This window comes from Lactuca saligna, chromosome 6, assembly GCF_052625555.1.
Source record: "Lactuca saligna cultivar CGN05327 chromosome 6, ASM5262555v1, whole genome shotgun sequence".
Classification (NCBI taxonomy): Eukaryota; Viridiplantae; Streptophyta; class Magnoliopsida; order Asterales; family Asteraceae; genus Lactuca; species Lactuca saligna.
The window spans coordinates 165,241,323-165,313,411 of NC_136422.1; the positions used below are offsets into that span (position 1 = coordinate 165,241,323).

The following is a 72,089-nucleotide window of genomic DNA, read 5'->3' on the forward strand; positions in this document are numbered from 1 at the left end:
TTCCTTAAAACTTTTCTTACTTCCTCAGTTTGAGTCCAGATTTACCTGAAGGCGCATCCGAATCCCTCAAACCAAGGCTCTGATACCAACTTGTAACACCGTAAATTTCAAGACAAAATTTTCATTTAAAATAATCATTTTATTCTTAGAAACACTTGTTTAAAATCTCATTCATAGTCGATTTACAAAACATGACTCCATTTTCACTTGCATAGAAAACCAGGATCCTCCAAAATATGACTCTTTCTCTGGTGTGTACAATCAAGCCGGTTTCGTCCCGTGATACTGAAAGAAACCTGAAAAACATCACACAAAACACTGTAAGCACGAAGCTTAGTGAGTTCCCCAAAATACCACACATAACACATATTAGCCACTCGAGGCTATAACTCTATGGGTCTGTGCACCCAAACTCTGTGAACCCTCAGGTTCTAACTCTGGGAACCTTCCGGTTCCAACTCTATAAACATGCACAACATAAATCACATAGAAATAATGCAGTACAACACATCACATACATATAGCATACAAATACTTTGATCACATAACTCTGGTTACCTACTCAAGGTAAAGTATAATGAGAAGACTCACCTGGCAAGCAGAAAGCAGATATCCCCACACTTGAATCTCGAACTCGCCACCGCCTAACACGTAAGGAAAATACTCTCATGAATATAACTCTCGAGACTAGAATAAATCCTCTCATAACACCCTCTTATGGGTAAAAGACTATTTTACCTCTCTCTTGGCCCAAAGGCCACATCGCTGATCAAACCCAAAAAGTCAACGGCCAACCCTTGGTCGAAATCAAAGTCCTCAGTCTAAGTCAACCCCTGACTGACCCTACTCGCCGAGTCAACCCTGTGACTCGTCAAGTTCCCATAATCAGAACTTCACTCAATCTGCGACCTAACTCGCCGAGTCACCCCGAGACTCGCCGAGTCCAACAACTCTGAGTCCACTGGCACATGACTCACCGAGTCATCCCTCGACTCACCGATTCTCGACTCAACCAGAGAATATTTGGGACTCTTCGACAAGACTCGTTGAGTCCAAATGGACTCGTCGAGTCCAAGGCTATCTTCAACCTACTCGCTGAGTTGTTCTTCCAACTCGTCGAGTTCCAGGCCATCTTCAAGCAACTCGTCGAGTCGCCCCATGTGACTCGTCGAGTACCACCGGTCTGAATCCATACAGAAGCATCTCAGGCCATGCAATTTATCCAAAACATAGATCTAGTCTCCTACCACTCATCCATCACGTAAAGTGGCAAACTTTACGTGAATCCAAAGAGATCTAAGCCGTTTGCACATTGGGGCTAGGGTTTGGGACATGTAAGCTTCACTAAACACTCCAACACAGGGACTTTCATGTTCTCTGATTCTTCTCCCTTCCAGATCTGAGGTAGCAACCTCAGATCTAACCTCTAGACTTCCCATTTCATCCATAGACAATTTCTCACAAACCCCAAAATGAAGAAACAACATAACAACAGGTCAATAACGAGATATTACCTCTAAGTGATGCCCCAACTGCAATGCAATTCGAATCCAAGCAAAGCCCCTTGCTCCAAGCCTTCAATCTTCCTAAAATTCCTTCAACCATTACTTCTCCACGCTCCAATCCACTCAACAATGGTTCTTCTCCGTGATTTAGGGTTTTCTGGGGCTCAAGGGGTGATAAAGAGGCTGGGAGGAAAACATAGTGATCTTTATATAAGGCTCAACCCCGAGAATTAGGGTTTTCTCCACTCAGCGCCTACTCACCAAGTCCATTACACTGACTCGCCAAGTCGGCCACTTAACACGCGACCAAGTCGCGACTCTACTCGCCGAGTCCACACATGGACTCGCCGAGTCACTCTTTCCCAATTTACTCTTTTAGCCCTTCAACTCTACTCTTGATATTTCGGGATGTTACATATTGACATTGTTATATGTTATATAATATTGAGGTGTCACACTTTTACACAATTATTTATTTATTTATTTATTTTTACTCTCGGCCATAACCGATTAAGAGAGAATATTTGGCCTAATGTTGGCCCAAAAGAATAATGGGCTTCGAACTTGACTTGGCCTAAAGGAGTTTTCGGCCCACTAATGTTCTAAGAAGGGTATTGGACCAATTAAGGGGTTTTTGGCCCAAATAAGTCCCAAGTATGAGTTAAGGCCGAAAAATGATTGGGCTTGGCTTATTGGATCGAGTTTTGGGCTTGAACGAGGTTGTCTAGGCTTGAATCATAATATATGAAAGTATGAACTTAAATGGCATCGTAGTTTGAATCTCACTAACCGAGTCATTATAAGTTTACATGGAGGAATCATCTCATACATGGATAAAGATCTAACCCTAATTTGCTAGTTGTGACAAGTGTGTCCAAGGAGTAGAAGACATTAAAGGGGCTTTCATAGTGAAGAGGTGGGTGTTCTAGATATAGAAAGTAGAGAGAACGTGTGAGTGTGTATGAATCTTGTGTATTGGATCATATTGAATATCATTGTTTACATTGAAGATTCATATTGTTCTACCTTTTCTTCTTCTCCATTCTATCTTGTATCATCCACTTGATTGGGATTCCGCACCATCAAGTGGATGATTTGGGGACTTACATTTGATTAAGTGTTTTTAGCCTTTGATGCCTTGCATAGATGTAATGTTAGCAACTTTACGTGGTATCTTAACCTTAAGGGGCTGGATCTGTAGTTTGGGGATTTAGATTCAACTAGAAAGGGGCTGAATATGTTGAGACAGGGAAAACTCGACGAGTTTCCCTAGCAACTCGACGAGTTGGGTCGGGTTTTCCCGCTTTATGTATACTGAGCAAACTCGGTGAGCCGATGTGATCACTTGGCGAGTTGGCTAGGGTCTTTCCCAGTTTTCTAAATAATGAAGGAACTAAACGAGTTGCTAGATTCACTCGACAAATTAGGTCAACATGGACTGTTGACCTTACCTGTTAACTTTGACATTGGGCAAGTTAGTCCCAAAGGGTGCGTAAAGTAAACCACATTATATCGAAGGATATTATGGGATTAGAGTAAGGCTCATAAGGGGTTAGGTCCCAATTTGGAAAATTAGGCCATTGATAGATTTATGGACAATTTAGTGTTAGGCTTTTGTTTTGGGCTTGGGCCTCAGTTTTGGATCATATTGGGCTAGGGGTAGAATCTTCATTTTAGCCCATGTATGGATTAAGGATTATAGTATGGAACTCAATTCCTAATTGGATATACTGATTGGTATTGACAGCTCGGGAAGTCGATGGGCAGCAACTAAGAATGTCATTCAGGAAGCTTCTGCATTCGAGGTGAGTCTCATCACCATACCAATGGGTCAAAGGCACCAAGGCTGGCTCATTATATGTTATGTGGTACACTAGTTGATGTAGTGATATGTGGTATGCTAGTTGGTTATATGCTAGGTCATATGCTAGTATTTATGTGATACTTGCAGGAAAGACCATGGGGGAGTCCATGACGCTTGAATGTAAGACCATGCGGGGGAGCCCATGGCTTTTCATGTAAAGACCATGGGCGGAGCCCATAGCACTTGGATGTCAGACCATGTGGGGGAGCCCATGGCTTTCCAGCTAAAGACCATGGGGGATCCCATGACACTTAGGTGTAAGACCATTTGGGGGAGCCCATGGCATCCTAAAGTAAGACCCTGGGAGGAGCCCACGACCTCCCTATATGTTTATATGCATGGTTTATGTGATTGATATGGTTTATGTAGTTGATATAGCGAATATGGATTATGTGGTAATGTGGATTGTTTGGGGTATGCACTGGGGAACTCACTAAGCTTCGTGCTTACAATTTTGTTTATGGTTTCAGGTATCATCGGTTTAGAAAGGAGGGCCGAACTTGATCGCAACACACACACACACACCCGTGTTTCCAGAATATATGATTTTGGGACGAAATCTTATGAATGTTTTTAATTAATCATGTTTTTGGAATGTTTGGATTTAGAATATATATGTGTTTTGACTATAATAAAAATAAAATTTTTACCCTTGATTTTTGGGTCGTTACAGAAACGGCTCGAAACAAGGTGTTACACAATAAATATAGATTTGTATCAAATATAATCAGGTTTTAGAAGTGTTATATTAATAATTAGTAACAAAAAGTTACCAAAAAACACAATAGTTGTATCCCCGATTAGAAAAGACATAACAAAGAGCAAAAAACGTATCTCAAACGGAAAAAAAAAAACACATGTCATAACATGTCATAACGTGCCATGGCACGCCATACCAAGCCTTGCCACACATCACGTCAAACAACAACGTTATGAAGCTTTCCGTAATGGCGAAGACACGCCTTCGTGCTCTCCATGACGCATCTTTTAAAACACTGGATAAACTATATATTATTAGTAAAAAGCTATATGATTACATTTATATATAATGTTTTAAAATCACTTAATTTATTCATTATAAAACTAATTCTTATAATTATATAATATTGTTAAGCAACTTTAAGTATTTAATTTTATATTTAGGCGGATGTTATACTTTTATTTGCATTTATTTAACATTAACTAATCAAGATAATCATTGTTATAAAGAAATTGAAAAGTGGTGAGAATTTCAAATAATATAATAATGAAAAAACATTTTTTTTATAATATATATATATATATATATATATATATATATATATAGAGAGAGAGAGAGAGAGAGAGAGAGAGAGTTACATATTAGGGTTTCCAATAAAAACGTAATTATTATTAATTATAAAGTCTTGAAAAAAATACATAAATGGTACTTGTGGTTTACAAAAATAGACCTACTTTAGTCTTTATGATGAATTGTTTACATAGATGGTCATTATGGTTTCAAAATGTTGCAAAGATGGTCCTTTTAACTAACAGTGTTACCTTTTCCAGTTAAGCCTTTCGTGAAATGACATATATGCAATGTTCAAAAACTCGTTACTACCGACTACCGAGTAACGAGTACTCGATGATTACTCGGATTTGGTAATTCATGTAGAAATTTTTTTAGAGAAATTATATATGTCAAAATCATAAGTTAAAATCAAAAGTTAATTGAAATATATAACAAAATTAGATACATGTGAATACACAAAAACAGAAAAACGCATAATGGTCTCACTTCGTGAATAATTATTGAAAATTTAAGATATATATGTAGTAATAATCACATGTATGTGTGTGTGTTAAATAATAAATCATTAAATATATTAAACATATTAATCATCGAGTTGACCGAGTCTTACAACACTACTCGGTTCAGTAAGGGACCGATCGGGGAGTACTCGAGATTCTGCAACTCGTCTCGGTAAGGGGCCGAGTAGTGAGTACTCGTAGGAGTAATTGGACAACTCGACGAGTTTTACAACACTGCATATATGCCCTTCCTGTCATATGGACAGTTTACGTAATTTATTCATGCCATAGGGACCATTTGTGTAATTTTGTCTATTATTTATTATCATCTTATTTTAGTTAATTTATATTTTTTATGAATTAATTTTTTTTGATGTTTTGTTCAAATATAATGTTTAATTATTTTATTTTATTTTTTCGCATATATTTGTTGATGTTTTTATTCAAATAAATTTCTTAAATTTTTTGACATCCTATTCAAGTACATTTATTAATATTTTTTATGTTTTGTTTGAACAATTTTTGACGTTTTATTCGAATATATTTTTTTATCTTTTTTTACTTTTTGTTTTTTATAGGAAAATTGAGTAGTCTAACAATTTTTTTTATGTATTTTATATAAAAAAAAATAACCATGTTTTTTTAAATAACCACTTAGTCAATAATGTATACTTTTCGGGTCGTGTTATTAAATGTGTCAAATCCGGCACAGTAGTCTAGTCCCTCAGTTCAAGACATTAATGTCGTATTATATATTGGACTTCTTCTTTACAGACTGACAAAATTGCAAAAATGGTCCCTGTTGGTGGCAAATTTATGTGTTTTTGGTCCAAAATGAAATGTTGATGCACCACTGGTCCAAAATTGAATCTTTCTATTGTTTTTGGTCCTTATCAACATAAAAAAACTATTATACCCTTATATATGCTTTTTAATTTTGTTTTTATATTTAATCAAATGTTTTTCATTAATTAAAAGAGAACAAAAAAGATCTCTCTATCTCTCTCTCTCTCTCTCTCTCTCTATATATATATATATATATATATATATATATATATATATATATATATATATATTGAAAGTTATTGTAAAAGTCAACTTGCTAGATCAAGAAAACCTGTTGAATTCTTTTCTACCTGGTCCACTGTGGTTTACACAAAAAGGTGAAGCATTTATCTTTGTCTCTTTCTTTTGAACACCATCATCTACTGCCATTAAAATCCATCAAGCAAGCCACAAAACACCACCATCTACTGCCTTCCTCCGGTTTTAGGAGCTTGCCACCAAAAACCATCAGGAACTGTCGTTGCCTCCATCAATAACCACCATTGGTGGCTTTGATCACAGTGAATCACAATCAAAACTCATCTCATCTCCTATACCTCCATCTCGACCCTCGTCTTTCCCAGTGAGCCTAAATAAGGACGAAGCAGCAGAAGGCTATCGGATCAGCCCCCTGTTGTTGGAGCTCTTTCCTCCACTAACAAATATCGCCGTCTTTATTACTTCTTCCCTCCGTCGTACCCATATATGTTCGCCTCCATCCTCATCGAGCTCGTCAGAACAGAAAGTGGAAGCAGTGAAGCTGCCATCACCGCCCACTGTCGCTGCTATTGTGGAGCTCCGACACCACCGCTGCCACCTGCTGAAGTTGCCATCGACCGTCTCCGAACAGCCACCATCCTTGTCGTCATAGTAAGCTCTATCCGTACCCCTCGGTTTTCAAACCAATAGCATTCCATGTTCGATCGACCAACTGAAATTAAGAGATCATGGGCCTTGTCTGTAAAGCACGACTGGTAACGAAAAGAAGACGATCTGTTCTTCTTCTTCGTCGTCTTCAAATCCCCTTCTTCTTCAATTTCATCATCATCAACTTCATTTTGCACAAACACCTCATCAGAAACCCAAATTTCATCGTTATCGTCATCATGTTCTTCTTCGTCGTCTTCTTCATCTTCCTTCGTATCCAACACCAGCTCTGTAAAGCTTAAGAACCTTAAATTCCTCGATTTGATCCTCGCAACACTACCTCGTCTTTTCTTTGTATCATCGACAATGAACAGATCCGACAGAGTTGCTCCATCACAGCCCTAATTTAATCACCAGCATCAGGCTTGCTCCGTCGCAGAAGAATCTAAGCCAGCAAGACGGCCGAAAATTAAAGCGATGGAGAAGGAGTAAGGGAGGAGAACTAGAGGGTGGTGTTGGGTAAGGGTTTAATAGGAGTGTAGATGGCCAGAAACTGGGATGATGATCTTGGGTTAATTTGAGTGTGTGTGTGTGTGAGGGAGAGAGAGAGAGCGAGCGAGCGAGCAAGCGAGAGAGAGAGAGAGAGAGAGAGGTAATGTTTATTAATAATAAAACATTAAATTAAATACAAAAGAAGGGCATATTCATCATTTTAGGTTGGGTTTAGACTAAAAACACACAAAAATGTTCATCATAGGGACCGATAGCACACAAGATATCTAAAATTGAACTAGTGGTGCACTAACATTTCCTTTTGGACCAAAACTACAAAATTTTGCCAACCACAAGGACCATTTTTGCAATTTTGTCTTCCAGACTACTCAAACTTTGACAAATATTTTCTACCGGTGAAGAGCTCAAACATTTATGGATATGTGTTAATTTTTTGTATGATTATACGTTCAAAATAAAGTTGAAGTGTTTTTTGTATGATTATATGTGATTATCTGGAAATAATTCATTTTGCTTCGATTTCGGTGGTTAATTGTGATTAATTGGAATTAATCACAAATAATTATAAAAAATCAAAGCAAAACGAATTATTTCCAATCCATACTACTATAAAAAAATAATTCCAATTAATCAAAATTAACCCTCGAAACCGAATAAAAACGAATTATTTTCAATTAATCACATATAATCATACAAAAAAATACTTCCACTTTATTTTGAACATATAATCATACAAAAATTGAGACATGCCCATAAATGTTGGAGCTTTTCATTGGTAGAATATTTTTTCGAAATTAAAGTAGCCCGGAACAGTGAAATTCAAACATGGTATAGAATGAGGTATTTTGACAACTGCACAATATGAGGTCAAAGCTAACACGTTTAATAACATGACCTAAAATGTATGAATTTCGGGCTAAATGATTATTTAAAAAAAAGGTTATTTTAAAAATAATTACAATACAAAAGTAGTTAGATTAATCAATATCCCTATAAAAAAAAACAAAACATGGAAAATATATATTAAAAAGTGTATTCAAACAAAACATCAAAAAAATTTATTCAAATAATATATAAAAAAATTAATACATGTATTATATATACTATTAATCCTTAAAAGGATGATGAACAGGAAACTTTCAACTTTCTCATTTCTGCCACTTAAATTTCTTGGATTGCTGATTTTGCCACGGGAAGGTTGCTTTAAACAAACTTTTACATTTCTCATTTGTACCCTTCTTTTTCCTTGACTTTCTGCTTTTGCCACCGGATCGTTTTTTTACCCTTCACCGTCTTAAAGAACCGCCTTAATTATATATACTATTAATTGAGATCCAATTTCACACCGCCTTAACGTTCTACCTATCTTCTCCACCGCCTTAAATAAATTCTACATAGTTGTTGTCTTCTATGTAGACCTTCGCTTTTAATTTCCGTTTGGAATTCGAACTTTCACTGAACCTCCCTTTCTTGCGATTATCTCTTCTTCTCTTCTCAGGTGTTGGTTTTTTTATTTTGGTATGTATGATTCCTGTTGGTTTGTTTTATTTAGGTAACCAGAAACGCCATGAACAACCTACAAACTCCGTGAGAAGAAGCTTGAAGAGGAAGCTGGAGGACGAATTCATCGTGGATCGGAAGATCACTTCATCTGATGACGCGACTCAACAAGATCTACTATCTGAAGTTCGCGCTCAGGTCAAAATCCTCGACTATACTTTTTCATCGAACGGATCAGATCGTGCTTTAGTCAAACGTTCGATTCATATCCTCTCCGAACTCGCCAAAAACGGTATGAATCTACACCTAATTTGTTTTGTGTTTTAATTTCACGTTTTTTTGTACACATCCCCTTTTACGAGTCACGTGATAACGTTTCGGTAGTGTTCAATTTGTGGTGGTAGTTGTCGTTGATTTTTGTTTATGGATCATATTTCTTCACTTGATAACTCCTCCGCTCTATTCCTATGGTGGTCGTCAACGTCGAAATCGATGGACGACAGCGGAGCTACGATCGATCAAAGTGGTAAGGTCGATGGCGATTGCTGAAATCGCGAGGAGGGGCAGGTCGGAAGCCATCTTCTTCGGTGAGTTCCTCAACGCTCTTTCTCTCTTCTCATCAATACCTAAATGACCACAACAGTGGCTGCCAAGTGAGAAATGAATTGAAAGAGGATTGTTTCCCTCTTGGTTGTTCTTGGCACAAATCGAAGGAAAGAAGAGAAGAAACAACAAAAATTCTTTTTTTCTCTTTTTTTTTTTTATTGAAATCAATGGGTTTTTGGTATTCCTTTTGGTTTGATGTTTTCATCGTGAACAGGTGGAGATATGGGGTGGAGTGTAACCATTTTGCGAACAGTGGGTGTTTGGCTTGTATTGGAGAGAATCATCATAAAAAGGCAAAACAAAAGAATCATTACAAACAGGTGAAGATAGTATCTGAGGAGAAACAATTGCAGCTAAACACCTAGAGGAACTTTGCTTGCAAGATAAAATAGCGGCCATGAGGGTGCTTACAACTAATCACTTTTCTACTACTCTGGGTTCTCTCTTTGGTTTCGATTCTTCTCCACGATCATCGAATTAGCATCATTCTGAGGGTAGGTAAATTCTTGCGTTCTTTTAGATTTGTGATTGTGGTCTGAAAAATTGCGGGTTAAATGTTACTTGGATATGCTGAATACAGGTTTGGGAGATTGAAAGGATCGAAAAGTTAATTGCTTTTGGATGAGAAAGCTGTCTATAAGGCGTTCGCTGAAATTCCTGACCCAATTAAGGTATTCATTCGACCTTACGTTACTAGATGATACATTACTGGATTATATTTGTTTGGAGACTGAGAGACTCTTACCTAAAACGGATAGAATTGTTGTCTTTCTTAATAGCTTCAACGGCCAGAAAAGCAGCTCCTAATTCGTATCTCAACAGCTTCATCTTCTTCGGGAGCTAAGAATGCTTATGCTGCCGAACCGAGAAGGAAAAAGAGGCTTACATGCCGTATTTAAAAAATGGAAAACACCTCTTTCTGTTTATCTATTCTCTTGTACTTTTGTTATGTTTTTAAGTTCGTTTGGAGGAATCAAATTGAATCAAATTGTGGTGTGTATTGTGTGTTGTGTGTTGTGTGTGTTTATGTTGCTTTGTTTATTTTTTCCTTTGGAATTGGGAATTAAACATTGCCGTATATATATGCAGCAGCCCTAAGCGATGAGGAGTCCTCAAGAGAGGAACACCAGACTTGAGAATATGTGTTGGACAATTTGGAATTTAGCTCAATTTCATCTGAACAAGGGTGTGAACGGTCACCAGAAATAATGTAACTTCATAAGTATGATGCAAAGGTACTATATTCTATAAAATGTCAGTGTATCCTTTAGTTTACTTTTTGTTTCAATCTATATCCTATATTAACATAGAAATGGAAAAACAGACTGATGTATGGACTGTTGTTGTCATTCTATTTCAACTTGTAACTGGGAGAACACCATTTACAGGAAACAATCAAATTCAGATTTATATATTTCCATAAGGTGTTTGGCTTTCAAGGATATAGTATTTTTTTTTATATAATAGTTTAAGTTAACAATCATTTCACCTTTCATGCAGTTGCTTCAAAATATCATGAAACAACATAATTGCAATTTCCTCCAGATGTAAAGGACTTAAGTCCTGAGTTCATTGATCTCTGTCGAAAATTACTGCGACAAAATCTAGGTATTTATAATTTACACTCATAAAAGAAATTATAAGGATGATTAATTTTCAATTAATCAAGAATTATGGTTACTTTGATGGATAGTGGAAAGATTGACTTTTGAGGAGTTCTTTACACACCCATTTTTCACCCATTCAAAACCTGATGAAATGTCAAGGAAGCCACGAAGAATGAAAGATGGGTTTTTGTATCCAAAAAGCCCAACTTATAAGAACAAAGAAGAAAATTCACAAGAAGATAATTTATCATTTACTCTAACCCATTACCTCCCAGAAGACAATCATCCATACATCTAATGTGTTTATTTGTCCTAAAATATTTTGATCTTCTATTGTCTCCAACTATATAGTTCCTTAAATCTCTAATATGTTTCTTTGTGTCAAAATGTTTTGATCTTTTGTTGTCTTCAAGTATTTAGTTTGTTAACTCACTGTCGTATTAAAAAAATCCCTGTATGTTAACTATATGTTCATCAATATAATGGCACCTTCCCGTAGTACATTTACAAGTTGAAACAACCCAAAAAACATTTGACTCAGCGCCAACGGGCGCGGTGGATTCCATCTAGTTCAAATAAAGCTATAAAAATTTTGATAGCTTTATTCGCATAAAAAAATTAAAAAAAAAAATAAATGAAAAAAATATAAAATTAAACATTATATTGGAAGAAAACGGCAAAAATATTAATTCATAAAAATTATAAATAAATAAAATATAAATATAATAAATAATAGAAAGAATTACATAAATGATACCTTTGGCTTGAAGAAATTACACAACATCTTTACCATAGGAAAGGTAAATGTGTCATTTCATAAACTCAAAATTTTAACACCAGTACACTTAGTCAAAAAGACCATTTTTGCGACATTTTAAAACCACAAGGACCATATGCAAACAATTCATCATTAAAGTTGATCTTAACCACAAGGACCATTTATGTAATTTTGTCTAAAGTCTTTTAGCATAACGGCGAGTTGATATGGAGGTGCCCAACGAGACCAAATATCTCATAGTAACCGGATCCGATCCAAATATGAAAACTAGATTTTGCAAAACTGATCTAACCATTTGTGACAACCCGATATTTCGAGACAATGTAATGTAAAACCAATCAAATTTAGGTCAAAATATAACTTTCCTAAAATCTTATTTGGGTTAAATAAAGTAGTAGGAATCGTATCAAGGTTTCCAAGCATATAAAAAACACTAAAATCCGACCTATAACGGAGAAGTTATGACCAACTGAAGATTCTCGGCAAAAACCGGCAACACTGATAGATATAAAATGAGAAGTTCAATACAATAGTTTTTGGCCTTAGATATCTAAATGAAATTTTTAGATATCATCAAACCGTAAACGTACATAAAAAGAACGTCCAAATCTGACTTCGTACGAGGAAGTTGTGATTTTTCTAAGTTACAGATATAACAGTAGACAGCTAAAAACTCGAATCGGAGATCGAGCGACTTTTGGCCGGAATGACCTAAACGAGAATTGAAGGTCTCGTCAATGGTATTTCAACGGTAAAAATTCTAGCAAAAACCGACGTCAGATAAAGAAGTTATGAATTTTTAAAGAAATTCCTTAATCTCGTCATTTTAATAAATAAATAATAAAAATAATTTAGGAATTTGCCAACGGAATCTAAATGAAAGTTGTAGATCGTAGTCTCACCTTCCCGGGGATATAAAGAACGTCGAAAACGGAGTTCGTATGAAGGAGATATGAATTTTTGAAGTTTGATAATTAATTTACATATAATTTTTATTAAAAAGTTGGTATTATCTGAAGGAGTCAGCCTAGGGCCGAAGTACGCGCCGCGTACCCTCGTACGCCCCGCGTACTCAAGGCCAAGGCCTCGGATCGTCCACGTCGCCCTATGCGAAGCTACCGACCCGTCCCATCCGACCCGCCCCATCCGACCCGTCCCGTCCGAAGTACGTAAGCGATGACGCACGGGTACGCGCTGCGTACGCCCGTACGGCCCGCGTACGGAGGCGGTTCAGCACCCCTATAAAAGGGATGCGAGGGTTTCCGAAAAACTTGCTCATTTCTTCACATTTCCCTTGCGTTTTGCCTCGTTTTCCGTGCCCGTTCAAACCCGAAGCCCTGGTCATTTTTACTCAAGTCCCGAGAGTCGATTTTACTCCCGAGATTCCCGAGAATCCCGAGAAAAATCCGTTTCCCGGGACAAAACTCTGCCGGTTTTTCCATCTCGCTATCTTCAAACTTTCAAGTGAGTTCATACCCTTTAACTAATGTTTTAAACTACTTTTAAATGTTTCATGGGGGGGGGGGGGGGGGGGGGAGGGGGAATACAAGTAGAATCATGCTAGGATTATATCAATCGCATGCGATTAATAAGTAGAATTACGCTAGTTATTACATCAATCACATGTGATTAATATACAACATTCAAAAGATTTGGCTACTCATTAGCCGTCTTACCAAACAGTTTCCTTCAAATGATTTTTATAAACATTTTATATGTTTTAAACTACTTATTACACTGTACATCTTACCCGGTACATTACCTTTCAAACTTATTTACAACTGTGTTTCAATCAAATGTTTCCTTATACTCAAAACAGATTTATCATACTTATGCCTTCAAATTGTTTTATAGATCGACATCAAGTCGATCTTTTCTTAAAATAATATTTATGTTTCAAATGTCTTACAAAATTTATTTATGCTTTTATATTATAAATTGCACGCCTCTATATGTATAGTTATATAAGAAATGTTTAAAAGACTTAGGAAGGCTATCCACCCTATTTCCTTTTCGCGCCTTGAGATGTGGTCTGGTGGGATATTGGGTATTCGTCTGAAAGTCGTTTAAATATTAGTTATATATCATGTGTACATATATAGTCATAAAAGGTCTTTCCAGTTCATCCCATGCCCTTAGTTAGTAAGGGTATACATCCATGACCATACGTACCAGTTAGACTGCTAGTAAACTACCATATGGGTAGTTTAGGAAGATACTAGAACCGTTACTAGAACTCGATATCATACAATGAGTCAGTTCATTCATGAGTCAATACTTTCTAGAACATTACATATACAACTATACTAGAATAAGAAACATTACCCTTACATTAATACGTTAACAATTGTGATCCACTGTATCGGAGCATGCCTTAAATGTCATGGCCCGAGTTGTAGCCAGAATTCTCTTGGAGGGAGAGCGTTGAGTTTGCGTATAGATCTATACTGGATTGACAATCCTACACCTTGCTGCTAGCTACAGCCGAACCTGCAGGTCTGCGGGTGCCAAACTTCATTCTGTTATTACGACCGTTCTTTATGTCGTTGTTATCAGTCGATAGTATGGTGCAATTATCACATTACACCTTAATATAAATCCGGTTTAAGGTAGTTAGTACAGCAGTAGTTCCTATAATACAAAACTACAGTACTACAATGACTTACCCATTACATTTTTAGTGATAACCTCACTTAAACTTTAATGTACAAACTATATTTTGTTAAAAGATAATTACACTTGGGAAATTACACACTTTTACATCAAACGAGCATACAAAACAGTTAAGCCTTGGTAGAAGGCTACTTTAATAGAAAATATAGGTTTTTCTGAGAGATTCAAACTTTTACAAACACTTACATACATGTTACAACTTATACTTGCGACAGGTTCAAACGTTTTTAATAACAAACATCGACACTAAAATACTTATGAACTCACCAGCTTAATGCTGATAAACTCTTTCAAAATAACTTGTATTCTCAGGTCATCAGTAGACAGGTACCGATACCAACTTTTGAGAAGATGGAGCCCATTCAAGACTCCTCATATTATTTTGATTCACATTATATTTTTGGTGTCTAAAACTGTTCAGAACACGCTTGTATTAAAATTATATATTTAATGCAATGGATGATGTTGTTTGCTTATTTACATTTACTGTGTTGTGATACTTTACATGACGTCCTCCGCCCCAGAACGTTTCCACCGTTCTCGGTTTTGGGGTGTGACACCATTTCATATTCTAATCTTAAGAAATCCCTAAATGTATTATAATAAGGAAAAGTTGATTATGTCGTTTCTTTTCAATACCGTGAATTAAGAGGATGTTTGGATAAATTAACTTATAGTTTATTAGCTTATAGCGGTGTGAGAAAACAACTTTTACAAAAAATGTTTGGATTCGCTTATAGCTAGGGATAAAAAATAAGCTGATAGGCATTTAAGTGTTTAGCAAACAAACAACTTATATGAATAAAATGATTAGAAATATGCTATAAACAGTAAGCTTTAAGCAAGATGATAGAAACTTTTCAAAATTAGTTTATTTAGCTTGTTTCCACCATAATAAGTTGATTTTTAATGTTTCCTATTCAAATATTTAAACTTAGCTTATAATGATAAGAATAAATAATAAATTATAAGATTTTTTTTTCTTTTCCAAACACCCTCTAAAAAGTAATGACATATGTAAATTACTCTCCAAAAAAAAAATCAAATTTCAAAGAATTTTACTTATTTGTTTTTGAAATTTAAGACTTGTCATATTACTTGAGGGACCAATAATGTAATTATCCGAGTATATAAGTATAAGAACAGGTGAAGTTTAGAGAGAGAAAGCGTTTGATTCTACTGGTACGGTTTTTAAAAGCAGGGCAGCTCAGTAGACTGAAATCGTAGCTGATAAAACGCCGTCGTTTCAAGGGAGTAGATAGATCTTCCCGTTCGAACATTCTCGAAATCGGAAAAATGGAGAGGAACACGCCGGTCAGGAAGCCTCACACTTCGACGGCAGATCTGTTGACCTGGTCGGAAAATCCTCCAGCTGATTCACCGATGACCGGCTCCGCCGCTCGATCCTCCGCCCGTTCTCACCAGGTAACGACACAGAGAAGTCTAATAACAATGTTTTCATTTTTCGTAAATTTTCATTTTTTCTTATTTGTTTTTAAAGTTTTGTTTGTTTCATGAAATTAATCGCAGCCGTCGGATGGGATCAGTAAGGTTGTGTTTGGAGGTCAGGTTACCGATGAAGAAGTTGAGAGCTTGAACAAAAGGTTTGAGATCTATCCATTCTATTCATAAATAAATTTGTATGCACTATGATGTTCAATTTCTACATATATATATTTTTATTTTTTTTATTTTTTTTTCTAGTTTCTAATCGTTGTTAGTAAACTAATTACTGATCTTTCCTTTGAAAATTGCTTACTACATATCAGTATCTGAGTCAATTTATTTAATCCTAAGTTCAAACTAAAGATCCAGAAGTCAAATCGACAAACAAATAATCATGGATTCAAGCACTTTTTTTTTTTTTTTTTTTTTTTTTTTGAGCTAACGAAAGTTTGAAATTTGAAATACGAGGTTTGAATTTTTAATTAACAAATGTATAATCAGAAAGCGAAACTTTTCTCTAATCTTTTTCACCAAATCATGCAGTGTTTTTCAAAATGCAAGTTTCTTCACGAATCATACTTTTTTGTATACAAATTAACAGATCTAAATCAAGATATTTGTCGTTAATCGGAATCTGTGTAATAATGATTTCCAGGAAACCAGTTTCCGGCTACAAATTAAAAGAGATCACCGGAAGTGGTATATTTGCAAGTAACGGAGAGAATGGTGTAGAAGAAACCGATGCTGCAACCCACACCCCATCTAATCCAACTAGCATACGCATGTATCAGGTAGTAACTTTTTAACTAACCATCGATTTAATTTTCACCATTTTTGAAATCATACAAAATTTGTTCTAATTCATATAACATATCCATTGATCAGCAAGCGGTTGTTGGAATGAGTCACATTTCATTTGGAGAAGAAGAAACAGCATCTCCTAAAAAATCAATATCCGAAGCTAAACAACGCGAACTAAGTGGAACATTAGAGAGTGAATCAGAAGCAAGGTTGAAGAAACAAATTTCAGATCTAAAAAACAAAGAGCTTAGTGGACATAATATATTCGCACCCCCGCCCGAAATCCAACCCCGCCCGTTAGCTGCCCGAGCTTTAGCTCTCCGAGAATCCATAACCATTGGCGAATCTACTCCACATAATGTACGCATAATATAATATAATATAATTTGTTTTGTATCTGTGTATCTGTCTGTTTGGATTAATGATGTTTAAAAAGTTAATCTGTGATGTGGTGGTTGTTATGTTTGTCAGAGCAACGGGGGAGAATGTGTGGTGAAGACAGCGAAGAAGATTCCGAATCAGAAACTGACGGAACTTTCTGGAAACAATATATTTAAAGGAGATGACACGTCAGCATTGGTGGAGAAGCCGTTGAGTTCCGCGAAGCTACGGGAAATGAGCGGGAGTAATATTTTTGCGGACGGGAAAGCGGAGTCGAGAGACTATTTAGGCGGTGTTCGGAAGCCACCTGGCGGTGAGAGCAGTATCGCGTTGGTGTAATCGATGTATCTGTTAGGTTTTGAATTTGGATTTGACTATCTGGTTTTTTATTTATTTATTTAAGGGTTAATGACTTATTTATGCAATCTAACTTATGTGTTTTTACTTAGTTATGTTTTAGTTTGGTATATATTTTTGGGGTTAATGTCATAAATTGGTAAGTACTTTAATCTCTACCTAAGTTATCTTTAATTATATTCATTAGATCGCTAGCTTTTTTTTTTTTTTGGTTCTCATTATATTTTTAAACCAATTTATGTTTTATAGAATTATATAATATATATTTTTAAAACATAAATTGTTGTATACAAATCAATAAACTATATTGAATTTGTCCGCAACATTTAATAATAGAACAAAAGTTGAATAAGGTCAATAATAAAATAAATTGCATTATAGGATATTAGCATAAATTTTTATCGATTTATTTTGAAGTTGGATTATATAATATTTATATTTTTTATTTTATTATTGATAAAATGAAATGAATACACGTGTGGTGAGGTGGGGGTATGATGTTATTGGAGGGTGGTTATGATAGCTACATCCCATAATTAATAATTATGTGTTTGTTGTTGATGGGTTTGTTCAAATAGATTGCTTTTGGGACAACGTCTTGCAACACCGACTACATTTATGTCATCAACAATAATTACATGGTATTTTATCACAAAAACATTTTGGACGTAGATTTTATGATGCAATTTTAGAAATATTAGTGCTTTTCTTTCTCTATACAATTGATACATTTGATATGCTTATTTATCGATGAAGGCATAAATGCATAATTGCACATTGATAACTAGCTGCGGGCTTATCATAATGTTTTATATTACCTTAGCAATTGCAAATTTGCAACCTAGGATTTTTTAAAACCGGAGTTGTCTTAAAATGTGATGAATTATGTCAACATAAAAACGTGATCGACAAAAGATGGGCCGATCCTATAATACTTTATGTAAAGTAGATAAGATGATATTGTAATATTTTATGTAAAGTAGATAAGAATATTAGATGATATTCTACTTTCACATTCTTACTTTATCGACAAATGTTAGCTGGATAAGTTTGATGAATTTTTTTTGTTATTATTATATGTTCTAAAGATAAGGAAAGAAATACAAACTCATGTTCAATGAGAAAATCAAACTTTTAGTTGTAAAATAAAAGCAACTTGTACGAAAAAAGGGGATATGTTATTAAGATAAGAAAAGAAATGCGAACTCATGTTAATAACTATGTGTTTGTCGTTGATGGGTCTTTTTCTGTTATCGTTTGGGCTAATAGCTAAACTGACTTGTACAATAAAAAGGGGATATGTTATAAAGATAAGAAAAGAAATGCAAACTCATGTTTAGTAATTATGTGTTTTTTGTTTGATGGGTCTTTTTTCTATTATCGCTTGCGTTAATAACTAAATTGACTTGTACGATAATTCCGGTAGTAACACTTACATAAAATTTTCATTAGTTATTTTAACGGTGGAAATTTTATTAAAATACTAGTAAGGAGCTAGAAAAAAAAAACTATTACATCAAAAAGCAACTGAACTATGATTATGAAACCAAACAGGTCATCCTAGATATGATCTGGTTGAAGAAAGTAAAAAAATATGTCACGTCAGGAATCCATACCAATGTATTTGGACTAGACTCCAATTGAAGACCCTTCAACATGGAAGATAAATTATCCCACGGTATCTGCTCAATACCACCTCTAGGAATGTGTTTGAGGTTCTCTAGATCCCAACTGATGGACATTCGCTCACTAACTATAGAAAATCTATGATTATCAAGAGCATAAACTCTTTGAAAAAGAGCTGCAAGGGTTGAATCACCTATCCAATAATCGTGCCAAAACGAAGTAAACCTCCTATCTCCCAGTCTAATAGGACACAATGACTGAAGATCCAAACCTCTGTCCCGGAGATGAACAAACATACGAATAATTCCATTCCAAGGACCAATATAAGACCTTTTAGACCATGCCCATTCATGACTAAAACTCAAGTCGGTTGAAAGAATAATATTAAATAAATGATAACTCGGGACAAAACCCACCGACGGTGTGGGCATATCAACCCCCAAGTTGGTATTACTTTTCTTTTCTTTTTTAATCCACGTGCCATCCTTTAAATTAATCCTTATATTTTTTAGGATAAAATTATATATTTAATAAAATTTAACATTATCCATTTCAGAAAAATAAAAAATAAATACTAGAAATCGTAATTTTCTTTTACCTATAAAAAGAGTATGATATAATATATCTTCATATCCAATGCTCATTTTGTATTTTAATCCCTTTTTATTTGTATTTTCTAAATATGGATGGTGAGTGTCCAAATTTTTATATAAATCTTGGAGACTCTCAAAATCGTTCTAATGTTTAGTATTTTGAAAATTCTCCGATTTTTTCAATTCCTAACCAAAATCCTATCACAAATAATCTTTAAACATCACAAAATATTGAAAAACAACAACGAGGAAATAAATAGGATGTTGCAGAAGGTGTCGCTTTAATGTCGTCATGGTGTTTTGCTAGTGAAGATAAGGAGCGTGGAAAAAACCAAAAAAAAAAAAGCATCACTTTTGGCACAAATAAAGCAACTGTATGATGTCGTTCGGGTTGAAAATCTAGAAAAGTTAAATAGCAGGAACGAAGATCAGATGAGAGGTCGTTTTAAACGACTTAGTGAAAATGCACAAAAGTGGGTTGGTGTATATCGGGAAACATGGCGTCGAAGGAGAAGTGGAATGAGTCAAAAAGATATTGAAAACGAAGCTCATAAACTTTATGTATAAGAATCTCATAACATGCTTAGATCTAAAAGGATAAGTCCAAAAGCATAACAACCCAACTTATAAAGAGATCTAAGAAAGGAGAAGACAATGTATGAACTTGATACCTAAAAAGACTTTCAAAACGGGTGATGATTCTGGATCTATAACATTCTCACCAAGCAAAGCACCTTCAATCTTCTTTACTTCCTTCAGAAAGAGAAAAATAACAACCAAATTCTTCTCAAGAGCTCAAAAACACCACAATGGAGGCTCAAGGTCGAGACTTAGGGTTTAGGAGGTATGGAGGTTGGTAAAGTGGCCAGCCCTACAGATTAAATGAGCTTAAATAAGGTGTCACATCTAAAAACTAGGGTTTCATTAAACCCTCGTACGCCCGACGTATTAGGCCTCGGTCTCACGATCATTCCCTCTTAATACGCTAAGCATACATCAACATATACCCCGTGTACTGCACTTGCACTTGTATGTCCTGTGTACTTAATATGTACGCCCTGCGTACTAGGGTTACCCTTAAACCTTATAATACTCCGAAGGCCATAACTTCTTCATTATAAATCCAATTTTGATGATCCGTATATCCATTATAAGGTAACAAGAAGCTCTACATTTTTATCAAATTACACTTGCCTTACAATTTCCCAAACAAAAATCCAATTTCCATAAAAGCTCGAGCTGACACTTTACCCAAACACCCATTGGCTCCAAAACATAAATCGAACACCTGAATCATTTAAATTTCATCACCCACATACAAATGGTTCCAGATCTCAATTCTTCAAGGTCCTAAGCCTGCTAATACCCGATCTTTAATCACCACCCTAAAATAGGAAACAATTCAGGATAGGGCGTTACATCGGTAGCATAAAGATATGATATTTTAGTTTATATCAGAGTTAAATCCCAATACATAACCAAGCTAATACTTGTTACTTATTACCAGTTAACAAGAACAATTACAGATTCTATTAACTGATTAACTGGAAGGATTAAACCCTAGCTAGGTGATCAGACTAACAAACATTAAAAATCAAATGTTTATTAAGTTCAAAATTGAAACAACTAGATAGAAGTACACAATGAAAACTAAATCTGATTACCGATCACATGAAAAGTACTAGTCTAATGTAGAACTGAAAACAAGGGTTTTATCCATACATGGATAAAAACGAATTAAAACTAATAAAAAGATAAATAAACTAATTAATCTTGCTAACAAAATGTATGAGATGATTCCCAGCTTTCATATCATAAGAAATCATTGAAATCAAAGAGAAATCGCCTCAAAAATTGTCTTTTTAGTCGTCTGGAGCTTCAAGAATCGTCCGACCTTTTTTCTGATCAGAGAGGCATCATATATATGAGATAGAGACTTCGGGAGCAATAAACCCGAAATTTTATTGAATTTTTAGGCCACACGATCGAAATTTTCAGGTTTCGATCGAAAATTTCATTTTTCTGATTTTCAACCTTTCTGAATTGCAAAGTGTTTATTCGATCGAATTTTTGGTCATTTAATCTAATTTTGCATTTTTTTTTATTTTCAAGACTTTTTTTTGCGAAGTATAAATTCAATCAAATTTCTAGGAAAAATTCGATCAAATTTTTTAGTTTTTTTTTTCACAAACATGAAAGTCGCCCGAAAATTTGTCAACTTTCCAGGACATTTTGAATCTTGTCACAATCGGAATTACGAGTCAAGAGATATGGTCAAAATACTGATAGGGGTCAAAGTTGTCAACAACATCCTTTAGGTTTTAGAATGTAGCAATCTAACTTCGTAAGATCAATTCGATCGAATTTTTCTTGACCAAAACAACTTCCAAGCATTCCTCATAATCCTTCATAAGTTCCAAGCTCCAATCAACTCCAATGCTCCATCAAACGCATCCAAAGCTGCTCCCAAAGTACTGCTTCACTCGAATTATCTGAAAATGACAAAAACTATAGTAATACGAGAATTCTAATGAACAACATGAGTTAAACATTATTTAAACTAATGACATTCAATGGACATAAAATATGGAGCTAAATTATAATAAAAACTACCCTAAAAGATGCATAAAATGGTATCTATCAAATCTCTCCAAGCTTGAACCTTACTTGCTCTCAAGTAATAAAAAGACTAAACATTGTAACCAAAATGGAAAGATGTAGATGACCTAAAAAGAACTTAAAATGAAAACAAAATAACTTGAATTAAAATCACTTAACACTTTTTTTCACATGATCAGACTTAACATCGAGGGAAGCTCCAATGGAATCACTACCTAGACGATCACCATAATACATTCCATCTATCAGATCCCCAGCCAGCGAAATCAGCTTTCACCGAAGCAGTGAGCCAACCCCCGTAGGAGCCCAACTCTATGATTTCATTTTTTGAGAACAACCAATATCATATCACATAGTTCTTCCAAGTTTGTCTTTGAGATGGATTTTGATTTGATTGAACTTGATTCTTTGTAGTTTTGCCTTCGACTTGAGTTCTTCAATTGTATTTTTGAATTTCTTGAGATTTCTTCGATTAAGTGCTTGAACTTTGACTTGGGTATCGAATATGACAATTAGTACCCTTCCTTTCTTCTCGACTGTGTGGATCTGATATAAGGCTCTCCGTTACCGCGAGAGTAACATGTGTCAACAAATAGGACCATGTTATGTGGGTTAAGAGTTGTTGATTAAGGTTCTTTTTAAACATTCCAAAGAAAATAATTTCAAACTGTTATTACCGCCCACACAGTGTTTCGGTATGCCATTTTTTTTATTTTTTACAGCAAGCGTCTCGGCTCACGGTGTTTTGCGACTCCTAGTTATGAGAACTACAACTGAACTTACCATTATCGATCTAATCGTTTCAGACTTTTATTTTCCATTTGTACAGTGCTATCGAATGCAAGAATGTCATCATATCATGTAACATTTTTCAAAAAAAAAAATGATTTTTTTAAGAACAATTTTTTTTTTGATTTTTTTTTTTTGATTTTTTTATATAGAAAATAAACACTAAAATAACTAGAAATAAAATCTTTTTTTGGGGGATTTTTTTAACTTGTAGAAAAATAAAAACAGAAAATATAAAATATTTTTTGAATTTTTTTTAAATGCAAATACAATACAGAAAATAAAATGCAAAATGGGAAATAAAATTTGAAAAATTTATCTGAAAAGCTAAAAAATTTAAATTTTTTAACAAAAAATGCAAATTTTTATACTAATCCCTTCCCCGAGCTTTAAATGATGCATTGTCTTCAATGCTCAAAGAGAAATAAACAGCTCAATAAAACATATAAAAGCAAAAGGGTTGCAACTATGAAAGAATGTACCTGATAATTTTGAAGAAATTTCTGATTTTGACGAAGATGTTGGCGAAAAATTTGGATTTCAGCAACTTTGAAGATCCTATGGTTTCCCCAAGCTTGGTTGGAACTACAACGATCTCTTTTTTCTTAAAAAAAGAAAGAAAGAAAAACAAACTAAAACTACTCATCAGGTTGCTTCTGGAAAAGCCATCTTTTTTAAAGATGTTAGCTCAACTTTGCTCAACTAGATTGTCAATTGGAGTTGTTAGGACTTCTCTGAAGTTCAATTCTCTTCTTCCTCGTTACTCGAGTTCCCTTCAGATATGACAAAATTGGTGGATCTGTAACTTGCTCAACACACACACTAAAAAAAAAAAAAAAAAAAAAAAAAAAAAAAAAAAAAAAAAAAAAACTGGTTTTTATCAGATGAGCCCTTCTTTTGATTTATAAATTTCTTTCTTTTTATGTTCCTCTTTTTAGATATCTTCTCCTTCTTTTCATATTTTCTTATTTTCAGATTCGTATCAGAAATCACATTTCCACATTTTCTTTTTCCAAAAGCATTTTTCTTTTTAGTTTTTTCTTTGATTTTTCCTCAACAGAAATCAGCTTCTCATCTTCTTCCCCAAGCCTTTTTCTGTCCAGTTCCATTAATGCATCATCATCTAGTTTCCTGTCTAAAAATATATCTTGCACAAAACTATCATAAAACTCACAGCATTCCTCGGATAAAGGACTGCTGATACACAGATAATTAACAAAATTTATCAAAAGCAAAACCGACATCATTAATTTCAAAATCAACCACTTCCTCTTCAAACTCCATTGAAATTGTGTTATTAAAAGCATCTATTTTCCTTTTTGTAGTTTTCATAAATGGTCTGTCTATAATAGATTTTGTATATGATATATCCAAATTACCCATGTCCAGAATATAAAAATCAGTTAGAAAGATCAAATCATTCACTTGGACAAGAACATATTCCAGTACACCTTTTGGGTGTACTGTTCAGTGGTCAGCCAACTCGATAATAGTCCTAGTCTTTTTTAAAGTACCTAATTTTGATTTTTCAAAAATAGAAAATGGAAGGACATTAACTGATGCATCTAAATCAAGCATTGCATTTTGAAAATTAAGGTCACCAAACTTACAAGGAATCAAGAAAATTCTCGGATCATTGCACTTTAGAGGTAAACCCTTTTGCAAAATAGCTTGAATCTTTTCACCAGCTTTTAATGTTTCGTTAGTTTTAATTTTTTTTCTTTGAAACACATAAGATTTACCTCAACCTTAAGAAAAAATTTTATACTGTCTTCATCCTCTTGCTTGCGCTTTGTACTCTTCAGTCTTGATGGGAATGGACGAAACGGCTTGTACTCCTCCATATTCGACTTCACTAGTTCTGGAGTTTTTTTTCCTTTATCTTTTTCCTCTTATTTGTCACTCAAAACTTCTTCAGATCCTTCTTCATCCTCTTTTTATGGTTCATATTTCCTTGGGTCTTCATAACTCTTCCCACTTCTCAAGGAATTAGCCCTCATATTGTGCTTTGGATTGTTTTCAATGTGTCCCTGTAACTTTCTTGAGATTCCATTCGACCCATAGAAGTGGCAAGTTGAGACACTTGTTGTTCCAGATTCTTGATACTAGCTCTGGTTTCGTTTTGGAATGCTTGGGTGCTCATGGCTAAACTTTTTATAATGTCTTCTAAGGCCACACTGGAACTACTAGTTTACTGATTTGAAGCTTGGTTCTGAAAATTTAAACTCTGGTAATATTGTTGCTGCTGATTCTGAAAGTTCTGCTGAAAACCCGGTGGCTAAAAATTCCATTACTGGAATCCGAGTAGATTCTAATATTGTTGTCATTCCTAAAAATTGTTCTGATAATTTTGTTGATAGCCTCCGACAACTTTTACCATAGCACTATCTTCTTGCAGTAATGGACACATATCAGTTGGATGGTCCGTTTTTAAGCAGATATTGCATTGTTTCTTTGTAATAGCTTTTTCCTTTGTTAACAGGAGAACAACCTTCGTCAACTCAAAATTTTGGGATTCCAGATGAGCATTGTTGACTTCTTTGACACCTCATGGCTAATTAGTATACCACTCATCTTTGTTTTTGGAATGTTATGACTGAATGACAAGTTTTTCTATCAACTCAGGATTTCAGTTGGTGTCATGTCACCTAAGGATCTACCACTTGAAGCATTTATTAGCCTTCGCTCCATGAGTGTCAGACCTTCGCAGAAGCAGTTGTACAACTAATAATCAATGATCTCATATTGTGGGAACAAAACCAATAGCTTTTTGAATCTCTCCCAATAAGTATGTAATGTTTCTCTTCTTCCTTGTTTGATTCCAAGGATTTCTCTACGAAGACTTGAAACTCGCGTTTTTGGAAAATATTTCTCTAAACATAACTTCGCGAGTTATGTCCAAGTGGTGATCGATCTGGATGGGATAGGCTAGGGTTTGAAGAACTCTTTCTGAAGGGGTGGATGTTGGGGTTAAAGGAAACCCTAGTCCAATCATTTCTTAAATAGGGCTCAAGATACGGGCCCTAGGGTTTTAAGCCCATGATGGCGCCACCATGGTTACACTAGACATCACGTTGTGGTGACAAGGCAATGACCACGCTGTGGTAAACTCCTCGCCACGAAGTGGTATGAACCAAAGGACCAAACCCTACTCTTAACTTAAATACACAAATCATAAGTTCAAAACAAGATTCAGGTGTTACATGTTGATAATTAGTTATTCATAGAATAATAAATACATAAAAAAAGATGATAAATTGTCATATATATATATATATATATATATATATATATATATATATATATATATATATATATATAATCCATTAAATTTTATGAAGTTTAATTGAATGTTGACAGAATTGTATGAAAATTGAAACGGTTATGTGCGTGATCATTTAAACCCTTCGAAGTTTGTTACATTGGAGATGACGTAAATCCAGTAAGAGATTAATGTGTTGTTTTCTTTTCACAAAAGATATTCTTGGTCACTTTGTTTGTGATGTGTAGACAACACACTAACCTTTTTACTCGGCAGACTGTTTGTTTAAGAAAAAAATCCTAGAACCAAAAAGTTTTGATCGTTTTTTTTCTCGAAACAAACTTGGGATAAGGTCCTTTTTTTTCCTTCTCCTAGACTCTACTGTTTTCTTCCATCAATGTCTTCTTTCTTCCTTCTTTCACAAACCACCTCCGTACAAGATCGTTGTCCAACCACCATTGTCTCGTCATCGTCATCCCAACTTCTTTCTTCTTTCTTTCGTCATCGTCTTTATGTACGACATTCAATCCTAAGTTCGTATTTTTTTTTCTTCTCTTTTTTTCCAAGCCACCACCAAGGTTCAGGGTTTTTTTGTGGTTCTCATCTTGTTTAGTTCTCTTCTTGTTTTTTTTCCCATTAAATATGTTGCTTGAAAGTTTTTTTTTAATTAATTTTTTTAATCTTTTAAAAAACCTTATATTTTGTGTTTTTTTCCGGATTAAACACTAACTTTATTTTTCCTTTGAAAAAGAACTTGTATTTTTTAATTTTTTCCGAAAAACCCTCAAATTTATCTTTTTTTTTCTGAAAAAAAAATCTCAACCTTCTAATTGTTTCCAAAAAAAAGCTCTCGTCTTTTTTATTTATTTCCGAAAAAGTCATTTCGGAAAAAAAAAATGACTAAAAGAGTGAAATAGAAAAAATGAAAAAATGCAAGTTTTTTAAGAAAAAATAAAGTTGATGTTTAATCCGAAAAAACAAAAAAGTATAAGGTATTTTATGAGATTAACTTTTTTTTTCAAGCCACCACTAAAGTAATTTTTTTTGTTAACTGTTTATGGGTGCCGGAGCCAAGGTCAAAGTAAAGGGTATCCCAACCCATCGGTTCGGTGTTTCGGTTTGTACGATTCGGTTTCGATTTTAAAGCCCAACATTAAACCAATCATTGTTGTTGAGTTAATATGTGTTTGGCGATGTAGGATAAAATAGTTAGGAAAATAAAACAAAGTTAAACAAAAGATACATAAGGAGCAAGAATTGATCCTATGACATTTATTTAAATAAGTCAGTGTCTTAACCAGCAGACCAAGTATTTGTTTGTATTTATAATTGGAGGGATGTGTATATATACATTACATAAAACAAAATTTTCCTAAAAAAGTTACAATCCTGGAAAAAAATTGAGGGGCATTCGGGGCTTTATATTGGATCTGGGCAGGAATAGCAAATTTTGATTGTGTAATTGATGAATTAAAGCATATGGTAATTTAGCAATTGAGAATTGCATTGTTGTGTTTTTAAATTGTTTAGGGTTACTTACGGTGTGATTTTATGTAATTGAGGTGCTGCGTTTTTGTACTTTAAGTACAATTTGCTATGCATACAATCTACTTGTTTTATAGCCTCTAGAACTAGTCAAGAGTCTAGAATGTATAACCGAAGATAATTTTGATGTTGTGAAGTTGTGATAATTTAATTGCTCTTTTGTAGGTTGGAAGAATGTAACGAACTATTAATCATTTAAATGAGATTGGAATTGTATTATATAATCTTAATTAATGATTTGCTTTTTTAGGTTGGAAGAATGGCGGTTCAGTTTGCAAAGCCAAGATCGAATACATGCAGAGAAAGATAGTGTAAAGCTTCCAACTTACAAAGGGGGCAACATTAATGGTGATGCCTTCAATGAGAAATCGAGAATATCATGTTTTGGTGAATCATCAGTTGAATGGGCAATGCCCCTAGGAATGTTATTGTAATTTTTCTTAGTTAAACTACACCAAATAACAATGAACTTTACTACTTTTACCAAAATAGATAGCATACTTTGTAATTTTTATTGGTTATTTATGACAATTTTTGTCAAAAAGATCATTGTAATTTTGATTGGTTATTTATCTAACAATAATATATAGCTCCAAATATATAGTCTTTGTGTTGTTGCTAAAAGAAACTCAAAATATATAAGCATGTCTTTTTTGTCTAGTGATATTGTAATATTCTATTGGTTATTTTAAAAAATCATTTTATTTAAATTTCTATTTATTTAGCCATTTAAATTTAAAAAATAGTATTTTTCTTGTAGATTGTGGACTTCTAGTCCTTAAAAAACAAACAACTCCTAATAAAGAGAAAAGGCTAGCCCATAGCTGTTAACGTTGTTGTCGGAGCTTGTGTTCATGTATTAATGTCTATTTCAAGTGTTTTTATTTTAATTTTGAATTTCATTATATCCTACTCTATAATAAATAACGAGAGAGAAAAAACATTAACGACATGTATCAAATCGAATCGTGTTATTACAATATTTCACCTCATGATATCAATACAGAAAAAAAAAAAAAATTAATGTACCTAATTACATATGTCTTCGAAAAGCTGCATAATTAATCATCCATATAAAAATCACCAAATCTAAATAGATACTCTTCGGAACTACACCTCATAATTAAAGTGAGATTTATTGTTGGAAGTGATAAATCTAAAACAAGATTCGTTTAGGAGGAAGAAACTTATCATCCAATATGATAGTCGCAAGAAACCAATACTGACGTCCAATCAACCAGTATAAAAATAGAAAACTGACCATATACGAGAGTGTTGTCAAAAGATATTGCGACTGTATATACTTTTTTGGGAAGAGTAGAATGAAGTTGTATGAGAAAGCAGCTATCACAAATATAATCGACTCGGCAAGAAATGTCATAGCAAATGCGAGCTTAATGAATAATACTCTAAATAAAGCAGTTTCTGTATAGTGAGAGCTAATGATGGATAAGAAACAGAAAATTGAAGTTGAAGCCAATATAAAAGACACTCCATTCGATAGAAGAATGCTATTAAGATGCTTGTTATCAGTGAACACAGGCTTACCTGTGTCTTGGTTGTATCCACCTACAAATGTAATACAAGCTGCAAAACTTATGGTTGCTATAAGTGCGGCAACCACCATTAATTCAGACGATATCTTTTTGGTCCACTCCACACCTCTTGCAACCAGCTCTTTATGATTCTCGTTAAATAATTCACGTGGTCGTATGCCAGCTTTGTTCTTCTTTTCTCGAAGGGAAGGAGGGAGCATAGCGCATACACTCTGTGAATGCATATATAGATTACATAATCATGATCGATTTATAAAAGACATTGTATCAACACAAGTCCTTCAACCTTGGGCTAGCTGAAGAAAACGTAGGGGAAGAAAATCCAGTTTTAATTAATTCAGTATTTAATTTGTACGTATGCATGCGTTTACCTCTCTCTCTCTCTATCTTTCTCTCTCTCTCAGAAAAAAATAACGAGACTCTAACTAAAGAAGATATATAAAAAATAAGGAAAACTATGAACATAAACTAATATTTTGCGAACGATAATGCAGTAAATTACTTAATACAGTATTGTATTGTGTTTTCGATTTGATTTGGCAGATATGCTATCGTCGTGTCACGTGTGTAAGATACTTATGGATCTTCGAATCTCCAAGGAGCAAAAATCATCATGCTTAATTTGTTAGCTAGTCATATAAACGGAAAGGGTGATTATCAATTTTCTAATAATACCAACTACTAATAAAACATAGATATACTTTTTTACTATCATTAACTAATAAAACACATATTAAAATTGTTAACCTAAATAATATTGTGTATTATGTTGTATTATAAAACCCATGTAGCCCACTTTGTGTATCCCTCTTAGTGAGCTCATCATATATTTATTATATATTGCATTTCATGAGAATGACGATTATGAGAAAACACTGATTAGAAAACTAGGCTTATATTTAATTAAGGTCTTAGTATGCTCCGTGTCTTCTATCAATATTCATAGTTTGTCTCATGCAACATCTAAAGCAGTTTGAGTAATAATTTTTGTTATAAATTAAATTGAAATGAAAGATCAAAACCAAATATAATGAAATATGCACCTTGAACCATGCTAGATCTGTTATCAGTTGTGCAGCTGGCCCTGGAATGTCCTTCAATAGATAATCACTCCTTGTTGTCTTGCTGAGGATCCCGACTAAATGCAACATATTATTACCATTTTCGTCTTCAAGATCAATTATTGATTCCTTCATTGAGCCTAGAACATGCAATAGGGAGTAGATACCCCTATATCGATGTGTTACAGCAACATGAAAAATACTTTGCTTGTTATCATTTAGTGCTAGTACTTGCTCTGGATATTGACGAATTAGCTCGACTATAAATGCTGTGTTGCCCATTTCCGCAGCTACAAATAGTACATCGGAGGAATAGTACTTATCATCCGTAATCTGGTCAGGATGCCCTCTTACCATGTCGTCAATTTTAGTTTTGGACAATTTCATAATATGTCCCCAAATGATTCTAAGCAACTCCATGGCTTGATTTCCCTCGTTAACAAGTCCGTCATATCCATCGCTTAGGAAAACTGAGAAACCAATTAAGTGGATGATATTATTTACTTTGAGTAGTTGGCTATGAGTGAATTTTGAATGAAAGTGCTTAAATGAGAAATAAAATGTGTGAATACATGAGGGAATATTCACATTGGAAGATAACAATATGACAGTTATATATATATATATATATATATATATATATATATATATATATATATATATATATATATATATATATATATATATATATATATATATATATATATATATATATATATATATATATATATATATATATATATATATATATATATATATTTACTAACTTATAAAAGAAATCCTACTATTTCTATAAATAGATCCAATAAAATAATATTATTTTTTTAAGACGTTCAACTCTCTAAGCGTAAAGTACAACTAATCATCAATAAAATAATATTAAATTTTAATCTGATTACCTTTGAAATCTTATCTCTTCCAAAAATTTGACCAAATCTCTTATCCAATTAAAATAAAACAAATAATCCATTATATATGCCCTTTTATTTGTAATTTTTTTAAGCTTTATTTATTATTTATACCCTCTAATCGAAATTGACCAATCAGTTGTAAAATCAAATATTTTGTTTAATAATAAGAAAAAATATCTATGTATGATTTATGACTAATAGAAAATTAGTATTCCATTTGTTATTCATGTTCCATGAAATATGTTTGTATTAATTTTATTATTTTTCGGTTTAAAATTTTAGATAGTAAAGTGGATAATAGGATATATCCGTTTAGACTTATCTGTATAAAGCAAACCGGGTTGTTAAGATTAACTTTGATTCTCCCTTTTATTAACTTTATCAATACCAATAAAGGTATAAGCAAGTCACTTCGTATGGATGTGTCCTGATTTCTAAAATGAAGGACTATAAACGTACACTACACACCAAAATATTTATTTTCTTTTGTATTGAGAGGGTTACATTTATTTGTTGCCGTAAAACCAATCGATAACAATATGCATATGTTTTGTGTTACTTGAAATCTAACATGTTTCCGTATAGAACTTATTGCCGAATGAGAAACTATTTTTCGCCGCCGCTTTACGCGGGTCTACGGCTAGTATATATATATATATATATATATATATATATATATATATATATATATATATATATATATATAGAGAGAGAGAGAGAGAGATACAGGGCCGTCCCAAGTCAATTTGAGGCCCGGGGTAAAAACTAAAAATGAGGCCCCTCAAAATTTAATAATCAAAAACAATAATACAATGAAACAGAGACAAGTACATAAGCATTTGCTATTAATATTATATATATATATATATATATATATATATATATATATATATATATATATATATATATATATATATATATATATGTTATGAAAATAATACAATGATACAATAAACCACTAGGTTAGCACAAAAAAACTAATGACAAAGAAAAAAAACACATAATCGAACCATTTTGAAAAACTACCACTTTGGTGTCTGAAAAAAAAAAGAAAAAAAAAGATGAGTGTTTTGAAAAAAGAAATCATAGTTTGGTGAAAAACAGGTAGGTTAGCATGATTTTTGATAACAAAACTATAAATAATAGTTATTATATATTAAAAGATAATGCAATGTAGAAAATCCCATATATAAATAGAAAATTTATCCATGATAATGACTAGAAAAAGACCAAAATTTTAAATGAAATAAATATTTGAGTGGTTTGTAAAAAAAAAAAAAAACTAAGAGTCTAGTAATAATTTCTATAAATTGGATGATTTTTTAATAACAAAGAAGAATGAAATGACTATTTCTGTAATTTGAATTGAAAACTCAATAAAATTCGGTAAAACGTTAGTTTTTAAAGGTATTAAAAAATAAATAAATAGGGAGAATTTCATATATATCCTTACAATTCATCTAAATAGGAAGCCTCCAAAATTACTTGGCACTATACTAAACATCTAGCCTAAGGAAATGTTGCATAAACTTTAAAACAATTCATATATATAAAGTAAAAGACAGATATAATTTTGGGGCCCCAAACCGTAACGAGACCCGGGATCATCGCCCAGCTTGCCCGCCCTATTGGGTCGGCCCTGGAGAGATATCAAGTTAGTAAATGAGTAATAATTCTCAATAACACGTACAAGAAAAATCTCTAGTGCCAATAGACTAACTAATGATATGTTATCAATTTTATTGAATAATGTAGCACAGCTTTCCGTTTTCAGGCTGGTATTAATAATACATTTTAACCTTAAAGATGGTCTAACCACTTTATATAAGTTAAGACCTTTATTACGAGGTTTTGATTAATTATCATTATGATTATGCTTAGACTCTTGAGATGTTAAAGTCTCGATGGAAGACTCTCTTAAGAGTCCTACCCTTTGATGTTTACGAGTTGATCCTAATCACTAGAATAGAGAGCATGTTCACTGATAGAACTAGAACTGTAACCAACATATTAGTGTACATTATATAGCCTATTGTAAAACCACTCCAACCACTAGAATATAGAGTTGATCCCCTTATATATATATATATATATATATATATATATATATATATATACACACACACACACACACATATATATATATAGTGAGAGAGAGAGAGAGAAAGAGAAAGAGAGAGAGCTAGGTTCAAATGTAGATTGATATTTATTGTGCAGATGTGTGGACAATGTTATTATGTGACAATAACAAAGAAAATATGTTGTTTAATAATATGAATACGTTTAATCTTACATAACTAGTATCATTATCACACATTCTTACTAATTAAATCGTCTATAAGGATATTACAGAGTTTTTATTATTATTCTCATTCTGTTAGAATGTTATCAGACTATTTATCTAGTCATATTCTATAAGAATCAAAATGAGTGAAAAACGATGTGTGAGAACAAAAATGAATAAGAATTAATAAGAATGCATGAAAATGACAATAGTTGTTTGAGGTTGAACATATTCGTATTACTAAACAACTTATTCTCTTAGTAATTCTCATAGAATAGTATTGTCCACACGTCCACATAACAGTTGTCCATCCATATTATATATATATATATATATATATATATATATATATATATATATATATATATATATTGTTTGATTCATATTTTTTGGTAAAATAGTAAGTACATTGAACTTTTTGTCCGTATATATTTTCTACTAATCATATTCTTTGTGTGAACATTTTATTCTCCTGAATATTATTGTTGGCTTGTTATAAGTAATAATTTATATCAAGTTAAGACCTTTATTAGGAGGTTTTCATTAATTATCACTATGATTATGATTAGACTCTTGAGATACTAAAGTCTTGATGGAAGACTCTCTTAAGAGTCCTGCCCTTTGATGTTTAAGAGTTGATCCCCTTAGTTGACCGCTCCAATCACTAGAATAGAGAGCATGTCTAGCGATAGAACCGCAACCAACATATTAATGAACATTATATAGCATACTGTAAAACCGCTCCAATCACTAGAATATAGAGTTGATCCACTTATATATGTGGTTTGATTCATATTTTTTGGTAAAATGAGTAAGTACGTTGAAATTTTTGTCGGTATATATTCTTTACTAATCATATTCTCTATGTCAACATTTTGTAGGTATGGGACTTGCAAAACTGCCATGGTTATTAGTGTACATTGTAGCCTATTGTTGTAATATGTTATCGATCAATCCAATCTCCAGTTATTGTAAATAGCATTCTTTAATATGGTATCATCTCTCTCTCTCTCTCTCTCTCTCTCTCTCTCTCTCTCTCTGGCGAACCCTAACATTCGACCTCCTTTACATCGCTGCTACTCCTCCTCTTCTCTCCTTTCTACCTTCTCAACCCTCTTTCTTGGCTCACCATGGCTGAAAACTTATTCGTCACAAACCAAAATCCCTACGACATAACCAACATTAAGGCATATGTTCCATTAACCCTAGATCTTAACGAGTTAAACTATGTTACCTGATGCAAGCTCTTCGAGACAGACTGCAATGATTTTGGTGTACTCAAAAACATTGATGGCTCTCCCACCCCCCACGATTAACAACCCCGAATGGCACAAACTTGATTATATTGTCAAAGTGTAGATCTACGACACCATCATATGGTCGTTCTTCAGAATTATCCTTGAAAAAATGGAAACGCTCAATCAATTTGGAAAAGTCCTGAAAACCATTTTTCCAACAAAAAGATGCATGTGTCATCGAGTTAGATAGTGAAGTTCGTACACTGGTTAATGGCTAAAGGGGCGTAGCAAGTAACAAGGAAGGTGAGTCCTAGGACCTACCTTTTTTAATTTTTAATAAAGCAAGGTATTAATTAAAAATAATAAGGAACTACAATAATATTGTCAAAGGACCTACGTAACCCACTATCTTAATACACTCTCATTAATCAATGGCTCACTCCATTTAATATTGAAAAAAATAAGGAAATAGAAATATAACAAAATATTGATAATAGTTATTAGTTTGCTACTTTGTAATATTCAATTTCATATTTAAATTCCAGAATCAAGAATGTCTCTGTATTTTTTAGTGATAGTTTAGTGTCATATATTTCAATGATAGTTTAGTATCTTATGTTGAAAAAAATGAAATTCGAGTATAGTTTAGTGTCGTATATTGAAAAAAATGTCTTAAAATGTATCGATAACAACGTAATTATGAATATGTTTCAAGATATAAAACCTCATAGAGTTTATTACTATTGAAATGATGTTTAAGTATTTTAAGGCATACAACCTGACCCGCCACTACTAGTATTTGTTTCTCTTTCATAAATTTTTAGTTTTATTTACATAAGAAACCACGTGGTTTTTTGTTTCGTCACTATGGCGATAATACAATTTCCCAGAATTTCCAAAAGATGAAGCTCGTCTCTTATATATATTAGAAAATACTGATGTTCTCATCCCCAATAAGACCTATGTCAATTATCTCAACAAAGATTTGACCGTGAGATTTAAAAACATCGTTACAAATCTGATGTCACTATGTCCTACTTATAAGCTTCCTAAAGGCTCTTTCTATCATTATATTGGAAGAATAAAGGCTTTCTCGCATCCAACCTCAACAACATATCCATACAGACCACCCTTCTTATCCTACTGTTTTTAAACTATTCTGTCATGTCAATCTTTTGGGATCAAACTCCACTCATCTCAATCTCGTCGTAACAATGACTCCGACACCATGCGTCGTTGCCTTGGTAGGTTTACTTTGGCAGCCCTTCAACCGACCATGTACCATCATCATTGAGCTTCTTCTATACCAATATCATTGCTTTATAGTTTCCATGCTAAATTGCCCCAACCTCTAAACAACCGAGTATCCTCGATGTTGCCTTATGTCAATCGATAACCCCCAATCTGATGGTGTTCTATGGTGTCTCGTTAATATCGGGCCTCACTCCACGATGGCAGTGGTTCTCTACAATGCCCACATATCAAATATCATATTTAACCCACATACATATCTTAGGCTTTCAATTCTATGAGTGTTCACTATATTCACAATGCAACAACAACTGGTACATGGGTATTGGGCAATAAATCATTTGGCGTCCGACTCAGGTATACTACATAATGTTCCCTCTAGAAGCAATATTAAATCCTTCCTTAGAGGAATGGTTTATCTATACCCATAACCTATACTAGACACACTTATAAACCAAATTTTCATCGGCCTTTACACCTACGTAATGTGCTTTTCACACTTCATATTCTTAATAATCTCATATTTGTTCGAAAATTTACTCGTGATAATAAAGTTTTTGTCTCTGATGATATTGCGTTTTCTATGAATAGTTTTCGCACTCAATAGAACCTATTTATAGCTCGGGTGATTTGTACTATGGTCCTCAATCATTCTAGTATCCATTTTCTCTCCTTTCATGTAGTCCATCCTTATGGAATCAACACCTTAGCCATTCAGGCGACCGTGTCCTTAAATCCCATTTCTCTAGTCGTTTAACTCTTTTGTAATAAAGACTAGTTTATCTGGGTGTCATGTTTGTCAGCTTTTTTGTATATATATATATATATATATATATATATATATATATATATATATATATATATATATATATATATACACGGTCAAATATTATGGTTATACAATATTTGTATAAAAAATCTTGTTATAAACTTAACAAATTGTTTTAAGTAACATAATAATGAAAAAATTATAAGGATAAGATCATAGTGTAAAATAAATATTATTTGCATATAAATAATTTTTGAGTTACTTTTACAAATGAATAAATAATCTATATGAAATTTGTTGTAGTCGTGAATACGAACTCGTGAGTATAAAGACCGCCAAAATATGACATTGTATGAAGAAGCTATGAATTTCATAAGATCATTTCATTGTATATTCTTTATAAGTATCAAAGTGAAAATAGATTACTTTTTAGCCAAATTAGTCTTGATGAAAGTTGATGTATATGAAATTATGAAACCATGGATATAAATAACATCGAAAATGGAACTCGTATGCGAAATTTATGATTATCCAAAGAAACTTATACATTAGTTGGTAAAACTTGGTTGCCAAGCCGCCACATGGTAGCAAGAGGGAACGGTACCGCTACAACCACCAATGATGTGGCATCATATAAGTCGGCCACATAAGACGAGGTGCTTTTCAAAAAAAAGGATATAAATAGCTTCAAAATTCCATTTCTCAGTTCACACCTTTCTCTCGGCTTTCTCTCTTACTCTCCTGATTCGATTGCTTGATCTGGAATATCTTAGAGAGGTGTTGCAACGTAGAAAAACACCCAACAAAAAAAATTCAACTTCAAAGTCACGCTCACGAAATTCTAATTGTTCGCTAGACGATCATGTAAGGTAAGTTACACGTACTATGCTTATTGGGTGTATGTAACACCCGTTTCCAAAATGGATCGGTTTAGGGTATTAAGGAATCAAAATTGTGGTTTTGGGGGAAAACCGGGTGTCACGGCATGACCATAAGGTGGTCACGACATGACAAGTCCAAGAAGCATGTCATGACATGACAAGTGTGTATGGTCACATCGTGAGGAAGGCTGCAGCCCAAGCCCATGATCTTTTAGGGTTACATTTGTATTTAAACCTCATTAACTCAAATTTAGGGTTCATTATCATCCTACATCACCTCAAACCTCATAGAACCCTAACCCTAATCCTAATTTGTGGTTTTGGCCCATTTTTTATGTTTTTGGTGCTCTTTGGGCGCATTTCGTACTGAGATAGTGTCTATAGTGGGACCGCGCACTCTCACCTTTTGAGAGTTCTGTGCATGTGGGGCTTTCTTCGGGAAGAATGATCAAATTTTAGTAAGAAATGGTCGGAAGACATCACGAATGCTTTTTGTACTAGCTTTTGTCCCGAAGGTTCAAAGGTCAAACTTGCATCATGTCTTCTGAAAGACAGAGCTTGTGATTGGTGGGAAGAGGTAGGTCATGCCTTGGGAGGAAAGGTGGTCGAGACGATGACTTGGTATGATTTTGTGATGAGATTCAAATTTGAGTTTGCACCAGTGATCGAGGCTTTGCAGCTAGCGAGGGAGTTCCAGGACCTTTACCAGACTACTGAGACTGTGGCGGAGATCATTTCCATGTTCCGTGAAAGGGCTTTACTGGTTCTACAGTATGTGGCGGACAAGGAGATGAACAAGGCCATGTACCATGAGATGTTAAAGGATGAGATATGAGAGTTTGTGAGCATGCCCAGCTGTAGGACCTTAGAGGACATGATAGCGAGGGCTCAGGAACGGGAGATGATGTGATGACTGTGAGGAAGAGGAAGTCGGTTTGGGCTTAGGTATTAGAGGGATCAACAAAAAAGCCCAAGGTTTTTTATTCTTAATCGAGGGGCCAACAGGTTCAAAGCTTTTGTAGCAAGTATGGAAAGACGCACGAGGGGGCTTGTAGGGTAGGTGGTTCTGGTTGCTTCATGTGCGGCAAGACTGGTCACTACAGTAGGAATTGCACCGTCACCACCAACACCCAGGGATCAAGTTTGATTTGCTTCCATTGCAATCAAAGGGTCCACAAGAAGGCCAATTTCCCGAGTTTGACAGTGGGAGTGATAGCACCACCCACTATGGAGACATTGAGTATCACTGACAGCCGCCAGGGAAAGGCATAGGTACCAGTTATGAGGAGTCGAGCTTTCCAACTGACAGTCATAGAGGCTCATACAGCACCAGATGTGGTTACTAGTATGTATCTTCTCCTTATCTCATTTATTGCTTTGATGTTTATGCTTATTTTATATATGTTGTTGTATAGGGACGTTCCTAGTGAATGGTGTTCCAGTTTAGTTCTTTTTTATTCGAGAGCCACCCGATTATTTGTATCTCTTGCGCTCTGCAAGAGATTTGGTGACGCTTCTGGGGAGATTGATTATCCATTAGAGGTAGAGATCACCAATGATCATCCAGTGCGAGTATTGAGGGTTCATCGAGGTTGTGTGTTGGAGTTATTTAGCGAGTGGTGTCTGATTGATTTGGTTCTTATCCTTTTGCGTAAGAGCAAGGTTATCATAGGGATGGATTGGTTTAGCCCTAATTGGGAAATAACTGATTGCGAGCACCAATTAGTTCGAGTTCGAACCCCAAGTAGGGGAGAGTTGGTTATCCATTATATGTGTTGGGTGGGGCCTACCACATGTTACGGGCAGGCTTGTTAACCGGGTGGTGCCCGATGTCGGGCAGGGCCTAATGAATGTCGGGTAGGGCCCGATGTATGTATGGTATGTGGTATTTTGGGAAACTTACTAAGCTTTGTGTTACGATTTATGTTTATGTTTCAGGTGCTTCCTATTCCAAAGGGAATAACTTGACGTGATTGCATTGCACTACCAGCGTTCCAAATTGTATGACTTGTTTTGTAGTCTGATAACTATTTAATACAACTCTATACTTTGATGGGCTTATGGAATGAAAGAATGGTTATTTTGGTTTACTTAAACATAAAAAAAATTACTTGTTAATTTGGGATGTTACATATTATATGTATGGTATGTGGTATTTTAGGGAACTCGTTAAGCTTTATGCTTACGATTATGTAGTTTAAACATTTTCAGGTACTAACAATTCCAAAAGGAATGATCTGGCTTGACTGCACAGCATCCCCTGATGGATTTTTCTGCATTGATTACTTTTGATTTACTTTGATGTTACATTGTTAGTTTTGGAATATATGGTTGTATGAATTTTTTATTTGAATTTTTGGGACGTTAAAGTGTAATTTATATTGTGTTCATTATTGTTATGATGAACATATAAATAAGATTTATCAGTAATATCAGTTACTGATTGATCTACCTATGGGCGTGGTTCGAGGCAAGATCTTAATGAGGTGTTTAAAATGGACTTTTCAAAAAAAAAATATTTATTTACCAAATGGATCCTACATCCAATATCATCTTACGTGGTCATTCCTTATTTGATAGAACTTGGTATTTTTTGGGATTAATGAAGAGTCTGGAAAATAGTTAATATAATCTTGAGTAATATAAATATAAATGAAAACTAAAACATAGTAATATTTGTATCTAGCTCATTTAAAAGGGAGAGAAAAAGTGTTAGACGAAGAGTTATCTTACCTGAAAATCTTTCACCTTTAATAAGGTGAGTGCATAGTTACTTTCTTGATACACAATCTCAATAAAAGTATTTGTTACTTAAAATATTAAATGTATATAGAATGCTTGCTATTTTTATTATGTGCTTAATGTACATCATGTATTGTGATAGTATTACATGAATAGAAAATTTGTATTTGAAGTTAACTAAATGTATTGTAATATTATCTAGTTATAAACTAAGACTTATTTATCTATATGCTTGGTTCAAATTAAGTTGAATAATGAGTAGTTTCTAGGGTAACATGTGAGATAGGAAATGGAGTGTAGTATTCCACCTCCTTCAAACAATGAATAGGTGTGCTTAAATCAGACAATGAATGGGTATGTCTGAGTCATATACCAGAATAAGATTACAACACTTGATTATTCTATATGATCTTGTGAATTACGTTGTTAGCATGGATTTATAACTCATAGACGTAGAAGAATCATGGGATACCATATTCATCAAATACTCTAAACAAATCTTGGTTGCCTTGTGACTTAACACCGGACAAGGAATCCCCTAGTTGTGTAGACACACCATTACTGACAATGATTCATCAGGTAATGTGATTCTTCCTGATGATCGTTGATAAGGTTTGCGAGAATCAATTAGATTGGGTAACTATAGGTATATTGTCTTATAGATATGTATGTTGTATTATATATCTACATTTTTTGGTAATCTTTCTTTTACGGGATTAATAATATGATTTATTATCATTATAATATTATGGGATTGAAAACCTTATGTATCTCATCAGTTCTCAAACATGACACACTTACTAAAGTTGGTGGAACTTGAATAGGAATGTTGAGTGAATAACAAGACAACATGTAATAATATTCAGGACTACTATGTCTTTACGTTGTAACATATGTTATGTATTAATTTATGACATATGTAGTTTTTTGTTATTTTGATACAACATTTATTACTAATAAATATTTTATTAAACTGGGATTTTCCGCAACAAAGACGGCATGGTATTGAAAGAATAAAGAAAAGTTTTTTTGTTTTGAAAAATAGGGGATATCAAAATTCTCTAATCATATAAATCAGCTACCAGTCGCTAAATTGATAAACCTTGGCAATATCGCTCTATGATAAATATGTGGATATTTGATCGGTTTCTAAGTTTATGGCAAACATGTAAGGGGGGATGAGGTCGTAAATAAAAGCCCTAAGAGCATCTGTAATTGTGAGTTCAATGAAAGAGCTGAATAAGATGACAAGTTTAGTTGTCATTCAATGGATGGAACTTTACATTTATGAGATGTCATCTTAGCAGTCAACGGATTTGGAGTTCAATGATCATTGAATTTTTCAATGAGAAAAATGAAAGTTTTATAATTCTTAAATAAATATTATAAATTAGCTTGTAATGTTCCACTGAACTTTATAGAGTTCAATGTATTATAAGAAAAAAAATGATAGTATTGTATAGAATATAAAATAATGATGTGACAATCTATTAAACTTTATAGATTTCAATGCATTGTAAATGCGTTTATGTGTATTGTATAAATACCAATTATTTTCTTCCTAAAACACACACAAAAATAGATATTCATTCCATGAATGAGATGATTACCAAGAAAATCCAATCAAGGAGTAGAGATTCTTACCAATTCTTTGGATCAAATTATATTGTTTCCTAAATGCACCAGAGTTCCGTGCTAGAACTCCAAGTAGACTTCTTTCGCTCACGGCAAGTTCTGGACGATCTTTCACTATTTGTAGCGCGACATCTACTAGTAGTTGATATTTGGTTAATACGGTAACATGATGACTAGTGGAAGAAAAGTGAATAATAATGGAATTTTTTGCATATTGAGAACCTTGGCAAAAAGAACAACAAAAGTCAATATTGACCAATAGAATACATAGTACAAATACGTTGAATTCACTCTAATACCATAATCTGGAAGCTATATATAAAAAAGGTAATCAAAAGAAATGTGTCAACTTATTTATCTAGTAAAGATCCAAATAAAACATATGTAGAAAGTAGAAACTTTTGATAATGATTGAAATGCTCAATAGCAAATAAAAGCAACACATGAATTATTGCATGGCAACACAAAAATACTTACCAAATAGCTCAGCCTCAACACATGCCAAGAGAACACGTCCCCGACTCTCATCTGTCCAAAAACCGCTAGTCATTCTTTCAGAATTTTTATACAAATACTTCACCATAGCTTTCTTTCCCGATAAAGCTGCCATGTAAAGTGGCATCTTTTCTTGACAACCAGTGATATCGATCAAGGCCTTGTGCTTGTTAACCAGAATCTCAGCCACTTTAACATGTCCAGCTACAGCTGCTAAACATAGAGCAGTGTTGGAACTGCTATTCTGAAGCTCCAAGTCCTCGTTTTCCATCAACCTCACCAGATTTTCCACAAAAAAGGTGTTTCCTTTATACGCTGCAACGTGAAGTGCTGTTTCATTGTTTCTATTGATGCTAAACCTTACCAGCTCTTGACGTTTGTCTAAAATGTCTTTAGCATTTTCCCAATCACCCGCCATTGATGCTTTGTAGAGGGGAAAACAGATTTCAAGGAATTCTTCTCTTCTTCCATCTGTATAATCCCAGAATGAAGCTATACTCAATTTTTATAACATTAAGTAGTTTTCTTTTCGAAATGATTAATATGAAACTATCTAAACTCTAGCTAGTCTCTCCATAAGAAATATATTATAATGCAATGAAAACAAATCGGTCAATGGACAGTATTTTGCATATATAAATTCATGATATTGGTTTTATTGATGATATAAGGAAGGTAAGGAAAATGTGGTAGCCTTTTTTTTGAGGTTATTTGTTTCAAGAAAAACCATGAGACCAATTAAGTTAAACTTGATCTCTGCTAATGTAGTTGAAATGATGATGTAATGATGTGTAATGCTTCATATGAATCTCATGATAACATAATGCCGAGAAGGACTTACCATCGAGTAGATCTTGACGAGGTAGGTTTAATGGTCGTGGTTGTGGTGAGTTACTGTGTGAAGCACTAGGAATGTGAATTTGATGATGCTGGCTGATGGAATTCAGCTGAATTGAACCTAAGATCCCACTTGATGAGCTCATTTCTTTAGATGCTTACTACAACGCGAAGGCACAACATTAGAATCAAAATGGAACCTCAAAACCATTTAGAAAGGATTTGAAAATTACCTGACATTAAATAGACAGAAGAGTGGTTTTTACCGAGGTTCTATAGCTTTGTTTGTATGTATGCATGTATCTATGAATGAACTGATAATCTAATTAAGAATCTATTGATCTATTAAAAGATTTTGTGAGGAAGACACTAAAAGGTAGTACATCCAGATCTGTTCTTTAATCGAGATATATGACTTGTCAAAAACTAATATACAAAGACTAGCTAGTATTTTAATAATATATTTTAGATTTTGGAGATGCAAATAGTCATTTACCAAGATCAGAATATATGTTATTTAAAGGAAATATCACGTTGATTAGATAATTAGTATTTAAGTTATGTTTATCCTTATCCTTTCTTATCCTTAGGTGTTATTCTTTTAACATGTATAGAATTCGTTTTTGCTTCCAATTCTAATCGGATTCCTATATAACCCTCGAGTGATAGAAACATAATTGAAGTTAATTTTTATTCTTCAAATTTTATATGGGGTGATACTACGGTCAGTGGCTCCGGCGCATATACTAACCCTTCATTTGATCCGAATTCAGCTTTCTACATCCACCCCGACTATCCACAACAAATACATGTCAATGAAAACCTTGGTAACAACAATTATGCCGACCGGTGCACGAAGATAAAAGACTTTCTCCGGGCTAAAAATAAGGTCGGCTTCATTGATGGAACCATCACAAAACCGAAACCGACAGAAGGAACCAATGAATACAATGCTTGGCAATGAATTAGATTTGGTCCCAATATTTCAAAAGTTAAGTAAAGGGTTTAGGTCCAAGCCATTTAGGGTTTAGTCATTAGAATTTAGGTATTCTCTATATATTATTATGTAATTGTTTTTTGAGAATCAATCAATCCATTATCTAACGTGGTATCGGAGTTCTAGGTTAAAACATCATTGCGGACCACAACCCACAACCAACGCCTTCCACCTCCGGCGACCTTTTGTAATAGTCGTCAGAGGCGTCTTCATTATGTTCCATATTTTTTTTTCTTCTCTGCCTAAATAATAAATCAGCCACAAGCACCAAACTAGAGCTTTTTCATTGTTTTCTTCCACTACTCAATGAATTAACAATTTATGGTCTTCGATTAATCTTCGTCTAACCGATTAATCTATTAACCTAAGTCAACCGACTATGTAATGTCGAGTGTTTTTTACAACATTGATTTTGACTCATAAATCATTTTTAAAAACTCTTTCAATAATAGCTTCCAAAATCTTTCAAACTCATAATTAACTCATAGTTCTTCAATTCATTTGAAAGTTGCAAACATTTAAATATATAAAAAATAAAGAGAGTGCAATGCAATATGCAACTACACCCATTCTTGTTCATCACATAGTCTTATTTTTAGTTTCTCGTTTTGATATCATTGAAGACTATGACGCACTTAGCACATAGCAACCCTATGTCACGACTTCTCTCATTTCTCTTAGTCTTGTAATGGGTATGTGTGAGCTATCAAATTACCGGTGTCATACAACTCACAAATGGGGCGTGTCTACAATATCACACTACCCTCTTGGGGAATTTCTTAATCTCGTTTTCCCCTCACTTTGGAGGGACACACAAGTCATTTCCCACTCATGCATGAATGCATAAGTATTCATGTCAAAACTCTTTCCAAAACAAGTTAACTTTTTTTTTATCAAACTCCTTCACAAAAATCATTTGCATGAAATGCACAAGTAAATCAGCATGTAGTTAACACATAGCAAGTAATTGTGAAAACTCTTTAACTCAATCTCTATTATAAAAACATCAAAATCTTGTTGTTATGGAATGTATTCAATGCCACTCATCTTTATTGAAATCCAAATTATTTACAACTCTTAATCACCACCTATTGTCATTAACAACAAATTATTATAAAATGACCAAAAATACCCCTAGAGGATTCTTCATAGATTTAATATCTTCCCATAGCTTATTTCTATCCTATAAGCTTGTATTTAAAATTAGAAGCAGTCGGAGGTTTAATGCATCATTTTTCAAAACATTGCAAAATCTTCATAGAAGATTTCACACATGGCGTGTGAAATTTCCTTGAGATTCCACACAAGGCATGTGGAATTTGTAGGTCTTCAGATTGTGTAGTTTGTCTCATTTAGGCAATGTACTTTGCACAAATGGCCTCTGATGGCTACCAAATGACTCATATGGACTAAACAAGGGTTATTAACATCATATGGACTCAATTAAGTCATTTCCTTATGATGACTTAATCATTGAGACCTTTAGAGGTCATATAAGCTTTAAGGATGCTTAAGTGAATATCATTATACCAACAAAGGTCTTATTAGTTTCTAATGATCAATTCACAAAGGTCTTATTAGTTTCTAATGATCAATCTAAGCTCTTATTCCATACATAATTCTCTCAACAACAATTATACTCCCTCCGTCCCAAACTTATTGTCCACAGACAAAAAAAAACACACAGATTAAGAAAACATTAATTATCACTAGCTTAATTAAATGAATTGACAGTTTTACCCTTTTGTTGCATTTAATTTCATGGTAGGTGAACTAATAATGAGGGATATTTTAGTAAAGGTGATTTATTTTTAAAAGTAGGCTATTATTTTGGGACAAACCAAAAATGAAACATGTATTATTAATATGCGACGGAGGGAGTATATGTTTAAATTAAATCATTGAATGGAATAGAATAGAGAATTCCATCCATGAAATCCCTTCCAAATCTAGATCCATTAGAGGTTGCTTCAATCGGTTCATTCCAATGTTACTAATGTACAAGCAACACTAAAGATCACAGTATGTTTGATTTAAACCATAGATTTCATAAGTTTAATCATTCAACATATACTAATTCCATATTTCACTCCAAATCTATTACTAGAGGCTACAGTGCAACTTATCATAACCAAAGTACAACTCATACATGAACCTAAAGTTTGAATCACCCGTTTTCACCATTAATTGATGGATTGAAATCATTTGAGGATGATTTAACAATCTCGTAGTGTTTTAGAGGCTAATCCAACACCACACAACTCACTAGAACTACTAGATTGAAAATTCCACCATTAATGGAGCTTAAAGGTTAGCATCTCAACCAAGCCTCATCAAAACCAAATTGGAACTGATTCAATGAAGAGTGGGAGTTATAACATCAAATTATCCATGAATCTTAACATCTATCGACAAATTAATCACCAATTTTGGATTTGGGGTTCAATCCAAACCGGATAAATATGATCTGGTGTGCAAAAAAACAAAGAATTTACTTTACTGCTATTTATACATAAATTCATGGGGTTACAAATGAAATAGCAATTAAAAGAGTAGAGAAAAATGATATATTTATAAGCAACAATGAAAATAAACTTTTTTTAAAAATGGTGATTAGTGTATGTTTATTGTAATAACTAATAAATTAAAATCCTAAACTGCCTCCTCCCAAATAATTTTGCAAATACATAAAGTAGTACAAAACATGTAAAACTATATATCATATATATCCTACCATATATACAAAATTCACCACTAAATAAACCAACCCACCACCAAAAAAAAGGAAGTTAAAAAATTCCTGTTTTACCCTTGAAAACTAAACTACATAACAGGGTAAAAATATACAAATTTTCTACATACATAAAATAAAACCCTAAACATAAATAATGAAAACATAAAAATGATTCATTCGTCTATATCCGCTTCCGCTTCACTCAAAACCGCATCATATTCCGATAACAAAAAATCACAAAGCTCCAAGAGCTGATCAGCAAGCGGAGGAATACCCGGATTTCTTCCAATGTTATATTTATGAGCATTGAACGTGATCTGCCACATGTCATGTCTGAAGGCATCCCGGCTTTTATACTCCAATCTTCTCACTTTCTCCCGCATTGTTGACAAGTCCATTGGCCGATCTATTATCCGAAGGTAATCCGGTGCTTCCTTTTTAGTCACGGGTTTCAAGAAAAGAAACGACACATTGTTTGCTTTTAACGTGTCAATTATCTTCTCCAATATATTCGCCAAACCCACCTATGTCATATCACAATAAATAAATAAATCTAAAATACAAAAACAATTCACGATTTTTGAAATCAAAGTATAACTGGTTAGGTGAAATTACCTCTCCGCCCCTACGCCGTTTCACGGTCGGGGCATACTCTGCCCCGAACCGCCCGCCTAATTCGACGACGGGTTTCCGTTTAGCAGTGCGGTGGTGGTCGCGCTCCGGGACCCGGCGGTCGTCTCGCCTGGGTCGAGGAGTCTCCTCGAGATACTCGCTGTTCCTTGGTTCGAAAAATATGTTCTTTTTTTTCTTTTTTTTCTCGCGTTGCTGCCTCTCCTCCTCCCTTTCGCGTTTTATGTCCTCCTCGAACCGCCTAATCTCCGCCACTCTCTCTTGCTCTTCTAGCTTTCTCGCTTGTTGTGCTTGTTGTTGTTGTTCTTCGTATAACTGCCTTTGTCTCTCTGCGATTCTTATCGCGTGTTGGTCTTCTTCCCAAATTTGGGAATTATGATTGTGATGATGAGGATGATGATCTTTTGATTTATTTGATCGAGAATGTTTTTGGAAACCGGATAATTCGGTGATTCTTTTGGTTTTTCGAGGCTCGGTTACCGGGCTGACTTCTTGACTTTGACTATGACTTTGACTGACCTGGTCAAAGTCAAAGACTTCTTTCGGGCGTTTGATGACGATTGTTTTCCGGGGTTGCGGTGGTGGTGGAGGATTCCGGTGACTTTCCGGTGGCCGGATTACGAGGGAGGTGGCGGGTTTATGGGATTCCGGTTGGATATCTTCACTTTTTGTTTTGTTGGAGAATATGATTTTGTTGACTTTGATTGAAGATTTGTTGACTGTTTCGGTGTCTGAGGTTACGGGTTTGTCGGAGATTTGTGAGGTGCTGGGAGTGGGTTTTTCTGTGATTTTGTTGCTGTTGGCGGGCCCACATTTGACTTTGAGGACTTTTGCTTTTAAAGAGGTTTTTTCCTCCTCTTGTGGAGGTTGAGGTTCGATGACTGCAAGTTTTGGCCCGCTTTTTTGTATTGTCTTTTTTATTGTGTTTTTTGGTTGGGAATGGGATTTGGTGACTGAGTCTAAACCTAAACCTGTGGATTTTGTGGGCCCTTTTTCGGGATCTTTGCTTTCGATTTGAATGTTGGAATTTTCTCTGTACTTGGGGCAGTGTTTGTTGGTTTTCATGTGGCCAAACTGACGAATCAAACCACATAAAATCATATCACATCACAAAACATATGTAGACACCATACTTGACTTTTTTATTTATGTCAAAAAAGATAAAAAGCATAACATACCTGACCACAAGCTCCACAAGCAAAACTCTCTCTTGCATTTTTCTTTGTATTTCCAACCTACGAACGAAATTATGTTAAAACCTCATCTTGTTTTTTTGTGTCAATAAAGAGAAAAAAGCAACCAACTTACTAACCTTCATTATATTCATTCCATCATTCAAAATTCTAAGCTTCTTATTCAGCAAACCACCAACTTGTTCAAGATCATCCTTCTTTTTGGGCTTCATCTTTCCAGAAAAGTTCTTCCTGTAAGGAAACATTTCATCCTGCCACCACATGAACATCAATCAATAAAAGTAAATAAAATAAATATTATATAATACATAACACAGGTCCCCACACGTACATCTTTTAATGATTTCACTGCATTATCATTTATAGAAAAGGATCCATCAGGTCGTGTAACAGCAGACATAGTTTTCACAGGTGTGTTGACTCCCTTCAACCTCTCCTTATTTTTCAAACTATGATTCGACATAGGAGTTGCTCCTGTATCTTTGACTTTTTTCTTCTTCCGATCCACCTCATCATCTCCTGAATCATAGATAAATAAATAAATAAAAGGGAACATTTTTAAGATAAAAAGTAAAAACATAATAATAAAATAGATAGTTGACAGATGATACCATCCATGAGCATTCTGCATAACTCAGCAGCTTCAGCAGCTTCATCTTCATTCTCCACATCAGCTTGAGCTTGCGAAGGCATGCGTCTCATTTTAAGACCTTTAACACCAGCCACCAAGTTACTAGAATCATAATTATTATTATTATCGTCTTCACCTTCATCACATTCTTCAGCATCTAGAAGGTTCTCAAGATCCCCTGCAAACGAATCAAGGTCACTATGTGCTTCAATGTCGCTTTCGTTTTCTTCACCATCAACAGCAGACAGGTTTTGAACTTGTCTATCCCAAATCTCCTGACATTTTTCTCGTGTTTGTTGTTGAAGCTGCAAGAAAGACATCCTTTGACCACGTGCATACTTGCTTATGGTTGTGGGGTCCACTTTTACTCCTGATGCAGCTTGTTCGCTTGAAAGCTTCCGGATCATTGCAATCCGATGCCATCTTGTAAGTTTTGCAATCTGTTCTTCGGGAACATTGAACTTAATAAGCACCTCGCGTGCAGCATCCATGCTTAATCTACGAAGATCAGCATCAGTTCCAGTGACTGTAGATCCTCCTCTGTTTATAGCAACTTTTTTCTTTGCAATGGCATTTGAAACTGGAGCCTTGGGAGCAGTTCGAACATAACTAAATCCTAATCCTCTACCAGATGGATCACCAACACCAGTAATCTCCAATCTCTCGATATTTCCTCTATCCTGAACAACAATATTTAAGACTTCATAGTTCATATCCGGTTAAGTATCAAGTCCCTCTGTTTTTAGTTTTTAGTTTTTATTATATTACCTGATTTGTACAAGCAACAAAGTTGCTGCTTAAATTCCAGGGAGTTATTTGTAATTCTCTCTCGATGTGGGAAGCAGCAGCTAAAGCAATTGCTTCATCAGGGAGCTGGTTCATTGCAGAGGAAAGACCAGATGGATGAGTCATACTGATTCCTAAACGTTTCAGTCTGTACATTCCAGCTAGCATGCTTTCAAAAGCACACACCTAACACGCACAAAAAAAATAATAAGATAAAGATTAAAGAAAAGCAAAAAGCAAAAAGTAAAAAACATACATTTTCTGGTGTCACCATTCTTCTAAGCTCCTCCTCTAATGGAATACGGAAATTTCGCTTCATAACCCAAGAACCCCTCTGGTGATTGGTTACATAAATATAAAACATACTGTTAATATATTGGTATTATGGGTAATAAAAAAAGTAAAGTAAAGAGTAAAATTTCACCTGAAAATCACAGAATAGCTTTAACCTCTTCCTTAAAGAAACTTCAGCTACATTTGCAAACTGTGCAGATAACTCGTTGGCACGAATGGCAGGTGTCAAGCCACGTTTTTGAAGAGCACGAAACTCACGATACATGAACACCAGAAGCCTATTCATATTATACATCTGAACACCTTTTGATACAGGGGACATCACCTCCATGTGAGGCTCCTATTTACATTACACATGTTTTAAATAAAGATAAAGATAAAGATGGAAGAAAAAAGAAAAAGGGGAAAGATATAGGTCAAACCTGTTGACCAACAACGTAAATCCGGTCAATGCGTCTTAAGGAGAGCTTTCCCTTTGGAGAGCGAATGAGTAAATAGTCAGTGGATGAGAGTTTATGTGGATAGATTGGAGCTCTGTACATATTTGTTTCAAGACATGATTGAGTTGAACCAGGCTTTATATCTCCTAAAAAAGGGGATTTATCAGCTGGATCGAGTGTAAGAATGTTCCCAAAATTGTTGGGCCCACTACGCAATTGGGTGGCTGTTTGATCACCAGGACTTGATTTTTGGTAATAAGTGCACAAACGAGCACCCATTCCAGGGTTTCCAAGGAGTAAAGGCCTTTCCTCACAATACCTGATATTGTAAAAAAACAAAAAAACATTAGAAATGTCTGAAACTAAAAATAATGCATATGATCTTGGAAGAATACTTACTCCATTAGAAAAGAATGACCATCTCTAGCTGAAAGATCTGATTTCTTTTTAAAAGATCCAGGAGGGCGTAAGGACTTGTTGTCACTAGGAAGTTTTTGAGCCCTTGGTAATAAATGTATTCTTGTACGAACAAGATGCAGCAAAGAATTTGGTCTAACATCTTGTTCAGCAAGAGATTTTTCATCTTCAAGCTCCTTTCCAGAGTATATAATTTTCACAGCTTCACTTGGTTTAAAATCTACCAAAAAGAAACGAGAATTTTGTAACAAAATTTTAACTTCAACACAAACTGTGGTAATATTATTATTATTAGCCCAAAAAAGAAGGACAAACCAAGCTTCTTGGTAGCTTTTCCTTTGAGAGATGAAATAGTCTCCTCAGCATCTACATGAAGCTTGCTCCCTTTCCCTCCCAAGCTTTTCAATACAATTTTCATTGAACCTTTTGTAAGAAGCTTTCCTTGTTCTTTAAGTGCCACCACATTTTCATGAGGATACCATAAAGCTTTTGGCCTATGAAAATAGGCTATATCTTTACTGCAAATACAGTAAAAGAAAAAGAGTTGACAACATATATACACAGAGTAAAAGAAAAATGACAACTAGAGATTTTGTGGTTACTTGCTAAGTTTGGCTTTCATTGTCTGTAGCTTGAGAGCAGGTATGGAATGCAAGACTTTAACACCATGTGATGTGCGTTTCTTGGAATGTGATTTCAACTGTTGGGAAGATTTTCTGTTGGAATAGAATTTGTCATTAGCTATATTAAATCTCCCCCCTCCATAACCATGTAATAGCTCCAATGAATCTGGTGCTGACTCAGCAGACCGAGTTGTGATCATGGCTCCAGCATGAAGCTGAAGATCATCTCCATCTTTGTTATCCAATATTTCAAAAAGCATCTGTTCATCTTGAAGATCAAGAAGTAGTTTTGGCTTTGTAACAGATTGATTCGGGTCCCACACTATTCGATCCATCCAAGATCCATCAAGAACATCTTTATTGCGTAAAGTGAGTTTGTTGAATCGTTTAATGGTGTCGCTTTCAACTGTTGTATCTTTTTTAGCATCATCTGTTTCCAATCGTGATTCTAATCTCAAAAGCTGGGGATGGTATATGGTTTCTTCAGATGAACTGTATGATTTTGGAGATTTTCTTGAACCGAATGGCTCTACAGAATGACAAAAATACCCTTCATCTTCCTCGTCTGATTTCAACTCAACCTGTGTCTTGGACTTCAATAATGAGTCGGATTCAGGTCCAGAAATCTCACTTCCACCAGACGTTTCACTTACAGCTGGAGAATTATCAAAAATTATTCTATTTTCCCAGTCTTGTTGATCAAGAGGGAAATAATCATCACTGAAGAGTTTGTTACTCGATGGGATAACATCATGACAAGTGTCTTTCCTCTGATCATCAACTTCTGAAGCCACTGTTGTATCTTCATCAACAATCCCAGATTTTGGAAGGTCTAATTTATCCTCCTGTGATGTCAATAAATCATCTTGAAATACATGTGTGTGTCTCATATAAGGAAACCCTTTTAAAGAGCCCTTTAAAAATGCCTCTTCATCTTCCTCCACAATATCAGATACATCCATGGACTTGTACTTTTCTGCAATATATTTACACAAAATGTTAACATACAACAGGTTAACAACATACGAAATATCTCACATAGTAAAGCATACTTGTGTTTTAGGTACAAATGATTTCTTCAAATTTTTGGATATAAATGAAATGAATACCTTTGGGAACAGAAAACCATTGTTCCCTCTTTACAGCTTTCTTTAAAGGCTCATGAATAGCGAATATTTCTGAAAATCGTAAGATCACATTTCCATCTTCTACACAGAGAACAGGAAGTGGTGTTGAACTTTTAGCTTCAACTGGCTCTTCCAACATATCTGTGTCCTCCTGAAAACAGAAGTTATATGTATATCAAATGTATCTTTAATTCTTTATATAAAGGAAGCTTAAATGATGTATTTATATAATGAACACAATAAATGTAATAACCTTTTGAGGCTCCATAACATCAGGATCTGAGTTTTCTATTTCAACTGCAGGACTACCATCCTCTGGAGAGCATTTTTCTTGAGGAACCACTTCCTGTTCTTGAACTTGGTCAACTTGGTCAACATTATCCACACGATCAAGTTCTTTCTGTAATTCTTCCTCTTCTTCATCTTCATCATAATTTTCATCATCAAACAATGAAGATGAGGCAACAGGTGGTACAGTTGTAGAAACATAATCAGATTTTGGTAATAGATAGTCCTCCTCAGTCAATGCTTGGACTTCTGGTCCCTCATACTGTTCATCAATATCTTCATAATCAACTGCATTTTCAGCCTTCAGATCATAATCTGTTTGGATGCAGCACAAGAGGTGGGATTAGAAGATTATCAGCTATAATGTCCACATAATCAACCATTATCCTATAAGTCCAAAGTCATAAATTCATTAATAAGAACAATGATACCTTGTTCAGCAACATCAGCAGATGTTTGTGAGGTTTTTACTGACAGCTGAGTAATGAGATAGTAAAAGAACAAAGAGTTAGATCTAGATACTAAAATAGTGAAACAGAGTATATGGAATGTGTAATGGGTAATAAACTAATAATAAACACAAGTAAAAAGAAGTAGAAAGTAATTGTATACATGGATATCTGTTAGTGAAGAACCAAGCTTGTCAGCTAGTGCAGCAAGATGCTCCTTTGCATCCTGAGAAACAAAACCATGGTTTTAGTATCCAAGTTGATATATATATATATATATATATATATATATATATATATATATATAAAGATATAAATACCTATAAAAAATAAGAATAGATACCTCATCAAGGTAATCAATATCAAGATCACCAGCCCCATCGATATTTCCAAACATGAATTCCAAAAGACGATTGCCATCACGAGCATCTTCATATTCATCATCATCATCTGCCAATTAAAATTTTAGAATTCTAAATAGCATACAAGGCAAGTCACTGAATTCAAAGGGGTTAAATGTGGAATCAAAATCAGTATACAAGGATGGAAATCGGAATCAGGATTCAAAAGAATTTGTGAATCATCAAAAACATATTTATATTCTAAATTCTAAAAAAAAAAAAAAAAAAAAAAAAAAAACTATTGTTTTTACTGCACTTGTTTAGATGGGCTAACAATTGAACTCATATGAAGTTGCTAAACAATGCAACAATTAAAGGTTATCCACTATCCAAAATGCCATGCTTACGATAGTCTCTTTTATTGTCTACGTTTATTGTGTGTTATAAATTTACAATATTATTCACAACTTTTGATTGTAATCAATAGTTGTAAGATATGCTTATTATGCCTTTCAAAACAAACTAACACATGATCATACATGTTCTTTCCAAAATTGTTTGAATAAATTTGTGATAGGCATTGATGCTGAAGAGTTAAGTTTCAAGATTAAATACCTTCATCACGGTCATCAGTGCCCCTACCATCTTGAGAGGTATTACCAGCATCAGAATCCATTATCTAAAATGAAATCTGCCACATGAGAAAGATGTATTTAGCACAATATGGTTTGTCTTGGAAGAGCAAAATGTCTTCTTAACCAAAGCCATGAGGGAATAAATCATACGCCCTCAAGGGCTTAGATTCAAAATTGAATTTTTTTTGTAAAACCTATCACTACTGAAACAAATCATCGACAGGAATTCAATTGCAGCATCAATGAGAAGCAACCAAAATATGCTAATTCCAAAGTATTACCAGTCAAAGAGATAACTTTTCTATTTTCCAGCAAAATTTTAAGAAATATATCCAGGAGATATGCAAACCCCAAAAAGAACAGACACATAATTTGGCATTTGAAAACTATCTGAATTGAATTCAAAGACCAATGTGAGCTCATTTTTTGTAGGAATAGAAGGAGTAGCAACTATAAGTATAAGTTAAATTCTCTTTACCCGTGTACTGGAATCATTCACCATTCATAGTCCATAACAAAGCGACCAAAACCCTAACTTATCAGCGAAAATAGGCAGAAAGAATCAAAAGAGCCGGAAATATCGAAGAGGTGGAAAACAAAGCAAACTGAAACCCTAATTCGCTTACATACCAAGAAATTGTCCAACAACGAGTGCAATTGTCCGGCAAAACGAATATGAATCGATATAAATACCTAACCGTGTGAAAAACAATCACAACAATACTTGATTGATAGTAGAAAATTGCAAAGCACCTGAGCCACCAAACTGGGTGTCGAAATAGATCGATGAAAATCTCAGATCGATTGTTGATTGTGTGATTCTGATGCTGAATTCAGAACACTCATGCTCTAAAACGCATTACGTAATTCAACTTCGCCGGTAGGATAATCGAACACAGGAGCAGTGAGAAGCAGGAGGAGGAGGATCGAAGGCAGGGAAGGAAGAAAGACCAACAGAGTCTGTGTAAAAAAAGGCGAGAAATTATAATGTTATTTCAGGGGCAATTTCGTCAAATCAAACATAAGCCGACTTAAAGCACAAAAAGGTTTAATTTAAGGGTAAAAGTAAAAGCAAAAAACTACAGACGGGTTTCGCCCACAGAGGGGAGGGCTGGAAAAGGCGATCGTGAAGGGAGGTGAGACGGGGAAGACGGTGGTGGAGAGGAACGGCGAGTGTGGGCCACCAACGCCGCAGGAGGAGAGGCTTAATAGTTTCCTTTAATTTCTAGAGTTATGATATTGATGTAAATCAAAAGCGTAGGCTAAAAGTAAAATGTATACGAGGGATGTGGGATAACAAACTTACGACGTCGTTTACGATCAATGAATGAAGTAACGATCGGAACGCAGACAAAATTCACGGTGTAGCTTTTTTAACCAGGTGCATGTCAACTGCTGCTCGCTTTACAAGTTTACAGTCATGTTGCTTGCTAGGTTCAACATAAGAAACATAAGAAGGTACGCTTCCCAAAATCTTCATCCCTCTATTTCGTTGTCACCATTTTCGACACAACTAGTTGATCTATTGAACTTGAATGACAAGCAACCTGTGGAAAACAGTATCAACAAGGACGAACGCCATGTGCTGGATCAATTGTCTGTTCTTTTACCTATCCGCCATTGTAATACACATCCAATCGAAAAACCTAGGTCAGAACCAACTCAATTGGACAAAAATGTAGAGATGTTGCTATCACCTGAAGATAAGTTGAGAGGGATTTTCATTCAGAAATTGAATGGGAAATCTGAAATCAAACGAGCTTTAACAGCAGCTGCTGTTGATATTGAAGTGACTACTGATATAGTATCTAAAGTACTGAACAGAGGGAGTTTAGATGGGGGATCTATGGTTACGTTTTTCAAGTGGGCTATCGAACAGGGTAAGGTATTTGGGAATGTTGATAGTTATAATATTGTTCTTAAAGGGTTAGGAAGAAGGAAATTCTTTGATTATATGATCAATTTGTTAGGTGAAATGAAGGAGAAAGGTTTGAACCCTAATCATGAAACATTGTTTATTTTTATGGATAATTATGTTAAAGCCAAACGAGTTTCAAAAGCTATAACTATGTTCAAGAAATTGGAAGAATTTGGGATGGATTATGATTTGGAGTCTCTAAAAGTCATGCTAAGATGCCTTTGTAATCGGTCTCATGTAGCCACTGCAAGTTCTTTGTTACATAAAATGAAAGAAAAGTTGCAGTTTGATTGTGAGACTTATAACATACTACTACGTGGGTTTTCCAAATTTGGTAAGGTGGATGAAATCAAAAGGGTTTTAAAGGAAATGGTGGAAGATGGATTTGATCCTGATAGTTTGACTTTTAGCTACCTTCTTGAGGGCTTAGGGAGAGCTGGTAGAATCAATGATGCCATTGACATGTTTATGAAATTGAAAGAGAATAGAATATGTACGTTGAATGTCAATCTTTTCAACTCTATGATCTTCAACTTCATATCAATTGGAGATATCGATGAATGTTTGAAATACTACAATCTCATGTTAAAGAGTAATAACTGTGAACCAAATATGGACACTTATGTTTCAATAATCTCTGCTTTTCTTAAATCCCGAAGAGTATCAGATGCTATTGAAATGTTTGATGAAATGATAAGTAGAGGGATGAAGCCCACAACTGGGACAATAACCTTGTTGATTGAGTCTCTTTGTAGCTATGGCCCACCATATGCTGCTATGATGATTTACAAAAAAGCAAGAGATGCAAGGTGTGTGATATCAGTAAATTGTTACAAGATTCTGCTAATGAGACTTTCAAGATTTGGGAAATGTGGTATGCTTTTGAAGGTATGGGAGGAGATGAAAGAAGAAAGTGGTTGTTTTTGTGATGTGGAGGTTTATGAGTACATGATCAATGGGTTTTGCAACAATGGTGAAGTTGAAAATGCTGTGATAGTTATGGAGGAGTGTTTGAAGAAAGGGTTTTGTCCTAGTAGGGTTATATATGCAAAGTTGAGTAACAAACTGATTGCTTCGAAGAAAGTAGAAATGGCTTATAAACTGTTTTTAAAGATGAAGAAAGGTCGATATGATGAAAATGCACAGAAATATTGGAGAGCTAAAGGGTGGCATTTTTGAGCTTTCACTAAACAATTGTTTCATCTTTTTTGTCATGTTCTCTTTTTTAAAAAGAAGTCACGAAGGATTCAATTCAATCATAAGGTTTTTGTAAAATCTTAGATCTGCATCTTAGAGACGTGCCCTTTTTTTGGGTATTGTTCTTGTCTTGAACACCAACACCAACAACAAGATATATATCACTTACATGTGATAAATTTGTTTTTGGGCGTTTTTATTTATCATTTTCTGGTTTTTGGTAGAGTAATTTGTCTTTCAATTGTAGATCAAAGTTACATATATATACATTTTTGTAAATCTGACCAAAATGGGACGAAGTAGTTTTTGCACCATTACTTTATATTGTTTTGTGAAAGTACGAAGAATTTCATGAAATATAAATGTATAATTTTGCGATTTTTTTTTTTTTTTTGAAAACTTATGTTATAATGTAAATAAATAGCAAATTGAAGGTGGGTAAAACAAAACCCATTAAAGTTGCACCGCATCAGGCACACCGCATTGAGGGTGTGGTCAATTACCACACGGAGTATGAGACACTACTCTCTCCTTTTTCTTCTCCTTCCAACGGCTAAATATTTTATTATTATTATTATTATTATTATTATACCACTTTGTAAATACCAACTAATTTTAACCTTTAATCTCATATCATCTTCTTTGTTTTTCTTTCTTTCGTTCATTTTTACAACAAAATGAATTCCAACAACCTCATCCCAAAAGTCTGTCAAGAAAATCATGTGTTTTTAGTTTAAGCATGCCAAACTAGATGTACATTCTTTTTTGATTCATTGATTCTGGTTTATCGTCTCCAATTCATGCCCTTACTCATCCCCCTCCCAAAAAACTATTTCATTATCAAAATGTTCAACATTATTCGATGGTTATGCCAAATATTGCCCATAACATGATCAATAACTTCGTGACTTTTCCATATCAAGTTTCACCAACCCAACCCCATCTTATGCCACAAATCCAAACCCGAACCCAACCTTATCTTGTGCCCTCCCCCCCTCTTTTTACGACCCACAAACCGAAACCCTGGATGAGTCAAATGACGACTTCGTACGAGAAACTCAACCTCTCTCACTTAAAGATATCGCCAACAACCAACACCCTCTATGCGATAAGGAAAATAAGCGACAACCACTAAAAAAATGCAACCCCTCAATGGAGGATTCCGATGGTAATATTGGTGTCAACAAAATCATGGGTTGACATATCCATGGATGTAAAGGAAGGAAATGTGCAATCCATTTATCATATTTTGCTACGCATTACCAAAAGATTTCTCAGACAAATGGGACATTGTAACCACTATAATAAACACCAATTAAATACAAATTTTTGAGATATCTACAAGCATATTTCAAAGATGAACGAGTTGCACAACAACCTAAAATAAACTAAAGAAAAAACGGACAAAATGATGAAATTTTCGAAGAGGCGTGTCAATTGTTTCATGAGGGAAACAATGGAAGGGCATTCAAATATAATGAGGCATGTTCGAGTTGGATGAAATTATCCGTCGGATAGATAGGGACGAAGCAAAAGGAAAGGGAATAAATCTTCTTCAAAAGCATCGAGATTCAGCGAATCTCAGGAAATGCAGAAAAATGACAATGAGCTTCGAACAATATAATTTGAATTTCACCGAACGTTTGACATATGAAAAGGATAAATTTTCCAAAAAAGAAAAGGCATGCGAGGAAAAAAAAACGCTTGAAATATATGAAATTTTTTATGCAAAGCATCGACCTTTTATTCAGGAGACGATTTGGAGATCAAGAAAAAATATCTCGTCTAGGCTTGATTTCATAGGTTGTATTAGTTTCGTTTTTTTAATTTATGGTTTTTTTTTCAATTATGTACTTTTCTATTTCCAAGTAATGAAGTATTTGCATTTTTATTAATCATTTTTTAATTATTTTAATTATTTATTAAATTATAGTAAAATCTTATTTTAACAAACAAGGTGAAATATAATCATTTCCTCAGTTTGAAAATCGAAGGAGAGTGAGAAAAAAATAGTCAGAAAGAAAATATGAAATATTAAAGGTAGTATATCTTCCAACCTTTATTAAAAAACTAAATAACGAGCTGTTTTCAATTTTGATAACACATCGAATCACTTCTTTTTTTCCAATTTTGATAACATATAACATCACTTTCTTCTGGTCGTTACATTAAAATGCGAAATACTTTATTTAGATGTATACACATATGTGCAATGTCACAACACATAAGCAAAGAAAAATTAATCAAACAATTTTAAAAATCATAAACAAACAATCTGAAATAAGTTTAGATTTTAAGATTCAGTAGTCCCAACAAGAGCTAGAAGCATGTCTTCGTAATCTCCTCTAGTATCTTTAGCAATAGCTTGATCTAATGAAACACTGCTTCTCTTTTTATATTCTTCTTTAATAATTTTCATGTCAAATTCAGCTCTTGTAGCCACAATTCTTGAGAGTGCACTTTCATCAGTCCCTGTCTTCTCAATTGCAAGCCTTAACCTTTTCTCAAAGTACTTCACAGGATACGTCAATCCCTTTATTGTTGCCCTTAAAATTGCTAAAAACTCGTCTTTTGGATCAGCTTTTAAATCCTATAAACATTTTTTTTTTTGTTTTTGACATAAATTTTAATATCAAGTTATAAACTCATTCTTGTAACGATTCAAAGTCAATAAGTCAATGTTCGTAATCATACTTCATACCTTGTTAATATCTTGTCCAAACTCATTCTTGTAATGATTCAAAGTTGCATTGATTTGTGGTTTGCTTCTTGTGGTGATAATTCTTATAAAATCATCATCGTTATAACATTTCTCTGTAATTTTATCATGGAGTAACTTTGCTTCTGTTTTTGCAAGCGACATGTCCACTTCATCCCCTTCGTATCTGTAACTCGTCACCAAAGGCCATAACAACTACAGAACCAAAAAAAGAAGAATGAAATTACAAAAATGCCCTTGAAATGAAAACAAGAGTTTTGTAGTTTTGTGATTTGAGCTACCTTTCGGAAGTCACCAGTTGTGGTGTGTGCAACATCTTCTTCCATGGATTTCTGATAACGAAGATGATAAGCTTTCTTTGCAAGAAGAAGATCTTGTGAGGATCTTGTAGAAGCTATTTCAGCAAGAATATGGTTGCTTTTAGCTCCTTTTTTTGTTGCTTCGTTTGCTAAAAATGCGTCTCTTTCAGGTGGATCGAGAGTCCAAAGAAGAATAATCCTCTAAATTAATTAACAAATTTGGATCAAATTAAACCTGGTTTTGAATAGGTTTATGAATGGAAAAGTAATTAAGTTAGGTTTGAATGTACCTCGAAGTCGCTTGTGAGTTCCTTTTCAAGAGCTTTAAGGAGATCTTCTTTGTAAGTTTCAGCATAAGTATGGCGGATAAGCTTACGTTGGTCTGCGTTTCTGTGAGCTAAAATCTCGATGATCAAACCCTCGTTTGTTCCCCATCCTTCAACAGAATCAAAAAATTGGAAAGGAAATTCATCAGGAAAAGGTATGATAATTGATTCGAAAGAGGATTAGTAGGTAAATAAGGCACCAATCATCTTCTTCACAAATCCAAAGCGATTTATAACTTTCATGCATGATCTTCTTCGTTTTCCTAGCATTTCTTTTGATTAAAACATCAATAATCAATCGACATGAAATTAATCATATCATATAATTGATGATTGATCTATCCTCCAAAAATAACTCAAAACAGGCACAAATAAAGGTTGGATTCGATCGTTAATGCGCCATTATAGGATAGAAGTGAATTCAAAATCATGATCAGATTTACGAAATGATTACTATCGTTTTACAGATTATTGCATATACAAAACAGGTTACATGATAATCAATTTATATATCAACATTACGAGATCAGAAAGGAAAGAAATCAGTCGACATTCAATTTCATACAACAGCATTGACAATCCGATGATGATGATAATAATTTTCAAAAACTGATCAAATTAGAGAGAATTTTGAGAATAGATTTCTGGATAAGAAGATAAACAACAAGGGCAAACAATTGATAAACACGTATGGAGATATTAACGATAGAAATCAATCGAGATTTGTACATCAAATTGAAGTGTACAGCATTGACAATCCAATGAAAATAAAATAACGATTCTAATTAAAATGGATGAATTTATAGAAAAACCTTCAAAAGCTTTATGAAGCTGCTCAACGTCGTCGGAGACGGGAGGAACCTCTGCCGGAACCGTAATCGTCGACATCTTCTGTGCAACAATGTCAGGCGTTCGTTCTTTTCCAACTTTGCCTTTATAGACGTAAAGATTACTATAATTGCTTATTGCTATTCTTTAAATTTTACAATTAAATTCATCAAAAAATAGAATTCGGAATGTCCATAGCAAGGTTGTCAAGATCGGGATCCTACCTAGGATCGATTTTGGGTTTGCAAAATCGGGATCGTAAGATCGGGATCGAGATCCTAAGATCCCACAAAATAGAATATAATTTTAATTTATAATATTTAATCATGAAAACTATTTCAAACATTTAGTTTTTCGTTCAAAAGTTATAAAAACTTCAAAATATTAGTCATAAGTCACAATAAAAAATGATAAATAGTAGATTGGTAAAGGATAAAAGACATAAAGTGGTAAAAAAAAAATTCATTTGCAAAAAAAAAAAAAAAAAAAAAAAAAAAATCAAAGGAAGGTAGGATCGGATCGGATCTCGATCCTACGATCCTACCTACGATCTTACGATCTTACCTGCGATCCTACCCCAAATACGATCTTTTTACGATTCGGATCGTTTTTCATACCCAGGATCGTAGGATCGTACGATCCTACGATCAGGATCGCGATTTTGACAACTATGGTCCATAGGTTAACAACTTATACTTTTAAAAAATATATATAACATTAAAATTAAATAAGCAATTGTTACTAATTATAATTATAAAGTACAATTTCTTATGCTAAACTGAAAATATGATATTAAACATTTCTAACATTAATGTACGGTATATGTTAAATAGATACTCTCAATTAAGTATTATTGGTGTGTTTGCCTATAATTTCACTTTGTTATAATGATATTGAGATCAAATCTCAAATTACATTTTTGCTTAATAATCTCATTTTATTTTTTTGAGATTTGATCTTCATAGGATGATAAATAGAAAAGAAATGCATCATTCTATCCTGAAAAGTTAGGAGAATATTTAATTTTTCTTATACAAAAAGATGGTGAAGATTCAACAAGTGTTGCATTAGCTCCCAAATTGATGCCTTAAACTCGTAAAAGTGTTGCCTTGGCTCCAAAAAAATGATGCCACGTCCAGAAAATGTTGCACTTGTGGAACGAATAAAAAAGGGAAAATTACTTAAGAGGGTAACTACCTTTTATCTGTTTTCACATATTAGCAACTTCTTCTTTTTTGTACATAATAAAGCAACTAACTTGTTTTAACTGTTTAAATTACACCAATATTACCGGCTAATATCTGTTTTAACCGGTAACTCAAAGGGAAAATGACTTAGGAGGGTAACTACCTCTTATCTGTGTTCACATACTGACAACTTCTTATTTTTTGTACATAAGAAAGCAACTAACTTGTTTTAACTGTGTAACATCCCAAAAATCATGACAAAAAAAATTCTTTTTAATTTAATACTAAAACCATAATTGTCAAACCATTAATTTAATACTCCGTCATCGAGCCCCGCTCGGTATACAGATATGTCTCTCTTAGGCCCCGCCTGTCTCCGGGGCCCGCCCGCTAAACACATACAATCCTATAACATGCTAACACATAAAGAAACATACTCTATTGTATCCCTGTCCCAAGAAACATACTCTGGTAATAATGAGATACAGAACATCGTTCGTACTCAGCTAGTGATGAGATACGGGAGCTCGCCCATACTCACCTCTTTACCAGGCATATACAAGTATCACACATACAACAAGTATACTCTGACATGAAAACATTCCTCAGGCACCTGCCCGACATCAGACCTTGGTCTGGAATAACATACTAGCAAACAATGCCTATGGCTAACCCCCGAGTCTTCCTACTCATATACTACATGGGCTGGCATTATGGCCTTAGACCCATTCACACAGTGAGGAGACTCGTCTTGCACTGTTGAAGTCCTGGCTGGAACTAGCTGAGTACGGATGAAGTTTTGTATCTCATTATTAGTAAAGTATGTTTCTTAGGATAGGGATACAGTAGAGTATGTTTCTTTATGTGTTAGCATGTTAGATGATTGTATGTGTTTAGCGGGCGGGGCCTAAAAGAGACAAATTTGTATACCGAACGGGGCTCAATGCCAGGCGGGGCCTGATGTCGGGCGATGTCCGATGTTGGAGTATTAAATTAATGGTTTGACAATTATGGTTTTAGTATTAAATTAAAAACGAAATTTTCGATCATGATTTTTGGGATGTTACACAGTTAAAACAAGTTAGTTTCTTTCTTATGTACAAAAAATAAGTTGTCAATATGTGAACACAGATAAGAGGTAGTTACCCTCCGTAGTCATTTTCCCTTTGAGTTACCGGTTAAAACATATATTAGCCGGTAATATTTGTATAATTTAAACAGTTAAAACAAGTTAATTGTTTTATTATGTACAAAAAAGAAGAAATTGTCAATATGTGAACACGGATAAGAGGTAGTTACCCTCATAAGTCATTATCCCAATAAAAAATATAGTATTCTAATAGTTTACTAAATATTGATGAAATATTTAAGTGGAAATTTTGAAAGTAAAATATAGTTTTTCAAATATATTAAAATATCAATTTATATTGAAAGATTTAAAACCATTTTTTGTATTTTACAAACATGTTTAGTTTTTTGTAAAAGCTAAAGGTGAAGAATTTTACTCTCCAAATCCAAAGATTTTGTAAAGATTTGCTAAAAAGGTGAAGATTTTTACTCTCCAAATCCAAAGATTTTGTAAAGACTTGTTATATACCTTAAGGGTGCATGGAGTTGTGGCGGGATAAGACATTTGGGTTGGCGGTATCGTCGGTGACATGTTTCAGCGAGAGCATCGGTCCCGCAAACAAAGAATCTAACGGGTTGTTCAATCCACTGCTTTTCTCTTATACATTGTGCTTGTTTACTTGTACCATACGTTGTTTTGTATGTATTTAATTGAATGGGTTAAGCGTCTTGGAAAATACATAATTTGCATGTGTTATGAGTTAGGAATGATGAAAGAGATATGAGCGAGAAAAAACTAATATGACAAATAGGTTGAATGAGTTGGGAATGATTCACTCCTTCCACCATAAGGCTAAGAGGTATGGTCATTACATCCCTATTAGAAAAGTGTTTGTGTCATGTTATCTTCTTTACATGTTTACTAACACACTACTATCCTTGAAAAATGATCATCATTCCATATTATTTATCTTTATATTTTTTATTTTTATTTTTTTGATACTAAATTAAATAAAAAAAACATAATTATTAATCATAAATAAATATTTTACATTACTTAAAAACTCGTTACATTACTTAAAAAACATAGAAATTTAAAACCTAAATTACTAAAAAAAACATAAAAACATAGAAATTTAAACCTAACTTACTAAAAAAACATTGAAAATAAAACATAAATATTAAAAATCGTAGAACCTAATTGTCATATTTTTCGCAGTCTTGTTGAATTTTTAAAAATGTTGCTAGATTTTCCGGATCGAGATCCGGTTTGGACTTTGTGTGTATAATTTGAAGATCGGTAAGTGCTCTTTTTTGGCGACGAGTTTTCTCCATTTTTTATTTTTTTTCAAGAAAAATTAGAGATTTTGTCTATTTTTCCCGAAAGTATGTCTTCGCTACTCGCTTTTCCGGATGAAGACGTCGCTTGTTTCTCTTTGTCCCTTCACGGTGGTCGACGAAGTTTGATTTCGGGTGGACCCTCTATCTTGGTGCCGTCGAAGTTATCATTAAGGTCTAGGCCAAAATCCACATCCGACTCAGAAGTACTTGGCCTTTTGTTGGAGTTGGTGGTCAATTCTGAATGTGTCGTATCCGATTAATGACTCATTTTGGACCCTCATGACAAACGTCTCACACTTTTTGATGGTCAAATACTTTACCGCCGTTGGTAAGCTTGTATTGATAGCTTACAGTTGATAAAATATTGAAATCGTTACTACCACTTTTATGCGTATTTTTTAGATTGTCAAATATGACATTAAATTTGGTGCAAGTTGCTCTTAGGTCGCGCCACTTTCCATTTACTACGTCGTACGTCCAATTTGTTTGCTTTTCTAATAGCGCTAAAATGATCTAAAACACGATTCCAAAAACTTTGCCCCATTTGCGTGTTACTAGTTTTAGCGCGCTAATATCGTACGTCCGATTTGTTTGCTTTCCATTTACTGCATCGTACGTCCGATTTGTTTGTAATGTGAAATGTGTATAAAATTGTTGGTATTTATAGTTAGGATGTATGATTTAAATTTGAAAAATAATTTTAAAAAAATATATATTTTTTAACACAAACATATACATGCAATGGTTTTATTTTTGATCATTTGGAAAGAAAATCGGTGATTGGTCGTCTTCAAGCGTAGAGCCGGTCAAGTTACAACACACCTACGCTCCTTGTGGGCGGTGTTGACGTGTGGATTGAGGTGCCATGTCGGACTTCACGCGTGGGGATCTATCCCATACCGGACAGCCTAAGTTATGATATTTGGTAAAAGAATTTTTGATAAAAAGAAATAATAATTTTTTTGTTAACACGCGTCATGTTAATTTACAAAAATGCTTGCTTTATAAACTTTACGGGGTGAAAACTCCAATTAAAAAACGTTCTTAATACATTATATATTATGGATCTCCGGAAAAAAAATCTCAAAAATAAGATTGTTTGGTTACCTTATATTATTTTACAAAATTACAAGTCTAATAATAGATAAAAGAACGTTCTTTATACATTATATATTAGAATTCCTTTAAGAAATTCAATCAATAAATGCCACGTGTTTCAGCCTTTTAAAAGTTCACCATGTTGGCAAAAGTACATAGGCCATAATGCTTTGCATTCATTTTCCAAAATCTTTTGATGAATTTCTAACTACTTTGCTCTCATTTTCATACTCAAATCAACAAAGAACACCAAATTGTATATATTTCCTCACACAAAAGCTTCAATTTATGTCTATTTATTTGCTTTAAAGTGTAATATACATTTGAGGGTTAAATGTTACATTTCCTTTGTAAATGCTAGAGTGTGTGAGTTTGATAGATTGCATTCATCTGGATTAAGCTCTAGGCGTAGTTACCAACCACTATGCATCCTTGTTTTCATTTTCTTTCCCTACACATACATTTATATTTGCGTAGTTGTTTAAATCTTAAAATCTTAGTAGCTTGTTGTATAATTTGGTTATTTAATTTGTGTTGGTTGAATGCGCAATTATAATTAGTATTCAAGCAGTAACTCTAGTTTTTATAAAAGAAATATAAGATCTACTTTTTATAGAATTTATTAGATCTAATTTTATAAATCTTAACAAATCTAGGGAGCTACTTGGTGATGTGCAACGGAGTCCCAAAGTGCAGCTTAGCCTATCGCTGAAGACGGTCCCTCTCCCTCACCACCTCGAAGAATCGTTAAAGCGGCTACGGTCAGCGTACAGATTTTTTACTTTTATAAATCTTTTAAGTTTTAAAAACGATCTGTAACAAAAGTTTATTTTTTGTGTTTGGTAGACCTTCGATTATTAATATTGAAAAACTTTGTGTTTCATTATTGAAAACTGTTTTGTTGTTTACAGAAAATATTTTTGGAAAATAAAGTTGAATTTTCATTTTTAATTTTCAATGAAAGTTTTAGAAAAAAAAACATTTGGTTGAAACTGATAAAGTTTTCATTTTCAATTATAGATATTTAGAGAACATTAGAAAACTATAAAAATGATTATGCTAATTTACATACAACTTGGAAAACCTAAGGAAAGAGGGAATCAATTCCCTCCCAACTCACTCAACCCACTACCACAACAGTTTTTCTCTCTCTTTTTTTCATCTTTCTCAGCACACAACATGAAAACCCTTTTTTTCATCTTTCTCAGCACACATGGAAACCCTATGTTTTTTAACCCAATCAATTAAAAAATATTTAAAAAACTAAGATAAAAATCTTATTTAGCAATCAAGTTACCGCTCTCGCTCTCTCTCTCTCTTTGCTTTTCTTTTATACCATGTGTTTTAAAACCTATATCTTAGTTGTGTTGTATTTTTTTAATTGAACTTGTTGAAAAAGATAGAATTTTCATATATTGTGGATTGAAAAAAAAAATAGATGTGGGTCAAGCGAGTTGGGAGGGGATTACTTCTTTCTCCCTAAGATGTAAAAGTAAAGAAGCTTCGGTAGTAATGTAAATGAAATTTTCAAAAGGTAAAATCTTATGATGAACTAACCTCTATCAAAATTATGAAGCTAGAAATTTTATTGCTCTAAATGGAAGACGAAAAAAAAAAACACGTTGCATTTTGTGAAACCACAAACGAAAGATGCATATCCTTGTTAAATACTCACAAAGGCAATGATGAAGTTAGAGATAATGAGACTTTAATTGTTATATATGATTTTAAATTATTTGATAGGCATCCAAATGAGAGCATAAACTCTATGTCCAAAAGATTTAGCATAGTTGGTTTCTTCCAAATGAGAACATAGACTCTATGTTCAAAAGATTTGGCATAGTTGGTTTCTTAAAAAAAATCATAAAAACAAAATCTTAAAATGGACCATTTTGTTATATTTGACACTGATATGGTAAAACAATTTAACGAACAAACATACAAATAAGTAAAACAATTTAACTAACAAAAGAGATCAAACAATATGCAAAAATTCATATAATCTCATCATTACATGAAAAGCAAATTGCTTCTTGTTGCCTCAATTCAAATCAACAAAAGTTGTACAAACTCAAAAGATATGATATATTAGTTTCAACACTGGCACAAAAATTACCAATTCATTTTGCTATTTGGGATTAATGTATCATGAATTGGCAACCAACTATTTTTGTATGTACTTGATAAGTCATTTTTGTCATATTAATGTCTGAAAGAATAAGTAATTAATAATGCTGTTCTAAATGTCTTATGACTTTCTACAACAAGGTTTACAGGTTACTCTTCTTTGAAAATCCATGTTGTAACCTGTAAAACCTGCTATTTACTGCAATTTTCCTTAAAGATACATGCATATGTAGAAAGACTTTTTTTTAAAAAAGGAGAAGCATATCATTATCATATATCAAATCATGGACTTCTAACCTTGAAGAATAATGAGATTGATTATTAGGCTCTGCTACACAGCTACCAAAGGATGACAACATCTCATAGCTATCATCATCATCATCATCATCATCATCAACTAATGTATCATGATCATGATCATCTCATTCTCAGCAACCAACTAAAACTCCTTTTTTTTACCCAAATAAAATATCTCAAGTCAGCAGCAAGTCTTTTCATTTTCATTCATAATATATTAATATCCATATCTATAAAATCAGATTTCCTACTTTTTGCTTCTCTTACCACTCTCATAAGCTGAATTCAGGTAACAAAAAGACACCAACAGCATCAACAATCTCATCTCTCCCCCACAGCAACATCAACATCAACACTTCCAGATACCACATCAAAAAAAAAAAACATTCAGTTCCCAAATTTCTACACACCCATAAACATCTTTCAAACACCAATTCATAAACATCCAAATCCAAAAGCAACACAAAAGCAAACCGAAATCAGTTCTAAACATACATACTCAGCAAATGCATGGGATGAAAAAATATTAACCTTAACAATACGATGCACCAACCAGCAAACTACTTCAAAAACCCATCTTTCAAACCTTATTTCAGTCGATATTCCTGTCAAAAGTAAGATAAAAAGTAATCAGTTAAAAAAATAGCAACATCCGGAATCAATGATTCCACAAGTAAAAAAAAAAAAACTTACATCGGAATCAGAACGCTGCAAAGGGCTTCTGGAATCAGCTCTACCATGGGCATGGGGTGGTGATGCTTTCTCATTTCCTCCACCTACTGGGCTTCTGCTTCTAGAAGGTGTCCTACGTGGAGGAGTAGACCTGCTTCTGTGTAATCCATCAGTCTATGGATAAGGGCATTCTAGTCTTTTCAAGAGTAGTACTCTCTACTTCTATGTAAGTAACAAACACATATAGAATCATAGTGAATAGTCCATGAGGTTCTTAACAAAACATCAACTTTAAACGGACAGCTTTTTAGGGCTGCTATTTTCAATGATAAGGGCATTTAGGTCTTTTTACCTTACAGGAGACCTACTTGGGCTTCTATCATCATCATAATCATCATCATCATATCTACCCCTCCTGTGTCTTCTATGATAATCAGGGCTCCTACTCCTACTTCTGTAACGATCTCTGTCCCTGCCATAATATCTGTCCCTGTCCCTGCTTCTGCTGCGACTTCTCCTCCTGTAGCCCCTGTATTCATCTCTATACCTGGAACTACATTCAGTAAACATCAACTCCAATACAAGGGCAAAATGGTCAAAATTACATCCTCATCATACCTTGGTCTTGGACTTCGGCTCCTTGATCCACCCTTCAGCTTTTCTACTGGTTCAAGTATCCTTCCCTTGTGACTAAAACAAGAAGAAAAACAACCATATACTTTTTCAACTCTGATTCTTGGAATTTGGAAATATGTTATATTTTTATATGTGAATGTGACTCACATTTTTTCAGCATTAGGCCCATATTTGGCGAATTGAACCATCATCTCTCTTCCATCAACAACTCTTCCTGAAAGGATTGCCACAAGTGCATTTATTTCAATCCATAAAAGGAAATACATTACAAGAAAATGAAAGATCAAATACTCACCATCAAGCTTTTCAACTGCCTTTTGTGCTTCATCTGCATATTTGTATCGAACAAAGGCAAACCCACGAGAATCTCCAGTCCTTTAATCACCACAATAATTACTCGTTTAAAAAATATATATAATTTTAGGTTAAATCTATCATCTTTATCTGTTTTGAGCAAATATAGAGATGACAGATGAATACTTTTGAATTTACAAATTTGTAGCTTAAAAGAAGATCTATTTGACTTTGGATAGCCATTCGATAAATATTTATATGGATTGCAGAGATGTAACTTGTATGAAAGAAAGTAGTTCCTCCATGTTATGGAGTTTGCAGTAGGTTTTAATTTCTTATGTTCTTGACAGCATGTTTTGCTTAATCTTCAAGCTAAAATAACTTCTTAGCTACATATGATCCATGCGGGTTATTGACAGCAAGGATTTTGATGCATAAGAATCCCTGTTTTCTGGGTGTTGAACAGATATTAGACATAACTAAGTTTAAGTTCAAATGTTAGCTATAGACTTCACAAAAGGTAGTGCTAGAGAAATTTATGTGTTGAACTTGCAAAGAAATCAATGTGGATATTATATATCATACTTTTTAGCAATCAGGTCCTTGGGTAAAAATTAGATAATAACTTCCCAGAATTTGAGGTAAGAGGCTAAGAGATGATAACTCCTTTATCCATTTTATCCTTTTTAACAGAGAATTCGAACTGGAACAATATTCGTATCCACGATCGGGGTATAAAATTTATAAAAACCAAAATCTATAAACAATGACACGTTCATAACGATTCAATTACTAGACAACAGCCAACGCCGCCTAACATCGCTCGAGAAATTGTGAATCAATTTGAGAGGGAAATCGTACCTGCGATCTCTAGGGATGAAAACATCAACCACTTTCCCATATTTAT

At 33.9% G+C, this 72,089-nt stretch overlaps 6 protein-coding genes across 15 annotated transcripts in view; 2 read left to right on the top strand and 4 right to left on the bottom strand.

The window, feature by feature from the left end:
- The first annotated feature begins 15,675 nt into the window (after window positions 1-15,675).
- LOC145002198 (uncharacterized) lies at window positions 15,676-17,587 on the top strand. The gene is made up of 5 exons (XM_078961493.1): window positions 15,676-15,936; window positions 16,042-16,115; window positions 16,613-16,748; window positions 16,843-17,118; window positions 17,230-17,587. The coding sequence occupies exons 1-5, from the start codon at window positions 15,808-15,810 to the stop codon at window positions 17,476-17,478; spliced, it is 864 nt and encodes a 287-aa protein (XP_078817619.1). The 5' UTR covers window positions 15,676-15,807; the 3' UTR covers window positions 17,479-17,587.
- Window positions 17,588-28,872: 11,285 nt separating this feature from the next.
- LOC145001395 (uncharacterized) lies at window positions 28,873-43,971 on the bottom strand. 4 transcript variants are annotated; one of them, XM_078960766.1, is made up of 6 exons: window positions 43,857-43,971; window positions 43,595-43,751; window positions 42,736-43,224; window positions 42,268-42,393; window positions 30,530-31,017; window positions 28,873-29,698 (listed from the first exon to the last, which is right to left on the bottom strand). In XM_078960766.1, the coding sequence occupies exons 2-6, from the start codon at window positions 43,734-43,736 to the stop codon at window positions 29,087-29,089; spliced, it is 1,857 nt and encodes a 618-aa protein (XP_078816892.1). In that variant the 5' UTR covers window positions 43,737-43,751; window positions 43,857-43,971; the 3' UTR covers window positions 28,873-29,086. The 4 variants fall into 4 exon arrangements, with proteins under 4 accessions (XP_078816892.1, XP_078816893.1, XP_078816891.1 ...); XM_078960767.1 differs by having other exon boundaries at window positions 42,268-42,390; window positions 43,824-43,971; XM_078960765.1 differs by having other exon boundaries at window positions 43,824-43,971.
- Window positions 43,972-47,280: 3,309 nt separating this feature from the next.
- On the bottom strand, window positions 47,281-56,139 carry HAF01 (HAC13 protein (HAC13)). The gene is made up of 20 exons (XM_078959429.1): window positions 55,929-56,139; window positions 55,156-55,231; window positions 54,543-54,649; window positions 54,363-54,425; window positions 54,182-54,227; window positions 53,716-54,065; window positions 53,445-53,613; window positions 52,315-53,311; window positions 52,028-52,230; window positions 51,695-51,932; window positions 51,278-51,614; window positions 50,986-51,195; window positions 50,818-50,895; window positions 50,544-50,747; window positions 49,756-50,455; window positions 49,476-49,663; window positions 49,264-49,395; window positions 49,130-49,186; window positions 47,937-49,025; window positions 47,281-47,845 (listed from the first exon to the last, which is right to left on the bottom strand). The coding sequence occupies exons 2-20, from the start codon at window positions 55,214-55,216 to the stop codon at window positions 47,495-47,497; spliced, it is 5,580 nt and encodes a 1,859-aa protein (XP_078815555.1). The 5' UTR covers window positions 55,217-55,231; window positions 55,929-56,139; the 3' UTR covers window positions 47,281-47,494.
- A 114-nt stretch (window positions 56,140-56,253) lies between these two features.
- On the top strand, window positions 56,254-58,670 carry LOC145000238 (putative pentatricopeptide repeat-containing protein At5g43820). The gene has a single exon (XM_078959430.1). The coding sequence runs from the start codon at window positions 56,596-56,598 to the stop codon at window positions 58,270-58,272; it is 1,677 nt and encodes a 558-aa protein (XP_078815556.1). The 5' UTR covers window positions 56,254-56,595; the 3' UTR covers window positions 58,273-58,670.
- A 1,788-nt stretch (window positions 58,671-60,458) lies between these two features.
- On the bottom strand, window positions 60,459-62,561 carry LOC145001004 (annexin Gh1-like). The gene is made up of 5 exons (XM_078960320.1): window positions 62,447-62,561; window positions 61,599-61,744; window positions 61,291-61,509; window positions 60,992-61,204; window positions 60,459-60,880 (listed from the first exon to the last, which is right to left on the bottom strand). The coding sequence occupies exons 1-5, from the start codon at window positions 62,520-62,522 to the stop codon at window positions 60,584-60,586; spliced, it is 951 nt and encodes a 316-aa protein (XP_078816446.1). The 5' UTR covers window positions 62,523-62,561; the 3' UTR covers window positions 60,459-60,583.
- A 6,578-nt stretch (window positions 62,562-69,139) lies between these two features.
- The window catches only part of LOC145001416 (serine/arginine-rich splicing factor SC35-like), a 3,263-nt gene continuing 313 nt past the window's right edge, over window positions 69,140-72,089 (bottom strand). The window contains exons 2-10 of one of the 7 annotated variants that reach the window (XR_013661561.1): window positions 72,044-72,089; window positions 71,184-71,263; window positions 71,036-71,102; window positions 70,871-70,942; window positions 70,605-70,799; window positions 70,274-70,409; window positions 70,112-70,185; window positions 69,848-69,935; window positions 69,140-69,731 (exon numbers count right to left, since the gene is read on the bottom strand). The exon at window positions 72,044-72,089 is cut by the window's right edge and continues 33 nt beyond it. Coding sequence is in view for 4 of the 7 variants with exons in the window: in XM_078960789.1 (XP_078816915.1) it covers window positions 70,168-70,185; window positions 70,274-70,409; window positions 70,605-70,805; window positions 70,871-70,942; window positions 71,036-71,102; window positions 71,184-71,263; window positions 72,044-72,089 (620 nt within the window). In the remaining 3 variants the exon portion in view is untranslated. Of the gene's footprint in view, window positions 69,732-69,831; window positions 69,936-69,956; window positions 70,186-70,273; window positions 70,475-70,604; window positions 70,806-70,870; window positions 70,943-71,035; window positions 71,103-71,183; window positions 71,264-72,043 lie in introns of those variants that run through there. The other 6 variants (XR_013661559.1, XR_013661560.1, XM_078960791.1 and 3 more) reach the window with 6 other exon arrangements.

Bases quoted from the DNA above. Each gene is read 5' to 3' on its own strand.
- LOC145002198 (XM_078961493.1), top strand. From the start codon at position 15,808: ATGGAGAGGAACACGCCGGTCAGGAAGCCTCACACTTCGACGGCAGAT. The intron at 15,937-16,041 runs GTAACGACACAG...AATTAATCGCAG, and splicing joins CCTCCGCCCGTTCTCACCAG to CCGTCGGATGGGATCAGTAA. The intron at 16,116-16,612 runs GTTTGAGATCTA...AATGATTTCCAG, and splicing joins GTTGAGAGCTTGAACAAAAG to GAAACCAGTTTCCGGCTACA.
- LOC145001395 (XM_078960766.1), bottom strand. From the start codon at position 43,736: ATGAGCTCATCAAGTGGGATCTTAGGTTCAATTCAGCTGAATTCCATC. The intron at 31,018-42,267 runs GTAAGAATCTCT...TTGGTTTCTCAG, and splicing joins TAATTTGATCCAAAGAATTG to TTTTCCTAAGCGATGGATAT. The intron at 29,699-30,529 runs GTGCATATTTCA...ATGCATTCACAG, and splicing joins CAGATCTAGCATGGTTCAAG to AGTGTATGCGCTATGCTCCC.
- HAF01 (XM_078959429.1), bottom strand. From the start codon at position 55,216: ATGGATTCTGATGCTGGTAATACCTCTCAAGATGGTAGGGGCACTGAT. The intron at 51,933-52,027 runs GTTTGTCCTTCT...TCTTTTTGGTAG, and splicing joins AAAAGCTACCAAGAAGCTTG to ATTTTAAACCAAGTGAAGCT. The intron at 50,896-50,985 runs GTGAAATTTTAC...ACCAATCACCAG, and splicing joins AGCTATTCTGTGATTTTCAG to AGGGGTTCTTGGGTTATGAA.
- LOC145000238 (XM_078959430.1), top strand. From the start codon at position 56,596: ATGTTGCTTGCTAGGTTCAACATAAGAAACATAAGAAGGTACGCTTCC.
- LOC145001004 (XM_078960320.1), bottom strand. From the start codon at position 62,522: ATGTCGACGATTACGGTTCCGGCAGAGGTTCCTCCCGTCTCCGACGAC. The intron at 61,510-61,598 runs GTACATTCAAAC...TAATTAATTTAG, and splicing joins AACTCACAAGCGACTTCGAG to AGGATTATTCTTCTTTGGAC. The intron at 60,881-60,991 runs GTATGAAGTATG...AAATGTTTATAG, and splicing joins TTGGACAAGATATTAACAAG to GATTTAAAAGCTGATCCAAA.